General features: G+C 37.8%; 1 protein-coding gene across 5 annotated transcripts; it reads right to left on the reverse strand.

Moving 5' to 3' along the window:
• Positions 1-32,676: 32,676 nt before the first annotated feature.
• LOC140166425 (uncharacterized) lies at positions 32,677-51,721 on the reverse strand. 5 transcript variants are annotated; one of them, XM_072189884.1, is made up of 8 exons: positions 50,742-51,719; positions 49,440-49,526; positions 46,689-46,880; positions 46,121-46,276; positions 40,089-40,142; positions 39,008-39,090; positions 37,883-38,494; positions 32,677-34,400 (listed from the first exon to the last, which is right to left on the reverse strand). In XM_072189884.1, exons 1-8 carry the CDS (start codon positions 51,439-51,441, stop codon positions 34,176-34,178), a joined length of 2,109 nt encoding a protein of 702 aa, XP_072045985.1. In that variant the 5' UTR covers positions 51,442-51,719; the 3' UTR covers positions 32,677-34,175. The 5 variants fall into 5 exon arrangements, with proteins under 5 accessions (XP_072045985.1, XP_072045986.1, XP_072045982.1 ...); XM_072189885.1 differs by having other exon boundaries at positions 46,689-46,877; positions 50,742-51,718; XM_072189881.1 differs by having other exon boundaries at positions 49,440-51,721.
• Positions 51,722-66,120: the final 14,399 nt, after the last annotated feature.

Raw genomic sequence — 66,120 nt, forward strand, 5'->3', positions numbered from 1 at the left:
TTAACCCTATGACATACTCTGTCACGATGTAAGGTGTAATAGTATCTTCCCTTATCACCCCTTCATTCCACATATGTTGGTATGATCTGGAAGTGATGCGAGTATAGCCGTCTCCATCAGAACAATCTTCTTCAGCGAGGGTTTCCTCTCTGGATTTGTAAATTCCTTAAGGGCAACCTCCTCCCCAGGCTTATATAGAGTGAATCGGCCATATGTTCTGCTGACAAGTCTTCGCTCAACTGCCCTCTTCTGAGGCAATCTTTTCTTCAAAATTTGTTGTACCAAAGATCCTGCCTTTATTTGCCAATTGGCAACGCAAGGTTTCTCCCCACTTTAACTTTCTCTTTATTGTCTTCATTTCCTCTCTTAGCACCTAAATGAATTTCCAGGTTGAATGTAGTCGATGGAAGCCATTCGTCATCATTTGAACCATAGCCCTTGAATCAAATCCTGTACTCTGTTACTTAAATGGCTATTGTTGATTTGAGTATCAACTATACTGTCGAGTAGGTCATGAACTTCAGCTTCTTCTCTTAACCACATCGGTTATTCTTGGCATCATCATTTCTATGTGGACTATTTTTGCAATTACCATTTTGTGCAACATGCTTTACCTTCTTATCTTTAACACTGTTTTGTTTTTCGTGCTGAGGACCTGAAAGAGTGTAAACCCTTTGACATACTCTGTCACGATGTAAGGTGTAATAGTATCTTCCCTTATCACCCCCTTCATTCCACATAATGTTTGTGTGATCTGGAAGTGACACGAGTATACATGTCTCCCTCAGAACAATCTTCAACGAAGGAAGGGGTTTCCTCTCTGGATTTGTAAATTCCATAAGGGCATCCTAATCTCCTAGCTTATATTAAGTGATTCGGCCATATGTTCCACTGACAAGTCTTCTGATTGGTTCGCTCAACTGCCCTCTTCTGAAATGAGGCAATCTGTTCTTCAAAATTTGAAGTTGTACCAAAGATCCTGCCTATATTGCCAATGGGCTGAAAACTTGGCAACGCAAGGTTTTTTCCATCTTTAACTTTCTCTTTAGTGTCTCAATTTCCTCTCTTGGCACCTCCTTTTCAGTTTCTTCATCACAAGTGATGCTTCAGGTCGAACTTGGCTTCAGTCTATACGAAAAGAGGATGTACTACACACAACTCGCACTGCTGAGCTTGAACATGGCTTCAATCTAGGTAGCAAAAAGATGATCTACACTCAACTCACACTGTGGAGCTTGAGCTTGGCTTCAGTCTATACAAAAGAGGATGTACCTCACCCAACTCGCTCTGCGGAGCACAAACTTGGCTTCAGACTATACGAAAAAAGGATGTACTATACACCTCAAAATGCGAAAGATGTGCTTTCGAAATGAATTTCATGGTTGAATGTAGTCGATTGAGGCCATTCATCATCATCATCATGTTACTTAATGGCTATTGTTGATTCGAGTATCAACTATACTGTCGATTTCGTATTCATCCAAGTGTTTGTCATCTTCAACAGCTGATAGTAATGGTATTTCAATTTGCAATAATGCTTTCCATCAATGTGGGATGATAATAGTACCTGGTAAAATCCACTTTTTGATGGCTTTTGACAACACTTATGCGCTCAACACACAAGAAAGGTCCCTTTTCCATCTTCTTCAATGCCTCCAAACACCCGATGCAAAACGGATGCATGAAAATAATAAAATACCAGACGACCATCGGGAATGAGTGTATACCCCACAATAGGTCTCCCCCCCTTTTTGTCATGGCTAACTGCATTTCTATCTTAAAATGAGAATTTTCCATCTCAGTTTTTCTTCTCTATACAACTTGCATTGTTTTTCCATAACTTTGGCCTTGGAGACTCCAATGGTTGGAGGGGTAGGACATGGGGTGACGGTCTTGCAAGAGTTTGGAAGGCAGCATTAGACTGTAGCGCTTTCATGCTTGCTAGTTTTACTTCTATTGTACAGTTCTTTATATGCTGTTGACAAGTGGGGGTATTTGTTGCATATTTCTTGGAATTCTTAAGTTGCTGTCTTTAGTCCTCTTGTAAGAGTTCTTTTTGCTTGATGAAGGTTATCTTGAAGGGACTGAAGAAATGCCTCTTCCATGTCCTCTGCACTCATAGAATTAATATCATCAGGAAAGATACCAGAAGAATCAGCATAATGAGGAAGAGAGTAGAAATGACCCAAGATAGTGTGAGCATCAAGCACCCTGGCTGAAATTTGATACACTTTTGATACACCACTTTTGATACGTATGAAAAATGTATGAAATAAAAGGCTTTGAATTGGAACCCTCATTTCATACACTTTTATGTATCAAAACTGTATCAAATTAACATTGCATACACATTTTATACATATCAAAAGTGTATCAAATGCCAAGATAATGTATCAAAAAGTATCAAATGAAATGTATCCTTTCATTTCATACATATTTGATACATAATTATATCAAAAGTGTATCAAATAAGTAACTGTATCAAATCAGGGTTCCAATTTAAACTGTATCAAATTAGCATTCAAATTTTTATCCTTTCATTTCATACACATTTCATACATAATTATATCAAAAGTGTATCGAATATGTTACTGTATCAAATGAGGGTTCCAATTTAAACTGTATCAAATTAGCATTGAAATTTTTATCCTTTCATTTCATACACATTTCATTCATAATTTATATCAAAAGTGTATTGAATATGTTACTGTATCAAATCAGGGTTCCAATTTAAACTGTATCAAATTAGCGTTCAAATTTGTATCCTTTCATTTCATACACATTTCATACATCATTTATATCAAAAGTGTATCGAATATGTTACTGTATCAAATGAGGGTTCCAATTTAAACTGTATCAAATTAGCATTGAAATTTTTATCCTTTCATTTCATACACATTTCATACATAATTTATATCAAAAGTGTATCGAATATGTTACTGTATCAAATGAGGGTTCCAATTTAAACTGTATCAAATTTTCGTTGAAATTTTTATCCTTTCATTTCATACACATTTCATACATAATTTATATCAAAAGTGTATTGAATATGTTACTGTATCAAATGAGGGTTCCAATTTAAACTGTATCAAATTTATGCGTTCAAATTTTTATCCTTTCATTTCATACACATTTCATACATAATTTATATCAAAAGTGTATCGAATATGTTACTGTATCAAATGAGGGTTCCAATTTAAACTGTATCAAATTAGCGTTCAAATTTGTATCCTTTCATTTCATACACATTTCATACATCATTTATATCAAAAGTGTATCGAATATGTTACTGTATCAAATGAGGGTTCCAATTTAAACTGTATCAAATTAGCATTGAAATTTTTATCCTTTCATTTCATACACATTTCATACATAATTTATATCAAAAGTGTATCGAATATGTTACTGTATCAAATGAGGGTTCCAATTTAAACTGTATCAAATTTTCGTTGAAATTTTTATCCTTTCATTTCATACACATTTCATACATAATTTATATCAAAAGTGTATTGAATATGTTACTGTATCAAATGAGGGTTCCAATTTAAACTGTATCAAATTTATGTTCAAATTTTTATCCTTTCATTTCATACACATTTCATACATAATTTATATCAAAAGTGTATCGAATATGTTACTGTATCAAATGAGGGTTCCAATTTAAACTATCACATTTGCGTAAAATTTTTATACTTTCATTTCATACACATTTCATACATAATTTATATCAAAAGTGTATCGAATATGTTACTGTATCAAATGAGGGTTCCAATTTAAACTGTATCAAATTTATGTTCAAATTTTTATCCTTTCATTTCATACATATTTCATACATAATTATATCAAAAGTGTATGAAATATGTAACTGTATCAAATCAGCGTTCCAATTTAAACTGTATCAAATTAGCGTTCAAATTTTATCCTTTCATTTCATACACATTTCATACATAATTATATCAAAAGTGTATGAAATATGTAACTGTATCAAATCAGGGTTCCAATTTAAACTGTATCAAATTAGCGTTGAAATTTTTATCCTTTCATTTCATACACATTTCATACATAATTTATATCAAAAGTGTATCGAATATGTTACTGTATCAAATCAGCGTTCCAATTTAAACTGTATCAAATTAGCGTTGAAATTTTGATCCTTTCATTTCATACACATTTCATACATAATTATATCAAAAGTGTATCAAATATGTCACTGTATGAAATCAGCGTGCCAATTTAAACTGTATCAAATTAGCATTGAAATTCTTATCCTTTCATTTTATACACATTTTATACATAATTATATCAAAAGTGTATCAAATATGTCACTGTATCAACTAAGGGTTCCAATTCTAATGCTGGCCAGCTGGACCGCCCTATTTTTGATACATGCCATTTGATACACCTTTGATATAGTTTTTTGATACACTTTTGATACAGTTTTTTATACACTTTTGATAGTTTTTTGATACACTTTTGATAGTTTTTTATACACTTTTGATACAGTTTTGATACACTTTTGATACACTTTTGATACATTTTTTTTTTTTCAAAATTGGTCCAATCAAGCTCAAATTCAACAAGAATTATCCGTACATGATCTAAACATATTTGCAAACATTAATGACCCCAAAGTGAAGGGGTCAAAGGTCAAATTTTGAAATTAGTCTAATCAAGCTCAAATTCAACACTGCCCTCTACTGCTAATGCTGACCTCTAGCACTTTCCCCCATCACGGAGCAGCTCAATGCACTTTCCCCTATCAACGTTCAAAATTACAACGCAATAGGATAAATGTGTGAGAAAGTCTTGCAAAAAAGAAGCAAAACCCAACCAAAATGGAACATACATATACATCAGAAGGCCTGCTTGGAATGCAGTGCTTGTCACTGAAGTTGTTACCCTCAATAAAGAGACAAAAAGGCTACCAATAACATCTACTATATAGGCATGTGCTATATTCATGCTTAATACATATACATTGAGGCCCTATATATAATATATAGTAAGCTTACCTTATCAGAACAAAGTCAGATATTTCCTCTTTAATCACAGTCCCTGATTACAACTACATTGTAACCTAATGTGCAGTCTACAAGCATGTTTGTATCATCATCATGATAAATAAAACACCATAATTTGCTCTAAAATACAGTACATTTCCAAATGCAAATCCTGGTGTTAACTACATACATGCCACATGGGCAAATTTGAAAATGATGAGTCATTATCTAGACATGTGATCAGTTATTGATACAGTTTTGATACACTACAAAAGGTCAGTTTATGAAAGCCCAATTTGATACACTTTTGATATACCTCTAGCCACCCAAAATAAACTAAGTCCAATTTAATACGCTTTTGATACACTAAAAAACAGGCAAAGTCCAATTTAATACACTTTTGATACACTGTATGCAGCCAGAATTTGACTAAGTCCAATTTGATACACTTTTGATATACCTCTAGACACCAAAAATTAATTAAGTTCAATTTGATACACTTTACATACACTAAAAAACAGGCAAAGTCCAATTTAATACACTTTTGATACACTGTATGCAGCCAGAATTTGACTAAGTCCAATTTGATACACTTTTGATATACCTCTAGACACCAAAAATTAATTAAGTTCAATTTGATACACTTTACATACACTAAAAAACAGGCAAAGTCCAATTTAATACACTTTTGATACACTGTATGCAGCCAGAATTTGACTAAGTCCAATTTGATACACTTTTAATATACATCTAGCACCAAAAAGTTCACTTTGATACACTTTACATACACTGAAAAACTGCAAAGTTCAATTTGATACACTTTTGATACACCACAAGCATGGCCAAAATTAACTAAGTTCAAATTTGATACACTTTTGATACAGTTAGGTGGTATTTGATACAGTTTTGATACCTTATATTTTCAGTTGATACATTTTCAATACACCCTTTGTATATCAAAACTGTATTAAATTGCTGTTTGATACAGTTTTAATACACTTTGATACACTTTTGATACACTTCTTGCTGTATAGAATTTCTGCTAGGGCAGAGTGGTTTCATCCGACTGATTTGCTAGGAGCAAAGAGATGGTACCAACTTCTGATGTAGCAACTGGACGAGGGGGGACGACATAATAGATGAGGCATGGAGAGTATTTACATGTGATACATTTGATGAAGCTGACTGCTGGCCCACGTCGTCAGCTAGTCCTGTGACAGCTTGCTAAAGCAGCATTCATATGCTGCAGCTCTGTCAGGATGGCTTCCATGACCTCTGAAGAGGCAGGGTCTGATGATGGAGGACGAGAAGGAGACGTCACTGCAGCCACCATCACTGGAGGTGGAGCAGTGAGTGTTGCAGCTCTCTCTATTCTCTGCCCAATCTCCACTGCCTGTTAGATGGCGGTGGCACCATGCTCCACAATTTTGGCCTTTAAGGTCAGCTCCAGCCTAGCTAGGAAGCGGCGGAAGACTTCATCCTCCTGACACGCCTCATTGTATGTAGGGTATGCCTCCTGGACAAGGCGCCGAATGTCGGCTGTGTATACCTGTAGGGGCTCCAGAGGACGGCGCTAACTGGCTGCAATGTTGTTTTGGAAGGCTTGGATTGCATGCCGTCTATTGAAAACGCACGCAGGAGCATTTTGCTCTGGGTATAATCCGCCTTCACGGCATCCTCCAGCCCATCCCAGAAAGTGAAGGCTGGGCCCCTAACCGTGTTGGTAGGCGCTTATGCGAGCTCAGTGTTATTTGTTGCTGCCATGGCAACCTCGAAACGCCTACACCACTGGTTGAAATCCTCAACCTCAGTCCCTGAGAAGGGCTTCGAGCTCAACAGGTGCACGGCGATGTAAAGAAACATTCCGCACCCCCATTGCTAGCAGCGCCGCCACCAGGCCCGCCTGAAACATTACCCCCACTAGAGGAACTGGCACCAGGTTCCGTGTTATCGGGCATGTTATCAAGAGGGTAATGTAATGGGATAGAAAGCTATAGAAATGGGATAGAGGTGGAGGTATGGTATCGTGTAATGGCAATATCAACAATTGGGCCTAAAATGTAGCAATTATGGAAATAAATGAAAGCAAACATAAATATATGATACAAGCATACAAAAACTAGTATGAAAATGGTTGTGGTTCTTAGTATACCTCATATAGTGGCATAATGACTGTTTATCCAAGCCCTTCAGCATCACAGTTCATTAAGTCCAGATCATAATCCAATCTAACCATTTTCAGAAATAATTACTCCATAAGGTCAATTAATAATATCAGTGCAAGTTCAGCTCTTGGTCTGCTTTAAGGTCCATACTGGTCATGTTCAACATTTGCAATATCAAGAGCCTATAATTAATCAGTCAAATCCATCAACATTAGCAAAAATCCAAATGTGTGCACGTCCTCAAGATAGTGAAGAGAGGCAAGCTATTGTTGCAGCATCCGAAAGTAGGGTCCATTCTCGTTCTCCTTCTATATACTGGCACCCTTGGACATAATGATGAGACATATAGTCTAAGGTTTAAACAGGCACAGCATAGAAACAGGACAAACGTTCTGAAAAACGATGCCTGGGAGAGTGTTGTCAGCAGCTGTGCCATATGTTATCCCATAAATCCTGCATGTGTCTCGGTTTACACGTGTGGTGACCACTTGTTCCACCTGCAGTCTCTTCTGTGGACTTGGGGTTGCAGGTTGTGCATGGCCAGGTGCAGGTTCAGCGAGTGCAGGTGCTGCAGGCACTGTGGGTACATACTGCTTGGGTTTGCCATGCAACCATGTAGGTTTTATTTGGACTTTCACTTGGGCCCCTGTAATTGTGTTCAAGTCTTTGCACGCATTCAGAATCATACGGCTGCTAGCTAAGTATGCATCCGCTTTGGCTTTTGCCTTCACACCTGTAGGTGCGTGCATATGGATCCATCTGGGTTGAAGTTTTTCTTTAAGTACTTGTTTCGTATGTTTGGCATTCTGCATAAAATAATGATAACAGATGAATATCATTGTCAGATTTACTGATTGCATATACCTCTATTGTAGTCCCTGTTTAGCAGGTAATTTTGGGCATTTTGTCAGTTGTTCTCCTATTTTGGCTTTGGATACTTTGATGACGGAGCCCAAGATGAATGGAAATTGAGGCAATGTGTGCCAAAATGTGAAGTTGCATGTTCTGTATTGTCAGAAAGAATGCCATTCCTGGCATTCATAATCATATGTACATTTGTTGCCCATATTTTTCCGTACACTTCTTGGCCACAAATTTGTGCCTTATTGATGAAATATCTGTACTGCCATCTTCACAAAATTGTGATGGGGGATTCTCCACATCCAATTGACTGTCATATATATGGCTATAAAGAGATGGGAAGAGATCATACCGGTCGCTTAGATGGCGGACAATAACTCATTCTAATTGCCTTCCCCATGCAGTTCTGTTTCATTTTGCTTGGTTCAGGCCAAATGACATATCGCACACTCTGCAACATTTAAATGATTCTGCTTAGCCCTTCTGGAGAAAAAGTTGTATGGAAGTCATTGCGACTCTAGCCAATTGCCACACCCTTGTCAATTAAATGTCTTGTAACACAGCTTAGCAACAAATTACAAATAGTCTGCATTGTCTTGGTGTGAGAAAATACCAGTTGCATGGGGTCACTGGGATAATGCATCTGCTGGGTAAATGGAATAAGTAATGCATGGACTACCATACATCAAACATTACAGCCAATCTTCTCCAATAATGTCCTCTGTCGAAATCTCCTCTCTGTAGAATTCACGCTCTACGATGTTCAGGAAATGTTCCTGCTTGAGGACTCTTGATCTTCTCCATCTCTGGGAGATTCATACTTCTATTATTATCTTAGTACTGCCAGCCTGAGTCGCTCATCATGCCCAAAATGAATACTCTATTATAATAATGATATCAAAATTTGAGGCAGCTATTTGTAAATTGTATTGATGAAAGTTATTAGGGAGGTAAAAGTAAAAACAGGGAAAATGTAACATCCAATGGAGGAATAACACAAAAGGTATAAACAATGTTAAAAACCCAACATTTGAAGAGAAAAAAAAAAGAGATCACCTCTAATCATAGGGCAGCTACTTCAGTACTGGATGCTAGTAGTACATTCTATTCTGCTTCCACCATATTTTTATGAACGGTATAAATGTAAGCATTGAATTGGCTTGTTTTACATGATATGATGCACGCTATCAAAGTTGTAATTCCGTAGTTTCCACTTTTATTGTATGTGACATTGAGCAGTGTGATAAATGGTTTCTGTTTGATGTTTGATTATGATCTCTGTTTTCATGTTGCTAAGGCAACAAAATACAACACATTTTGCTATATGAAACTAGAACACTAAAATGGGCTATTCTAACAATTAATTGCATCCGCTATAGGAGACATGGGATTCCTGAAGATTTTCCCCAAACTGGGAATTCTTATATTTTTTCCAATGAAATTCTGGTCTGGGAATCCCCCAAGCAAAAAAAAAATTACATGTCTTCTTGAGGGGGCTGCAGTCAATTTCTGGAAAAGCCCAATAACTGTGCAATGAATTTGTTTTATATTTGTGCAGACCAGACTTTCACATGTTGAGTAAGTAACAATGAAACTACGCAAATATTTGATACAGTCAGCTTTGTTATTTTCAATAATAGCGATATGTTTAATACCTCAATTAACAATGCATTTTGTCAATGTGTTGGACTAAAGGAGTAGGGTCCAATCAGCAAATTTTGTCGCCACTTTTGCTCCATCAAAATCATTTTCTTATTCTTGTGAAATATTTGGCCTGAAAGATTTGGAATTTGCAAGCCAATTTTCTCATGTACCTTGAGAAAAATTAGGTCTGCAAGCCAAGATGGGTCTAGAATAGGTTAACCCATTTTAATTCACATTTTGGCTATGATATGCAAAATTTTTAAAATGGGCTATTCCAGTTGAAATCCATACCCCCTATGAAAGACATAAATCCTCCATACAGGGAGTGTGAAATTCACATTTCATATAGGGTTACTTGAATGGGTAATTTCATTTGAAATATACACCATTTGTGCCGGAGATTAAGAATGTGTCTTCCATAGGGGTGTGTGAGTTTCAACTGGAATAGCCTAACACCAAATGACAAGTGGGAGTAGGAAATTGGACCATCCTTCTTTCAGAAGATGATGAATTATGTTAAAATATTTCATTAAAATGCATATTTGTATAAGGCCAAAAAAAAGGTTTGTCTCAACGCTTGCGCGCGCGTTTGTTAAATCCCACGATTTGACAAAAAACAAATGCGGAATCAGATTTTTTCTTAAAATACCATGAAAAAAGTCGGGAAAAAAATAAAAAAAAAAAAAAAAATCACATTTCGCATTTGTTTTTAAATTTCTCGTGAGCTTTGAGACAAACCTTTTTTTTTGGCCTAATAATTATGTATTGACAAATGAATCCTTAACCAAACCATTATCATGTGAACTTTCTGAAGCTTTTTGTAAATTGTGATCTCTGTACTCTGTTATAATGCTATCACCTTGATCATGGTTGCAAAATATAGGATGTGCTTTTTCAGTAAACTAGATGATATTGACGTTTTAATATATTTTATGTTCACGCTGGGTTTTATTAGCTTCTGGTGCTTGTACTTGCATGTACATATATACTTTTTATTTTCATGTTTATTTGTTTTTGAATCTCTCTGTATTTACCCAGGAATTATGTGGGGAGAGGGGGTGCAGGACTTAAACAATGTGGACCGGGAGGGGAGTCAGTTTGCCCCTAAACCTGGATATGAGCCTGGATTTGACACTAAATGGTATGGTATGGGAGGTATGCTATATTTATTTCCTGTAGAACTTCTCAATCAAATTTGTTGTAGTCTATTGGCTTATATTTGAAGCTTTTTGTTTATTTTCAACTTCTATATTATCATTTGCAATATTTAGAGAGCAATATTTATATACCCAGCAAACGCAAAACATTTTTGTAACATTTTCAAGAGGATACTCATTTGAAGGTTTTCAGAAAAGTTTAAATGTTGGGTTACGAAAATGGTAAGTAACATTTTCAAAACATTTTTAATGTTTTATTTAATATTTTACATATTTGGTCAATTCCAAGCAACCTCGCCCAAATTGTCAAAATTTAAAAATCAAGTCAAGTATGTGATTTTGGTCTCATATTGTAGGTAAAAAGCTATATTTTCTGAAAACGTACTTTTTTAGGAGGAAATAGTGTCCATTGTTAGAAAAACATCCTAATTCGCATAAATTTGCATATTCTTGACTGGTAAAAGCAGCAAAACTAAAAACACAGCAATTGCTCTGTACTGTAAAATTTTGGAAACAAATTATGCATGTGAATATAAAGTTTATAAGTAGCTCAAAATATAAACACCAGAAATTTTCAAATTTTATAACGTGTAGCTTCGTCAGCATTGTTTGAGTACCAATTTTACGATTAAAAGCATCATTCCTCAACGCAAAAGTATCATTTATTACCACTGCAATTTAAAAATAAGGTTGATTTTCATTGAAACTAGAATGCAAAGCAAATTTATTCATCCCTATCCAATGAAACAAAAATAATTTTCAAAAAGTCTAATTTGCGTGTAACGACCAATTAAAGTTGCATCATACCATAACGCTATGCGAATGATGCATAATTCATAATGTGCCCGTTTGAAAAAAATATTCACAATTTGGGTTAAAACTTTCTGAAATGCATTGCACAGAACTATCTTTACAGTAATTGATGTTTCAGCATTGCCTGAACCATTGTAAGTGACATTTCTCCACAAAACCCCTGCATCATTCCATAGCCATAAGGATTCATGGATTGCAAGGATTTTTTCTTTAAATTTACGATAAAATAAAAACAGTGATGATTATTTCTTGATAGATGGTGATAGTTGTTATGTTACATCCTATGGCTAACATCCAGTGCTAAATTTCACTTCCAAGAATTTTAGACTAGCAGAATGTTGACATAATTTTAGTTTCAAAATGTGACCATGCAACACAAGTTATCGGATTAAAAAAAAATCGGTGATAAATGTTTTTGGATAAATATTGATATTTGTCAGCTAACATAAGTAGCTAAGTATATGAAACACAATTTACTCAAATTTATTGATATATTTATTTTTATTTTCAAACATGGACTGCTTTTCATTTTCTATGGGATTTTACACACAGCATCATTCCGCAACGCTCCTTGCATCATTCCGCAACGTGACCTAGATAGTGTCGGCAAATTTGGCATAAAGAGACGATGCCCAATTTTTTTTTTAATCGATACTGACAATTGTCAGTTCACATCCTAAGCTTTACATTAAGTGGCAAATTTAATATCTCAGATTACTAAACTCAGAGTTTACCAAAAATGTTTTAGTGCAAAAAATACTGCTCCCGTGAGCATCATTCCGCAACGCGAACTTTGCATATGCAAATTAGGAAATTAGAGTGGTTTGGAAAAGTTTCTCCTACCTTAATCATTCACTTACCAAAAATACTTAAACATTATGCTATTCACCTTATGCTGTTAATACATATTTGGCTGCTGCATCAAAAAGAAATTTGTACGAAGGCAGTTTGCATCATTCCGCAACGCTTGGAATTGCCCATTTGCAATAAAATTTTGACATCATTTTAGAACATTTTTGTGGGATATACAATGTTTAATCACCTGACATTTTAAGTTCAACATTTTACAACTTTTTGGAAATGTTAACAAAATGTTTTTTTAAATATATGTGTGTGCTGGGTATTTCCTTTATATTGTTCCATGCTTATTTCTTGTTAAGGTTTCAATGGTTTTGAGCGAAACTTTTGTAAATGTCATATAGTATGCAGGGAACCAATAAATGTTACCCGCAATTAAATCAAATTTGGGGTGCAAATGATACAATATTTCTTTGAATTGGGGTTGTTGTCTACAATCAAAGAAATTAATGTTGGCACACTCTTGCATAATAACTATAAATCGCTGCCCCTCTCCCCCAATTCAATGTTGATGAAAGCAATTTTGACATTGGGCTCTCTAGTCTCCCCAACATTGGTTGAGGGGGAGGGGAAGGGGAAAGGGGAAGGTTTGTACTTCTCGTCAAACATAGTTATACTAATTTCACTGAAGTCTCAGAGCAGCAATGAAGAGTTCCAACATATTGTCAAAGTGTGCCAACTATATATTTCTTTGATTGTAGTTTGATTAGTCATAACGTTTTGCAATGTTTAGTGTTAAATGTAGTTTCAAAGTTTTTAAAGCTTATATATTTATTTTTATTATTTGCAATATGTAGAGAGAAATGGTAGATGTCATACAACTATTGTATTTTGCCATCATATTTTTGTCATTCATTTTATTTTTAATACTTGTACTGTACGTTGGATAAGGGTATAATCAGATATTTATAAATTTTTATTTTTATTTCACATCTTTTCCTTGTAGTGGTTTTAAACCATCAAAACTACATTTATTAAGTTATGAAGGAAATGTGTACTTGTTTGTCAGTGCATTGGGCTATACCAATTTATATCTATACACCCCAATGGAAGACATGTTCTTAACATTGGGGGTGCCAGGAAATGTTTTTGGGGGGGGGGGGCATTAGGGGGGAAAGTGAATTTCAGCAGGGGGGGGTTCTGGAGGGCAACAGGGGGGCAAGAGTTATGACTTTTTCCCCATGCCCCCCACCCACCCACCCTCCCCCGTGGCACCACCACTGGTTCTTAATCTTCCACACAGGGAGCATGTATTACAAATAGTTGCCTAAATGATCCTCCATTTGCAATCTACACTGTGACCGTGTGTGGGAGATTTAGGGTATGGTGTACAAATTTGAACTGGAATTGAAATATTGTTTGAATGTAGTGTACAAAACATGCCGTAATTGCAATTCCAGTTCAAATCCGAATCTGTAATCTTCCACATAGGGAGTGTGAATTTTAAATGTTACTTGAATGGGTGACTACCTGTGTGGGAGATTATTGTCATGTCATGTCATTTCACCAAAATAAGCCGTTTTGGCACTTCCTTTTCTGCAGGCTTTCTTTGTGACAGTGATGTATGAAAATTGCGAATGTATCAATATCATGATATGCAAAGCTTTTGGACAGGATTGCTTTAAAACGAAATGTGATATGCAAAACAAATAAACAAAGAAGAATCAATACTTCAGTATATGTTTACACTTTAATATCTGTATAAATAAACGTTTTACACTTTAATATCTGGATAAAATAAATTTACTGAATACTGGGTACATGTAACATTTAGTACAGGTTGAAAATAAAATCCATATTTACATAATGTAACAAAGTCTAAAACAATCAAGATAATCAAAGTTCACATGTTTGGACCAGCCCAATGTACTTGAATATTGACACACAAAAAACACTGATATTTGGTGTAGGTATTTTAGGCGAAAAGTATCTGTCATACTTTAATATCTGTGTAAAATAAACTTATTGAATCCTGGGTATATAATGTACAGCGTAAATAATACAGCATCTAAAAACGTGTGACCGTACTTTATTAAAAACACACAATATCAAAGTCAATCACATTTGGATCAGCCCAATTAATTGTATAATTAGTGGGAAAAAACCTAGTTATAATACTTTGATATTGGATTCAACTAATTGTATGTATGTGAGAAACTTATATTAGAAAATATAATGTTGAAAGTACTGATTTGATTGAAATGTATGAAGTACATGTATGCAACAATTGTGCCAATATACATGTATCATGCACATATGCACATAATGTGATGCGATCAAGCTAAATCAGTTGGAACTTGGAAATATTAAATTTTCAGTTCCTTATATGATAATAACTAACATTTGCAAGGCTGTATTTTGCAGAAAACCCCATTACACTTGAACAACCAGTTCCAAAGATATGAGGAATTAAAGAGTTTCCAAAACAAGAGGAAACAAAAGGAAATTTCCTTTGTTTGGCTATATCTCAAAATCAATATTTCCGAGTTCCGACTGATTTTGCTTGATCGCATCACATATAAGTCATGTTACTTATGTATGAATGTTTACTTTGTTCAGATATTAAATTGTTCAACAAACTTAAAATCCTGTATGTTGATATATTTTTGAAATTATTTACCAATGTTTACTAAAAAAAATAACTGCATAGTAGCCTGCCGCAAAGATAATTTTTGAGACATTTCCCCTTTTTTAAAAACGTATGTTTCCAACCTATAGCAACATGTTCTTCTATGCAGTGGGGAAACTAGGGGCGGGGGGCCACCCGTGCCACCCTTTAGCGGTAATTGTATCAAGAATTGGGGAATTATGTATCCTTAGCCCTGGGCGTCACAACCCCTAGCTCGCCACTGCCCGCGTCTAAGATATTCTGGGGTGGGGGTAGGGGCACCAATTTTTTGTTTCTTGCCCTGGGTGCTACTGACCCTATTATGCCACTGCCTCTATGTAGGGTTGTGAATTTTATTTATATTAAAAATTCTCAGTATTTTTCTCACTGTTATTATTGGGTCAATGTGAAATATATTGTCATCTTTGAATTGACAGAGGATTTCCTGTATTCAATTACAACTAGCAAGAGTTCTTAGTTATAACATCCAAACTGGGCTATTTATAGTAGTGACATCATAGAGTGACATAATCAGGATGTTCATTGAATGGATGAAAAGTTAACCAAATCCACACTACTTGCTATTTGTAGCTGTGGTGGCCGGCCACAGGATGTTCACTCAAACCACTCTCCGGGATTTGTGGTCAAACGGAACTGAATCAGGATGAGAGGATGTGATACGTCACTACAATGAAAATTGTCATGTATTGTTAAGGTACAAGTGTGGGTAGGAACTGGCAACAACAACTTGGCCCATCAAAAATTGCAGTAAAGAGTTATGGATGCTTGAAAAAACTTTATGTCAGATAATAATTCTTTAGAAAGTTTTTTCAAGCATCCATATCTCAGATTCTTAAACACTTAAAAATGTTCCTGCAATCTTATTGGTTCTTACCCGTGTGATATGACACGATATCACATGGGTCAGCGCGTGTACGTGAACGCGATATGCCTACTCGCTATTTGAACCAATCGGAGGCGCACTGCAACAACGGGACTGATCGATTTTAAGCCCTAGGTAATTCCTTGTAAAATGTAGAATTTAATGTGATTAAAATTTGCAATACTTATATTTTTATTTGAATTAAAGTGTTTAAGAATGAGAATAAAGGTATTGTTTTTAGCCGCTGTCATGCATCTATCGTCTCATATAACACGGGCGACATCATTATTTTTGACGTAAAACAACTCGGCTCTGCCTTGTTGTTTTACTTAAAATAATGATGTAGCCCATGTTATATGAGACGATAGATGCACTCCAGCGGCTAAAAACAATACCTTTATTCTCTAATTATTTGTGACCTGTTCATATTGTAATGCATATCAATAGATTCTGTGCATGCCAGAGCAGCCAATGCAACCACATTGAATGACCTGCGACGAATCCTGGTTGAAGAATGGAATGCCATTCCACAGCAACGTGTGAACAGGCTGCTGGTGAGCAGCAGGAGGATGATGTGCCTGGCTGTTGTGGCTGCCTATGGTTTTTCCACCTGCTATTAATGGTCAATTCACAAGACCGTTTACTCAGCCATGAAAAGGCGATTGTTCAAATTTATTGATATGCAACGATATGAACGTGTCACAAATAATCTGATGCTTGAAGAAACTTTCTAAACTTCTGTTGAGGAGTTTATTTAGTACAATACATATGCCGCTTAAGCCAAAACAAATGTTGTACCCTAATTTTTAGGAGAACAAATATTTTGGGTTAGACAAATTGTTTTTGAAAGTGCTTCAAAATCACACAATTTGGTGTTTTTTTGAAAGATAATGTGGTATCAGAGGTTGATTCAATGTAATCCCAGCATGCAGTATGTTATTATGTGCAATGTAATAAAGGAGCCATTTCAACACCATTTCACATTCAAATTTATGTACAAAATAAGAACCAGTAGTTTTGATGGAATATTCATCGAGACTTTTATGTTTTGAATTGATAATTGGGTACGGGTTAATGTTAATTTGTGGATACATTGCTACCAAGAAAGTTAAAAAGTCGTGTGTTTTTAAAACAATTTTAGCTATTTTAAATGCTTGGGAAAAGAAGGTGGAACCAGCAAAGTTTTCTTGCACATGCATGCATGCAGACACATAGCTTATCTTGTTGTATAACAACCTTGACCATGCACAGCAGGAGCCCAGTGTGATATTTTCTGAAAATAACCATGTGTTTCTCAAACATGCTGTCAGTGGCTGCATTCCAGGGTCTATGACACTATGAAATCTTGACAATGAAAATCACACTGAAATTTTCACCACCACTGAAAATATGCTGAAAAAAATTTCAGTGTGAAAAATCACACTGAAAACGAATCCTTTTTTATGCACCATGCAAATGAGGGTAATGAATATTCAATACAGAAATTGGCAAGAGGAGAATGGTCCAGATTTGTCTAGGGTAACTTTGAACACTGAAAATGCACTGAAACATCACAGAAAAGTTTAACCTAGGGCTAATCACACTGAAAATCTACTGAAAAGCTTCTGAAAAGAATCAACATGTTGGTAATCACACTGAAATTGTTAACAACCGTGACATTGGTAATAACAGACACTTTGAGGCTATAAATATAAAGTATCACTCTATTAACAAGTGTTGGGGCACTAGTTGTGGGTGAGTGATAATGGGCCTACTAGTAAATCCAATTAAGAGACCACATTCACACATTGTATGGAAGAAAGCTTTGAGCTGTGTTGATTTAATACACTGTACATGTTTTGAGGGCTCTTTCATTCCATCTACAGCCTGCACATTTCTGGAATTGAGAAACGGACCAGCTTCAAAAAGGTTAATAGCTATCTAGGCGTCAACCCATCGGCTTTATCGTAATGATAACAGCTATTAATGCCTTGATGTCTTGACATTTAAAAAAATATATATAGGCCTAGGACCAGAAATTTACAAAATTATGAAACTTCTAGGACCCATGGCTATACCACTTCAAACCTGATTGTTACTACCGATGCATATACCAACATAGAATAGACACCGATGACTATACCAGTTGAAAAGACAAAAATACCACCCATTGATATACCAAACCCATATACTGACCCATCCATATACCACTATATGTTTAATTTAGAATACCATAACAAATTTTCATATCATATTTTTTATTTCTTGTTTACTGTATTTTGTATTTTTTTTAATTCTAGGTTCTATCAAGGCCAGGGTCTATATATCATTTATTAATTATTATTATTTTGTTTGTTATAGGGTGGTGCAATAATTATTATGTGTACCCCCGGGTGGTGAATTATAGGGGGGAAAACTCGGCAAAGATTTTTTGGCAGGCCAAAAGGGGGGGGGGGCAATTTTTGGTAGCACATTTTGAGAATTCACCACCCCGGGTACACATAATTGTTGCACCACCCTTATTTTGTAATGAATACAAATCCAAAATATATTTATTGTTGTTTTGTTTTCTCAGTTCCCTTCATTTATGTTTGTTTGTCTTGTAGGGGCCAATATCTACAGTACCTGACGCGTGTAAGTGACCGCGTGCCACGCATTTTTTGCCGTGTTATTTGCGTGTTGAAAATCCGTATTACAACACGCGTGTTGACTTTAAGTGGTCTAAATCAGCTGTCCCGAGTTTTCTTGGGTGTTTGGTATATGACTCAAAGCTACCGCGATCTCACGGTACAACACGCGATCTCACGGTATAACACGCTTGATGATAGTGTATCGCTGATGAAATTACCAAGTGTCAAGTGCTTTGTCAATAAACACTTGAGAATTATTGAGTTTTTGATCATGATTTACACCCACAGTATTAGCTAGTATTTATTATGTTGATCATCTGAGTGACATCGCCGGGCAATTCCTTTTCAATATAAGGTTATGTCATGCGGTACAGGTTGGCTAAACTGCAGTGCTAATTCATTTATCAGAACATTAAGTTTAAATTTTGAGTTATTTTTATATGTTTTAAGTGGAAGTAGAAATTCTCTAGGCTTTATGGGTAAATAGTGATAGGCCTACGCAAGTTCAGTCTCGTAAATTTCACTATTTCATTTACGGTTTTCTTCAGCGGTAGGCCTATGTATCATTAAAATATAGTTTTAATTGGGTTTTAATGCCAAAGATAGTTTAAAATATAATAAAAGAGCCAGTGTGACTGCTTTAGCCGGCCCCTTGCATGCTTGGTCTTTTATTCTGAATGCAGCTCCCGGGGAAAAATGAACCGTCCGCGGCGGGCCATCCCCGGGTGCCATCCGACCCGATGATCACCGTTATCCGCCAGTGATCTCCCATGGAAAACAGGCCGACATCGCGACAGTTTGCAAACGCTTTGCGTGATGCAATGGAACGCGGAAGTTCTCGGGTATCTGTAAAACTAAGTGAATATCATCCGAGTATGACTTTGTGACTATACATGTCTATCTTTTTCCCTGATGGTCAAATATCATCTGATTTATCATTTCATTCAATCACATGTCAACATGTTATATCATTTTTCATGATACGATCGATCCATTAATTTGATGTAGGCCCTACTGTGTTGTTGGTTTTACTGTTTAGGCCTATTATTTATTTATTATTGTTAATTAATCGGGCAATATTAATAACAAGTATATGGGATCAATTTAATATCTCAAATAATCTGGAATATTCAACATCTAATAAATCCGTAAAAGTGAAAAATGTAATTTCATGACATTCAGGGATTTTTCGTCATGACACGAAGAAGACAACACATGCAGTCCCAGAAGTTAATTGCCAGGATCCATAATAAATAATGTTAATATTGTAATATTTTATACAATTAAATCACAATACAATATTTTACATTTACATAGATGGACTGTATACTTGGGGTTTGCGAAAAAAGTAAGTTCAAATCGTACATTCTTACGGCAAAGTATTTATTTTTCAGCTCGTTACAATCTGAATCGCAGGACAAAAAGACCCAATCAATTACATATGCTAATGACCCACCATGATACTCATAATCTGATTGGTCCGAACAGAGTGTGAGACACCATCTCGGGGAATCCCCTGTCATATGGAGAGATAAATTAGCAACAGGTGTTTTTGTCTACTTCGGGCACACAACACTTCATAAAATGACATCGAACCAAACCAGATAAAACGGGTCTGGGATACACGCATCCCCATTTAGCTTTTCGTATCAATTGTCTGGCCGTTCGTCATGATTCCTAGTATTTTTAAATATTTAATAGGAATTAAAATGGAGGAAGATGCGTGTTCCGTACAATCACCCCCCCCCCCCCCATGTTGACGCCGCGTGTGTGTGCATATTTTAAATTACAAACCTCACATTTTCGCGGGCTTGGCGCTATTTGGTAATACTTTTAAGCGATGTGTTATCATGTGTACCAAGAGACAGAATTCCCTATAGACCTCAGGCTACTTCAGTAATGTTTCACCAACTGGCTTCCCCCCAAAAAATCTACACCACTGAGAGGCAGTCCTTTGCAATGAAACTTAACCTCCGCAACACCTATCTCGCAAACTGAGCACGTATTTACCCATAGACTGTGATTTACCGTACATTGTCTTTCATCTCATGCTTCTGATATCATAGTACTTGTTCTATTTCCGTATTTTCGTTGCAGAACTAAACGAGCAAGTCAGATTATATATCCAATGATCCATTTGCGAAGTGAACCAAAGCCCACGTCTTCCCCCAGGATTGAAAGAAACCGTAGACCTGGGGTCTTCATTGATCCACCCAGCCGGGCAGCAAGGCATGCAAGACCTCACCCAAAAAAGATCATAGCACGGCTATGAAGTCCTATCCTTTACTGACCCGATTGCAGCTCCGGCCAACATTTATTTTATAACGGGATCTTTAATTTTGTTGAAAATGAAATTGCATCGGAATCCTGAATGTCAAGCAATTACGCCATTTTTGCGTGCTTTGAACTCCGCTCAGCCAAAAACAAAACCTGTATTGAATGTTGTGACGTTAGGGACGCACCATTAGACTCTCAGGGTGGGGGTAGGATGTTTTTGAAAAAAAAAAACCTTCCCCCACTACATGAGCAAAAAAAAACTTTCCCCACCAGCAAAAAAAAAAACAACTTTCCCACCAACACTAAAAAAAAAAAAAACTTCCCCACCTAATTGTGTATAAATGCATGAAATTTAAAAAAAAAACTTACCGCCTTCGGCGGCGAAAAAAAAATCCCCCCGACCCCAACTTCCTACCCCCACCCTGAGAATCTAATGGTGTGTCCCTTATTGTCTGTATTTTGTCCAAATTTGATTTATAATCCCAGAACAAAATTCAATATTCAATGGCCAACCACAACAGCCGTACCACGTGGTATGGAGTTTACTCTGGAATGTGATGTGGTGCATGCGCGCATCGCATACACGTGGTATGATACTAGTACATGACTGATGTAAACAATAATAATACCACCAAAGACGTCAAATACATGTAGGCCTACTATTAGAAAGTCCACTCCCAGCTGTGGAAAAGAGAAAAAAAAGTCCACTGCTGATCTAGACAAGTTGTAAAATATTAAAATGTGCATGTTTATTTGACGAACTTGGTTGATTTTGTTGATTTTCATAACAATATTTTCAATTTAAAAAAAATCAATGAAACACGATTTATATTTTGACGGTTCATAAAATGAAAGAGCTTTATAATTTTAATCAAGCAAACAGATCTGCAGGAAACCCTCCAAGTCATTTAATTTTGTTCACTAATACTTACTTCCATGCAGCATGCAGTGAGGGAGGGAGGGAAGGTGGGGGTGAGTGAGAGAGACAGACAGATAGAGAAAGAGAAGAGGCCTGGGCATACTTCACCGTTGATGTGGTTGGGGGCTTGGGGGACCAGACGAAACGGCTCCTAAACACATGTGGGTGTAGTCAGAATCTTAATGTTTATGAATGTTTGATAGGAGTAAAATACCAAGTGGGGATGTACCAAAAATGGTATAAGAAATGACAAACAAGCAACAACACGATTGATGATGTATATGGGGGGGCACTGACAAGTGAATTTCAGCAGGGGGTATTCAACATTTCCACAGTGGAACTTTTCTTCGTAGTTTTGGATTTTTACTACAGAAGGGTCAAGAGTTCTGATTGGGGAAATTTTCCCCCATGCGCATGCCCATGTTCCTCAAACTTGGTGTGTGTGGTTAGAGGGTCAAGGTCACCTGAGGTCATCCAGGGGTCATCTGAGGTCAAATTAGTAAAAACTGCCTGATGGGCATGACACTTGGTGGGTACAGTCAACATTTAGAGCCAACTTTTGGAAGGTCATTTCGGGGTCACCAGGGGTCAACTGAGGTCAAATTTGCAAAAACTGTCATATGGGCATGTAACTTGGTGATGGGTACAGTCACCAATACTCACCATCCATCACGACAGCCGAGAACCGCCAAATAATAGGTAACCGCCTAGTATTTCATTATTTCATGTACTTTTATAATGAGGTCTTTTAGTGTATTGTGAAGCCAATAAAAACAATAATATTGAAAAAAGCCACATATATTTCTATATTTTTAATGCAATTTTATGCTAAGGGTCACTAGGGTCAATTGCACACAACCATCTGGCGCGCATTCAAAATGTATCACACTGGTGCTCCTTCAAAAGAACAGAAATTCCCGGCAAACGCCCAATTTTTATGATGGATGATTGCGTCATTATGTAAGGGATGACAGCTTTACTATCACTTAGTCCCATTCAGTGATCCCAGCGAAAGTGTAAACAAATTAAAATTGTTTATAAATTGCTTAAGGGCTGGGGTATGAACGTTTGGACAGTATTTATTTTGGGACATTAGAGTACATCAGACATATCGAATTGCATTCTGAATACGAAGAATGTCATTCTGATATCAAATAATTTTGATTTTTGAAATTCGCAATTTAATACACATTTTATGGCAAATCATTAAAATTGATATTTTTGATAACAGTACTTGAAGTAAACTTTATAAATCTGATGATTTATACTTAAAGTGTATGTAGGTGGGATGAAAAGCCGACGATCAATTGAAAATTTTGACCTTTCGTATTGAAGATATGGATTTTTTTCCCAAAACACCAAAAAAAAAATTAGGTCTTTTTGGGAAAAAAATCCATATCTTCAATATGAAAGGTCAAAATTTTCAATTGACCGTCGGCTTTTTCCTCCCTGCTACATACACTTTAAGAATATATCATTAGATTTATATAATTTACTTCGAGGACTGTTATATATCAAAAATTTGAAAAATATCACTTTTTTATAATTTGTCATAAAATTTGTATTATATAGTGATTTTCAAAAAAGAAAATTATTTGATATCAGAAAGACGTATTCAGAATGCAATTCGATAGGTCTGAGGTGCTCTCCTGTCCCACAAAAAATACTGTCGAAACGCAATAAACGCTCATTTTAGATCCCTTAAAAGTGAAGGATAAGTTCAAATTGTCATTTGGTATTTTTGAAATGAAACTTAGCAAAAAAAACCAAAGAAAACAGCAGTATTGACGAAGTTGAAGCCCAAAGTCAAAGGGCCTGTGCAATAATTATGAGCACGGGGGGTAAATTTGTCAAATTATTCCCCCCCCCCTCTCTCGGCCTGCCAAAATGGCTTCCCCCCTGCCTGTCAAAAATTCTTTGCATATTTGAACGTTTATGTAGTGTTTTCCTAAGCCTTTCTAGAGCGTGTTATTTGAAAGGTGGTCCCTAAATGTGCGCAAAAATTACTTGCCCCCCCCCTCGGCCTGCCAAAAAATAATTTAAAAAAGCAAAAAGAATTATAGTGTTTTGATCATTAAGACTTAGGTTGATCAATGATTTAACATGTAGATTATCAATTTTTTAATAAAATCAGTAATATTGGAAAATGCCACATATTTCTATATTTTTTAATGTAATTTTATGCCAAGGGTCGATCACTAGGGTCATTTGGTGTATTGTGAATGGTGAAACCAATTGCCCACAACCACCTGACGCGCATTCAAAGTGTATCACACTGGTGCTCCTTCAAAAGAACGGAAATTCCCAGCAAACGCTCAATTTTTATGATGGATGATTGCGTCGTTATGTAAGGGATGACAGCTTTACTATCACTTAGTCCCATTCAGTGATCCCAGCGAAAGTGTAAACAAATTAAAATTGTTTATAAATTGCTTAAAAGTGAAGGATAAGTTCAAATTGTCATTTGGTATTTTTGAAATGAAACTTGGCAAAAAAACCCCAAAGAAAACAGCAGTATTGACGAAGTTGAAGCCCAAAGTCAAAGGGCCTGTGCAATAATTATGAGCACGGGGGGGGTAAATTTGTCAAATTATTTCCCCCCCCCTCTCTCTCTCGACCTGCCAAAATGGCTTCCCCCCTGCCTGTCAAAAATTCTTTGCATATTTGAACGTTTATGTAGTGTTTTCCTAAGCCTTCAAATTATTTCCCCCCCCTCTCTCTCAGGCCTGCCAAAATGGCTTCCCCCTGCCTGTCAAAAATTCTTTGCATATTTGAACGTTTATGTAGTGTTTTCCTAAGCCTTTCTAGAGCGTGTTATTTGAAAGGTGGTCCCTAAATGTGTGCAAAAATTACTTGCCCCCCCCCCCCTCGGCCTGCCAAAAAATTAATTTAAAAAAGCAAAAAGAATTATAGTGTTTTGATCATTAAGACTTAGGTTGATCAATGATTTAACATGTAGATTATCAATTTTTTAATAAAATCAGTAATATTGGAAAATGCCACATATTTCTATATTTTTTAATGTAAGGGTCGATCACTAGGGTCATTTGGTGTATTTTAATGGTGAAACCAATTGCCCACAACCACCTGACGCGCATTCAAAGTGTATCACACTGGTGCTCCTTCAAAAGAACGGAAATTCCCAGCAAACGCTCAATTTTTATGATGGATGATTGCGTCGTTATGTAAGGGATGACAGCCTTAGTCGTTATGTAAGGGATGACAGCTTTACTATCACTTAGTCCCATTCAGTGATCCCAGCGAAAGTGTATAAACAAATTTGTTTATAAATTGCTTAAAAGTGAAGGATAAGTCCTTTAAATAATTGTCATTTGGTATTTTTGAAATGAAACTTGGCAAAAAAACAAAGAAAACAGCAGTAGGCCTATTGACGAAGATGAAGCCCAAAGTCAATAATTATGAGCACGGAGGGGGGGGGGGGTAACATTTTGAAATTATCCCCCCCCCCTCTCGGCCTGCCAAAAATGGCCTCCCCTCTGCCCTTAGCCCCAGTGGTATAAAAATGTAAACTTTTTTGAGAAAAGTGGGGGATGAGGCTGTGAATCACGAAGTGCCCTTGTAATAGTGTCAAAACTGATCCAAGACTAAATTTTTTTTAAAGCACGAAAAACGTTTATCCGCGGTATCAGGAATTACGGGTGGGGGGGGCAGAGAGAGAGAGGGAGGGGGAGTGGGATATATTGGTATACCAATATACTAGTATACCAACCCCCCTCACTTGTTAGATTCTTGAGCGCTCTTGAACTTCTGTCACCAAATCACTTTGGAATAGATTCAATTAAAAAGTTGAAGCCCCCCCCCCCCTCTGTCCCGAAAACCTTGCTACGCCACTGTGTAGACAAATTAACTAGACATTACATATTATTAGCCAGCAATATTGTTGGGAAACTGTGACAACGTGACTGCCTCACCCACCCCGTCATTAATATCATAAATCTGATACCTCAATAACAATCTGACCAATTTAAGGCGCAGTATGAATCGAGTAACAGGTTTTAATGAAATAAAAATGATGAGGGGCTTTGCAATTATTTTGAGCCGGGGGTAGGGGGGTAAAAGTTTTCAAATGGTGTGCCAAAAATGCCCCCCACCGCCTGCCAAAAATCTTTGCCCCCTCCTTACATGCCAAAATTGTTGGGATCCCAATTTGCACAAAAAAAACCCAGTTTTTAGAGCATTTTTTATTTTATTGAAAAGGCGCCCCACAAATGTGTGCCAACCCCCCTCAGGCCCCTGGCTTACCAAATCCCCCCTTGGCTTGCCAAAATCGCCCTCCCCTCCCTCCGGCTATCCAAAAATTCTTACCCCTCCCCTCGGGCTCATAATTATTGCACAGTCCCTGATGTGAAATTGCTTCCCACAGCTTGTCCCCAACGGCTGTACGCAGTACACATTGACCACAAAGACCACCGCCGGCGTTACCATAGTTACAACTCGATGCATGGTACCAGGGATGTGAGAGTAGCCTCACATCCCTGATGTAAATAACAAAATTAACATACTTGACCCGTTGATGACCTATCATCATGATCATAATTATTGGAGAGCGGTTGGGGGGGACCATGTGCATGTAACCATGGTAATCAGACGGAACGGCGACAAGACAGGTGTGCGTGTAAACCTGGTGTAAACATAATTTTGATATCGACTTTTAAAATTCAATATCAAAATGTTTATCCGCACGGTGTCGGGAATTATGGGAGGGGGAGCAGCGAGAGGGAGGGGAAACAGATATTGGTATATAAGGGGGCTGGCATTTTCTTCGGATCCGCGGAAGAGGGTAGGTCCCAAATAAACTGGGGCTCATAAACTTTTGGAAAAGGGGGGGGTCATAAAATTTTGATGACCAAAATGAATAGGAAGTCACAAGATGACCACAGATAGTGTGTGTTAAGCATGTTTAGGGGTAAAGTGGGGGAGTCATTAAATATTTGTTGTCAAAATAGGGGGTCGCAATTTTATTGGCGCTGATTTTTTTATAAATTTGGACCCCTCCTTCCGAAGAAAATGCCAGCCCCATAGGCGTGCGGTGAAAAATTGTTGGAAAAGTTTCCTCTGTACCCCAATCTCCTCCCTTTTTGTTAGATTCTTGAGCTCTGGGCCCCCCAAAATCGGGTTATGTTGGCAAAAAAATATAGCAAGTCTGTGGCCATCCCCCCTCGGAGGGGGCCTCTGCGTCCGTTCTGAAAAACTGGCTACACACCAATGTGTAGTACAACTAGATATTTTAATATTTAAAAATATTGGCCAGCATTATTGTTGGGAAACAACGCGCACTGCCTCCCCTCTCCCCCGTCATTAATAGCTACTCCAATAATAATTTGACAAATTAGAGCGCAATGAGTAAGAATTGAGTAGACCTATAAAGCATGGAAGGGCTAGTACTTCCATGGTATAACATGCAGTGGCATATATTTATTTTTGACATGGGGGGGGGGGTTGGAAAAAAGTATAGTGAATCAAGCACCTTTTGGCAAGAGAATAAGTTTATGGTACAAATGAAAAATTGTGCCTTATTAAAGCTAAACTGGTGAAAATATGTTGCAAAAGTGGAATAATTTCGCAAAAATTGGCACCAATCGGACCCAACCGGATCTGATTTGGGGGGAGGGGGGCACAAGCCCTTTTTTGGGCATTTTCCTATGGGATTTTCTAAATTTTGCAATCAATGAGGGGGGGACACGCGGCCCCTTTGACGCGACGCCTCTGGGAGGATGAATGTATGGACCATCCCCCATGGCAAAATATTGGGAGGATATATCCCCACCCCGGGATCTACGCCTATGGTGGCATACATTTCTATTGGGGAACAAATTCTTGGAAGTAAAGTGAATCCGAAAAATTCTTGTCCCCCACCCCCTCCCCGCGGCTCATAACTATTGCACAGCCCCTGATGATAGTGATATGAACTCGTTTCCCACACTGTGATTGGTTGTACGTCCAGGGTTGTTTGTAATGTAAACCCATGATATACCAGACATCGACCACAAAGATCACCGCCCGGCGTTACCATGGTTACAACTCCATGCATGGTACACGTAGACGTACCAATGGTATGGACATCGACCACAAAGATGGAAATACGATGCAACATTCACTCTAGGGTCTTTGAAAAATGGAAAAGATAAATTAATGACCCTATACCATTTGGTGTGCATGTGTTGTCATGATGAGATGGAGAACAAGCATGACAAGTATCTGACAAGAAAAATGCCGTCATCGGACGATTGTAAAAAAATGTAGTGGGAACATGTGCCAAAAGTACGAAAAACACTGCTGAACAAAAATTATGTCTTGAAATGATTTAAAGCAATACACGCAATATAAATCAGGTAAGAAATGTGCAAGATAGGCCTATAAAATTTACAACTACAAGTCTTGTGATAATATCTTGCACATGAAGTATGTCTATAATATCAAAATAAATTTACCTTCAACTTGATTCCCTTGATGTTTCAAGTTGAACTTGTTGATTTTAAAGCGGGTAGACCTACACGATGTGTCGATCGAATACAAATTACTTGTTCAACGTTCAAGGATCGAATCATTATAGGACCTTTTAAGACACTACTTTCATTTAATTTTAGCATTCCTACCCCGGGCATTCCTAGAGGGCAACGAGTGGAGATTCAACACGGCGAAAACCCAGGGCGAAAATATATCTAACGAGCTGAAGAGTTTGGCTATCTGGCCTGCTAGCATCGGGCCGCTATCTAGGCTCGCTACAGGTCATCAGCTGGCCGGGGTTTCGCGGCTGGCCTCCGTTTATATCACTGGATTGGGTAGTGTCGATGCCGCGAGTTCCACGAGTCCCTGGTTGAGAATGTCTCGATCCCAGTCTCGATGCCTGGGTACACGCCTCTGGGTACACGCAAACTTTAGTATTGAGATGAAAACCACATAATTTTACAAACCGTAAATTAGAGCCAAGAAACATTTTCTTTTTTCCCCCATAGGCGAGGTTCAAAGAAAATAACTAATAATTATAGGGCCTTATATAAATGGCTCATCATGGCGAACAAGTATAATATTTCTTACTATAAAAATTATTATAGTTTGAAAATGATTTCCAACACTATTTATAATTAGGCCTATATAAACGTAAACTGAAAGCTAGTACAAAGGCCAAGGTGCCGACGCCAACAAGGGAAACTCAAACATAAAAGCAAACTAGTACTTTAGGCAAAATAACGGTCCCAGATAACAGTCACGGATAACGGTCACGGATTATGTACATTATAAATAGCACATCAATTAGCTTCAATTGGGATAATACGAAGTGTCAAGTGGTACTTAAACATGTTGAATCATATTCTGATCAAAATAAATATAATGATTGCACTGCGCTTGTGGAAGAATTTCAGCGCATTTTCAGCGTGGATCAAACTCCCGTATATGGTAGTAGTTTATGATCATTTGCATACGGTTACCATAGATGCCGATCGGCACAATTGATATGTAAATTAGTAGCCAGAATCATTGCTCATTATAGCAAGAGCACCGATTGTTGAAAAATACACTGAAAATTTGCTGATAATTTTTTCAGCGTAGACCTTCTATGGGAAAACGCATTTCAGCGTTGAGGTAGGCTTTTCAGTGTGATTTTCATTGTCAAGATTTCATAGTGTGATGGGCTTTAATACATTTAAACAACCTCTGATGTGGTATCATGTATGGCTGATGTGCCAGAAATAAATTGTGCAAAAGTATTTACAATACAATTTTGATAAATAGAAGTAATATATATATCTGTCAGCTGTGAATTATTATTAAACAAAATGTATTGATGATTTATTTATTGAATTATGTAATTGGCAAGAATAAATTGATAAAATCATGTATAGCAGTGTTTTTTTGTGTAGTTATTTTCAGAAAGTGTGGAAAGAAGTTGTTGAGTTATGCACATATCAAATGCAACCCCGGCCCCTGGGGACCCGGGGATGGTCCGGGACTTGACATCATGTGACCCGGGATTTGACTCAAAATGTATCCCGGGGAGCCGGGTGTTGGCCGGGACTGGTATAAGACTTGACGTCGGCCAAAACCCCGGGAAAGTGGGCCGGGACTTTACCCGAGCCGGGCCGGGATTATGTCGTAACTTACCCGGGGTTTTCCAACCAGTAAAATGGGCCGTTGTTTGCTAGTAAGGCTGTCCACATTTATGGGTCAGGGAATCCTATCACTTGGCCGTACTTGAGCCGTGGATGTATATTGATAATCCACTGAGTCGCCACATTAATGTTACTGTTCATATAAATCCATTCCAAAAACAAAATCTTGGCTGTTGTTCCAAATTTTGCCATGTAGTAGTTCATGTATCTGCTATTTAGCGGGGCTCTAAAGTTAACATGTTTAACCAGATCACACTGGGTTCTTGACATGCACGTTCAAACGAGAGCCTGATATACGCTTTATGCCAAATATATTGGTTTTAACCACCCGCCGAGAGTAAAGTTTTAAATTATTAGGCCTACACTCAAAAACAAAACAGACCGTGATAATAAAAGAATCCATGATACTTTTGTGACATCTGCGATCGACTGCTACATGGCCATAATACTTAATAGAAGAATAGATACTATAGGTAGTGTATATACATGTTCTTTATAAACTCTCCAGCTGTATTTTTCTTCTTTAAAAAAATAATTATAGGTGTATGATATAAAAATTGAATTCAATGTCTTGTGTTAATATACAGATATCAAAACTATATTATATTTTCATGTTCGAGCGTCAACAATATAATTTTATCACAAATCGTTGAAAGGATGTTTTCAATATTACCCAAAATGACAACCTCGTAAGCAAACAAAATATTAATAACTAGTGCGCCAAATATTTGATAGATGGTCATTTGATTTTAAACAAGATACAAGGTAGGCCTATTTGGATGAGGTATGGGCCTTTACAGAATAGCCTCATTATAATTATTGAAGTTGCATTTTGGATTATTGACATAAAAAATCATATATAGGCCTATAATATTATGTGCTTAAAATGTTCATGCAAAGATCGAACATTCGCCACTCCCGTATAATCGTGGACAGATGTAAATGCAGTGATCTGGTTCTTTCATATCTTTGATGTTTTAATCATATAGACCTACTTGTCCAGTTCCATTGCCACTGTAAAGCATGAAAAATACACGAAATGACTAAGTGGGAAAGTCGGGTGACTGGAGTCCGACATTGATATATGTAACGTAAAATTCCTTCGACGGTGTGCTCGTCCGAAAAAGGGTCATTAGACGTAATAGACGTTAGTCCGAAAGTGGAAACAGTAGGCCTATATCTGAGAATTACGCTGCTCTGCACTAACGTATTTCCAATGGAACACACATGTTGGCCTATATTTGAAGCGTTTGAATCCTCCCAGCATGTCCAGAGCTCGGCAGTCCATTTAGTGAAGACATACCTGAATACCGAATTTTGAGCCCGCGATATTAAAACCATATGTAGATCCAGGCCTATATCCGATGCTCAGGGCCGGGAACTTGGGCCGAGGAATACCCGGGGTTTGCATCGGATATTCGCCCCGGGGGGCCGGGGAGTGGCTGAGAGTTGTGCCCGGGTGGGTCCGGGACTGGCCAGGTGTTTACCCGGGACATGAACTTTTAAACCCAAAATCCACGGCCCACGACCCGGCCATCCCCGGGTCCCCAGGGGCCGGGGATGCATTTGATATGTGCATTATAATGAACTGACAGAGCGATTGCAGAATAGGGTGCAACTTTACTAGTCTAATTACAAGACTGCCCTACCCCAACCCTAAACCCTAACCCTAAACTCCGTAAACGAGGACTGGACTCAAGTCTAGCAAGTTGCTCCCTATTCGGTAATTGTACCGAACTGACTTATAGTGTGTCCTGCCTGAAGTTGAGAGTAATGCCATGTTGGATTTCACAGTAGCAGATCAAATCATGCGTAATAACATAAACGTGTGGGGTGTATTATACATGTGCGTAGAAAAGCGATTTGTCCATGTGGTGACACAACCACGTAAACGTAACAATTTGAATCTGCCACTGCAAAATCCAACATGGTGTTATTTTATGTCACATAAAATTATTAAAGCTGATCATCCTTATTCTGCCTGAGTATAATCCAGGAAATACAAAATGTTTTACAGAAACCATTTAAATGTTGGGTCATATTAAGGGTACAACATTGCTGCAAAACATTAATGTTATTTAAGTTTTGGCAACATATTTTGCAAATGTGTCAAAAAATATTTTGCAATATAATTTTGACAACAATTTTAACATGTTGTTGTAGTGCTTTTCATATAAAACATTTTAAAAATGTTTTTGTGACCTTGATGTAACCCAACATACATGTATAAAATACAGTAAGCAAAAGAATTAAGGTACCAGTTAGATTCACCCCTATACCCTAAACAATGACAGATATGTCATCATCGGAATTTAGCTCTTTCGTCAAAATCGTTTAAGAAATAAAGACATGACGATCCAAAAACCCACAAAAGATTCAAATTCAAAAGTTGCAGTTTGCTCCATTGCATGCCCTATTGATTTTGTCCGCATAGCGTTCTCCAACAAGAGAACTAGCACAGTGCTTCCATTGATTAACATTTTAAAACTAGCGTTGTGCATTCATTGATTAGACACAAACACAAAGTGCAACTTTTGATTTTGTTTCTTCCTTATGTTTTAGATCGCTGTTCCCTTAATTCTCAACCAATTTCAACAGCGGTCTTGAATCAAAGCTAAAGTGTACAGGTATTGTCTGTTTGTTTTAATTTTGCCATATTTGTCTTTATTTAGGATATACAGGGGTGAACACAACTGGTAGCTTAATTCTTTTGCTTACTGTATTATTAAAACAGTTATAAATGACAAATGTTTGTTTTCAAAACATATTTTAGTTTGCTGGGATAGATTCTATGCATTAAAATGTCATGAAAGCAATGTTTTTCAATGGATAGCAGAACTATACGCCGTAGAAATGACGTCCGTCATAATCAGATTAACCATAGCAATGGATGAATACAATTTTTGAATGTACCGCGCTGCACTACAGGCAGGTTGCACTCTTCACCTGTGTATGCCTGCAGTCCTAGATTGAATACAATACCGCTCTTTTCAATGATACTAATCTGACGAGTGATTAGCATTTCTTTGACATCTATGGTTCAATGCATCAGTACCGCGTGAACGTATTAGTGCGGGGCGATATAGTCAGAATTGTATTCATCCATTGCTATCCGATTAACTATGTCACTTCTACGGCATATAGAAGACATGATTCAACTTTCTAAAATGCCCATGCCCATGCCCTTGTAAGCGCCCACCCAGCAACTTTACAACAAGCAAAATCTGATATTATAACGTCCATCCACTACTGTCAAAATACCTATTGACTACATGTGGGAAATCTGAGCCTTAGAATATCATAAATCTGCACTCAAATAAAATAAAATTTTCAAGTTTTTACGTATGCAATTATGTAAACAATGTAAAAAAATAAGCGTCCACCCAAAATTACTTTGTTAAATGCCCTGGGTGGTTAATGGAATGAATATGGTACATCCACATCAAACCAATGCACTTATCGGCTGTTGCATGTATCTCTTTTTACATATAGCTAGGAATAAATACCAGACTCATCTCAAGTGGAGGTCACTTCAAATCACCACCAAGTAACATAGTTTAGGAATGTTAAACCAGGGAAGTGGTTGGGATAATTTGAAGTGGCCTCCACTTGTTCATGTCCCTGATTCAATTGGTTACATACTACTAATAGGCCTGTGCGATACATGGAAATACGATGAGTAACTATTTGTTTGCATGGCATCTGAAAAGACTGTATTAAAATCTCTGAAATTGATCAAGTTATATAGCCAAAAAAGTACTTTTTAGGTATATTTTCTCTCATTATATGACATTTTTGTTGTAATAGTACCAAAATTCATATGCACGGCTTCTGTTTTTAGTAAATATTCGCCCTACCATATTGTAACTTTCAGCTTCGAGGGCGCACTGCCATTTTAAGGTGTTTACGGTTCAGTGCGTTAAAACAAGAAAAGTCTCAGGTCAACCTATGTTGAGTTTTTGATCATTTGGCATAAAGCATATAGTTTCATCTGATATTAGTGGCATTTAACTGTGAGAGTTCTGAATATGAGAAAATTCCACCCAAAATTAGCCATTTTCTCATTGAAACCCGTGTATAAATACATAATTAGTGGTATTTAACCAATTGTCACTCTACCATTTCAGTTTGTTTATTAAATCAGTTTATATACAAAAAGCTCATAGACTTAAAAAAATAAGGAATACTAACTGTTCAAAAGTACAGTTGAAAAATCATGTCATGCTCATTAAAGAGTCTTAAAAGACCTCTAAGTGTGATTAGGGCGCCATCCATTTTTGAACTTGATAATTTTCAGTTTATGAAGTGAACCGACTTCCAATTGATCCAGCATATTATCATCTAAACAGACAAAAATTTGTCCATCTATTTGAGCATCTCTGAAGTTCTCCACCACATTGTCTGGCATCTTTAACTTGCGTAGTGTTTCTGCTACAGCTTCTACGCTGAGATGACACAACTCCCTTGGAAATTCCTGCAGGAAAGGAAAGAGGAATAGATATTATGGGCCACCTCATACCCAGTGGTGAAGTTCAGTAACCTAATTAGCTTAAATGTTGACCTCAATATATGGAGTATGAGTTTGGTCCTCAACATATTCAAAGGTCATTCTATGAGTGTAAAAGTGAATGGGGTTAAAGAACTCTGTCATTACAGTTAGCATGTTTTAGATCATAGTGTTATGATGAGTTATTAATGCACACTGCACAAAAAGAAAGTCCACACTTGTTAGGTCATAACGGAGGTGTACAGTAAGAAAAAGATATTTAGTCCATTTTGAAGGTCCATGCCCCCATTGATAGCCTCATCCCTCCCCCCCATTTTTATTCATCAAAACTGAGATTTTGGTATTTGAAGAAAGCGCATATTTTTCTCATCACCCCAGTGAAATTTAACGTTTGTGATATGTTTCATTTAAATGGTGTCAACAAAAACGTAGTGATTTGTGGTTTACTGGAAGTGTATGTAGGGGAGAGCGGGGAGTGTTCGCCCTATTTTTTTCTGACCAGCCTAGCGATGCCAATTTCAAGGTTAGGGATGATCTGATTAGCCCGTGTGAAAGCCCTATGTCTTAGCTATACACGGCCACAATCCCAGAACTATAGGCCTTACAATAGCAACAGGATAGAGCAAACAAAAAAGTTTTGCAAAGTGGCGAACTTGCCCCATATTGGGGCAGGTTCGCCCATATGGTGGGGTAAGTTCACCCTAATCATAAAAAAGGTTTAAACATTGCATAACAATATCATATTCAATGCAAACATTTAGCAAGAGTATACTGGGCATTCATTCTCTTCTGGGGAGTCCCTAAATTTGTTGCAGGGGTCGGGTCAGGGTAAAATGTAGGGGTCCAAAGTGAGCTTAAACGTATCATGTTTACAACTTCGGGGAGATTATGGATTTGTATATAAATGGTGGTATGAGTAATACGGATACCACATAACTTTAAAAAACATGCTTTTCAGTAGTTTTACCTTGTTTAATGGTATAATTATCAATATTTTGCATAATACGCTGATGGGGCAGGTCCGCCCTCCAATTTGGGGTAAGTCCGCCCGGGGAAGATATAGGGCGAACATGCCCCATCCTCAAAAGGGCGAACGTGCCCCTTGTGCACATTTGTGTATTTTCTTCAGGGTATGCAAAATACAAATCGAATAAGGAGTTTATAACTGCATTAAATCTTTGACAAATCCCATATGTTCCCAATACAGATTTCCATTAAAACCATCTGTATTTATGTATCAATGATAATACAACATTATGAATGCAAGAAAAATTACGTTTTGGTGTAATTTTTTTGTTTTGGCTGCAGTTCGATGAACACGTCCCTATATGTCGCGTAGCTAATATGAGAAGTTTATAATGACCTATGTCACCTAATTTTGCCATCACCAAATTCCCCGATAACCGTAGTGCTGAGAAACAAGGGGTGGGCGAACCTGCCCCTAGGGCGAACACTCCCCGCTCTCCCCTACTATCCTATGCATGGCCATTCTTAAAGTACATGTTTCTTCATCTCATCAAAACCACTGCAGCAATGCAACTTTAAATTTCAAAACGTACTGTTATAATGGTAGGCCTAATCTAAGATTATCATTATTATGCCAACAAGTGTTTATTTGCACTTAACAACTGACCCAAAAAATATGAAATTCTTGGGGTGGCCTTTTACTCATACAATATATATCGTAGCAGCATGGATACTGATTATTCTCCGTCATGTTTGACATTTGCTTAAAAAGTTACCTTTTTCAGAGTCATCATTGAGCAGCGACGTAGCTTGCGACACCATCACGGCGTCTTCATTCAGCATAGTGATGTTTTGTTTACAGACGCCGTGATGGTGTCGCAAGCTACGTCGCTGCTAAATGATGACTCTAAAAAAAGGTAACTTTTTAAGCAAATATATATCGTCATTTTTTGGCACAAAACCATTAAATTCTGGATAATTTGGAATTCTGTTTACACAACTGAGGTACACTTCAGCTTACTAAATTCTCAGAAGCATCAATTTCCGTGTTCTTAATCATGTTAAGAACCGTGGCCACTTTAAACAATAGTGTGGGCTTTGTTTTTGTGTGGCATTTATATTGTTAACTTATTCATACTTAACTATTAATACTCTAGTATTATGAGGTTACATAAACATGATAGTTTCAGTTTCTTTTCTAAAGATTTTGTTCTTTCTAGTTATCTAAAATATAGTTGTGTAAGATTGCATTGTAACTCTCACAAAGTAATTTATCACAGCTGTTCAGTATCTGAAGTTTACATTTTGGGTTTAGATAAGGACTTGCTTAAGCTAAGAGTAAGGTTGACTCCGGATTTGCCCTCAATGTAAAACTAAAAGACCTTTTGTAAATTGAAATCAAAGTAAAGTATCACCTGAAAGGTGGCAAATGCATCCAGTGAGTCAAATGAAACATACCCACTCAACTTGTGACAGTATGTGCCTGTCATTAGCAGGCATGAGAATTTTCAGTTTAAAAACTGAATTCAGTTTTTTTTATAGTTAAAATTTCCGCAACTTTATTTAATTTCAGCCCGTTTTTGGTACTTTTTGCCCAATTTCACGCACATTTTCAGTTTTTTTCAGTTATTTTTAGGAAGGTGCAGTCTCATGCCTGCATTAGACCCCCCTATTAGTGCACCGGGTCTGAATGGGGACACAAGCTATTTTTTGGCAATTTTCCTATGGGATTTTCTAAATTTTGCAAATGATTGGGGTGCACGTGCCCCCCTTGCCCCTATGACGCTATGCCACTGTATTAGACTCATCAACATCTCAGTACATGTGCATTATTTTGTACAAGTTCACTCCCAACAAGTGATACACTTTAACCTATAAATGTCTCACATTGACTGATGACAACGCAGATTGCCTGCTCCTCCCACACTTTTTTTTTTTTTAAATTTTGTTTAAAAAAATGTTTCAAAATTGCTGCGAGTTTGTTGCAACAAGATAATGTCAAAATGCAGCAGAATGTTGAGCTATATTGTGGCCCTAATTTAGAGTCCGAAGTTTTCCGTTTTACGGAAAACGGAAGAAAATCACGGAATCGGAGGTACAACACAGAAAATGGCATTTTTGTATGATGTGACTAAAGTTGTTAAAAGATAAGAGAAATAAATGTTAAAAACAAGCATGAGTTGTGTATGTCAATTTTTATGATAAAATACTGTTTAATAATACCGAAATAAAGGTATATTACCAAGGCATGAACCCCCTATATCCCTTCAAGCATCGTAATGGTTGGCCTATTATCGTGAGAATATTCTAATCAGAGCATATTGATCGCATATTGAACACTTTATTGTGACATTAATATCATTCTTTATACATTTTAAGCTTTATTCATGACACAGATTTACAAATTTAACAACACGGATTACAACACCGAAAATGGATTTTAGAAAACGGTAAACTTCAGACTCTACCCTAATTACACTTACCTCACTGGATGACTTGACAGGTTGAACTATTTGAACTGTAGAAGGATGCACTATCCCCACATTTGAAGGCACACCTGTCTTTGGATTTGGATCTGGTAAACGTTGTCTCATGCTTCCACCCATTGAAGATGCTGGCTTGGGTGGTGACTGAAGTCTTATTGGTTGACCTTGTCCATATTTCCAAGCTGCCTTTGGTTCGTCGTCATCTACTCTCTCATAGTCCGATAAGTCGGAGTCAGAATCTTCAATGTTATGGGAAGGAGGTGGCAATTGTGAGCGGCCAGAAGGAAGGGAGCGGCCAGGAGGAATGAAGTGGCCAGGAAGTGATGGAGGCATAGAGAAAGGTCCAGGTTGTGTTGGCATTGGTAGGGCATCATGAGGGCTTCGGTAATGTTTCTTTGAGACTCTTCTATCTGCTTGTTGTTCGGCATAAGGGTCTTCAGTGAGTTCATCATCGGCCATATCACCAGATGCCATTTCCTTCTTGGAGTTTTTCCATTTGAGTTTACTGAATTTATTTTTGATGTTGAATTTCTTTTTAGTTTTTGGTGAGATATTAGCAGTTGTAGGAGATGTAGGTGATGGTAGTGGACTTTGTGGAGTTCTGTAAGGCTGAAAATAGTGAGAAAATGTTAAATCCATTGATTAATATCGGACAATCAGATCCAGTGAGCTGGCAGGTTCTTTGCTGTTCCAGTTGAAATCCACACACCCCCCTATGGAAGGCATGACATTGTTCTTTCACACAGGGAGTTGTGAATTTCAAATGAGAATACTAAGTGGATGACTCCATTTGAAATTCACACTCCCTGTGTGGGAGATTAAGGTCATGTCTTCCACAAGGGGTTATGGCCCGGGGGTTATGGATTTCAACTGGAATAGCCCACTGGATGTGAGTTGAGGCACTATCATTTCTTTCAATCCGGCATAATATTATGTCTGCATGGTGTGAGTGAGGCAGTGACTTAGCCCGGAGTTCCCTTATAAAGAAGGTTAATTTGACGAAAAGTTCTAAAAAATCTTAAATATTCCAGGGAGGGGGGCAAGATGGGGCTACTCACTGGGGAAGGCTGCTTTCCCCTGGTTTTGCTACTGGTATGAGAATTAGGAATATGTGAGACCTACCTCTTCATCTTGAGGCTCAACTCTTTCATAGTCAGATAGATCACTGTCAATGTTTTCATAGTCGGATAAGTCGCTGTCGGAATCTATAATTGTGTAAAAAATGATATATAATAATGAAAGCTTGAGCAGTGGCGTAGCTAGGGGTTGTGGCGCCCGGGGCTAAGGATACATAATGGCGCCCCTCACCCCTGCCCCCCCAATTCTTGAAACAATTGCGTGTGGAGCGTGAGAAAATTGTCACAAATACCACCAATTAATTTTGGTTATAATGAAGTTGAATTTCGGTCTTAAATTGATCTAAATTGATATTTGTGCTGAAATGCGCACAAAGCGCGCAATAATTTTGACTTTCATCGCTTGGAGGGACACATAATTGATGCTGAATTGGTAAATTTGGCGCCCCCTAGTGGTAGCGCCCGGGGCACGTTGCCACCTTGCCCCCCCCCAGTTATGCCACTAAGCTTGAGTGAGAACCCTGTAGGAAACTCACTTTTGTTATATTACTAGAATGGAGTGTCTAGAAAAAAAAAACTTGGTCATTTGTGTGATTTTCTCCAAAATTTGATTGCGCGACTCATTTCAGTCCAAATATGTATCTTGCATGAATATAATATAAAACAAAGAAGATAAAGCAGTTTTAAGTAATGTAATTCTAAGTCTGTTGATACAACCACCTGTAGGCCAATTGGTGAGTCCATAAATAAATGTTGTCAGGCTATTACGCTAATTGCCCAAGTCATTTTTGTCATTTTGAGAAGAAAGTACAAAATATGGTTCAAGCATGCATTTGAACATATTTATTCACCAATCTTTGCACAAGAGCAAATGATAATGATGCTAATAAAAGGGAATAATCCGAAATAATTAGGGTGATTACATTACGTAATGGATGCATGCTTGAACTATATGTTGTTCTTTGTTTTCAAAATTTACAAAAAATGGCTTGGGAATGCATTTAGCGTAGCAGGCTGACAATATGATCATGAACAATGTAGAGTCCAGAAAGAAAGCGAGTGAGAACCCTGTATGAAATTCATATAAACCATGATAGGCCTACTGCCCTTCAGACAAGTGTACATACCATTTTGATTCAAAGATTGACTTGGTGTCAGGTAATCAGAGTCTGGTCTTGCGGCTGTAGATTGAGAATAATTAGTATTAATTGAGCATGTTAGGGGCTGTGCAATAATTATGGGGGGGGGGTAAAATTTCCGAACGGCTCGCCAAAAATCGCTTGCCCCCCCCCCTCTCGGCCTACCCAAAATCGCTTGCCCCCCCCTCTCAGCCCGCCAAAAATTCTTTGCCCGCCCCCTTGTGCATGCCAAATTTTGGGGATCCCAATTTTCAAACCTTAAGTGGTCTAGATATATGTTGTGAGCGCAGCGAGCAGGAAAATTTGCATATTTAAGCGCTTCCGTATTGTTTTCCTAAGCCTTTTTAGAGCGTTTTATTTAAAAGGCACCCCATGAATGTGTGCCAAAATGGCTGGCCCCCCCCTCTCAGCTTGCCAAAAATTGCTTGCCCCCCCCTTTCGGCTTGCCAAAAATTTCTTGCCCCCCCAATTTTACCCTCCCCAGGGCGCATAATTATTGCACAGCCCCTGGTGTATAGCTACACACTACATGATGACAAAGATGGTTGTGGTGAATGTAATCATGCCAGCAAACATAAAACGTTTCTCAAATGGTTAGAACCTGCCAGAAACCTTTAAAGCCACAGTGTACAATCTTATAATATGAAATTGGGCTAATTTTTTTCAAACCTGATTTTTTGGCATATTTGTAATGTTTACACGTGTCCCAACTTACACCCAAATGGAATCAGCCAAATTTGTTGTGTTTGTAGGTCAACAGAGCAAAGTTCAACATGAAGTCAAAATTATGACTCATGTCCTCCTATAGAACTGCATGTTAAGAGTTGCTTTCACTTTACCTGGTTATTTCAGCTCAAAATGGACAGAAACCCTTCCCGACAAATATTTCAGCATTTTGAAGGAAATCGTACATTAAGGCTTTAAATGTTGGGTTATATAGTGTAAAAATTAATGGAAGTTCATCTTGGAAGAAAACAGATCTTTGAGCAGTCAAGTTAGCTTAGTTTCTGGGTTACGGTTTTAAGAGCGAATTTTTTCTACGTTGACAAACTCTTGGACACGCCATCTCTTGGATTTTGCTCCAAGTCTGGGAGATAGAAGCTATTGGGCCCCAATGCAAAAATAGATAATAAAAAAAATCAGCATCCCTTTGTTGCCATGGTAACAGGCCTACCTTGTTTTGGTTGATTTTAGGTTAAAAAACACCATAATTTCTCTGATTTCACTCGTGAAAAAGTACAAACTTTGCAAAAACCGCACATAAAGGTGGTAGACTTTTTGCCTAAACGGACTTCACAGTTGAGTAACCCTAGCAATTGTCTTACAATTACCCAATTTTAATGAGTCAGTGTTGCCAGATTGATACCCTGTTGCCACGTTGAAATTTCACATTTTCAGAAGTTGAAAAAACAAGAATTTTCATGGTCAACTTTAAGTTCTTACACCCGCCCTCGAGGTGAATTATTTTTCTTCATTCTTGGTGAATATAACAATGACATCATGCCCTTTCAGATGATAGAAGAAAAACTTTGAGCATATACAGAATTTGGGCAACACGTGACGTGTAAATAATACTATCCGATTCAGTAGAAAAAACATGTTAATACATATCCCTGGTCCAATCGTAGTAATGTTGGCGTTTAATTGTAGAATATTGTTGCTTAAATTACATCTGAGATACTTTTAAAACCCAGCCATGTTTATCAAAACAAAATGGATGACTTTGAGGTATATACTCCTGGTCATAAAAACTCCCCATCTTGCACTACTTCGCTGAAAATGTTAATGGTGTTGCATTAGACCGGTTAAAATGAGGTTTTGCATTGGGAACAAGAATTTATGAGGTAAAAAGCCTGTAACCTGAGAATTTTAATGTGAGGGCGCTTTTTTCAAAATGGCCACCAAAATCCAATGTAAAGCAATTATACGGTTAAAATAGTCAGGTAATATATAATCGACCACAATTTGGATTAGTATTGATGGCAGTAATATATAATTATGTCAAGGAATTAATTGGAAGGTGCCAAGAGGTCACAGTTGAGGGCGCTTTTCAAAATGGCCGCCAAAATCCAATGAAAATCATATGCATACGCTTAAAATGATCACTTATGAGGTATAATTTACGCGAGTTTGAATTAGTATTGTTGGCAGTAAGTATGAATAAGTCACAATATTATTAGGTAGGTACCAGAAGGTCACAACTGAGGGCGCTTTTGAAAATGGCCGCCAAAACTTTATGAAAAGCACATGTATGCAGTTAAAATGTTCACTTATGATGTTTATATAATTTACCAGATTCTGGATGAGTATTCGCCAGCGAAGTGGTTACGTAACTCCCTGGTAACTGGTTCACGCACCTTTTGGAATTGATAGTACATGCCATAGACTTTGTGTTGCGATCATTTCGATCGTGATGCAGAACTCAAAAGCGTGATCCAGTTGAGAGGGCGCAACACTAAATCACTACGCATTTTATGTAAGAACGAAATTCGGCTAATATAGTCCATAGTGAATATGAGCTTGTAGCGACCATATCTACTGACATGATCACTTTAAAACACTCAATTCATTTATTACATGTAGAAAAAAACGGACATTTATCTCAAAAGCAATACTCTGTGGCGGATTAGGACAACTTCCGACTGCGAAATGTGAATGGTGAATTTAGTATATTTTTTTTGCCCGTATTTTTTGCTCCGCGAAATAGCGAAAAAAGTAATCGGTCATCAATATAATTTTTTTTTATGCCGACAAAAGTTTTGGAATCTACAGAAACAGAGCTTTAATTTGATACCAAATTTATATTAACAAGTATTGCCGCCAGAAATGGCGCTTGAAGTGAGTAGAAATCACACATTATCCTATGGGACGCTGATTTAGTGTTGCGCCCCCTTGACATAGTGATAATCGGATTACATGTAATACTTCGCTGGCGAATTGCTGGTAGTAAAGTATAAATAAGTCAAGGTATTAATAGGAAGGTACCAAGAGGTCACAGTTGAGGGCGCCAAAAAGGCCAAAATCCTATTAAGTATGTTTTGGGGTCAACTCAGGAACCTAAAAAGGTTGGTTTGGTTCGGTTGGGGGTGCAAAGGAGGTGGTCTTAGCTCCCCTAGTATATTTCTCTTGTTTTGGATCAAATGTTTTGAAAAATAGTTGAATTTTGGTATCATTGCTCAATAAAAGTTAGCACTAAAATTGTATTGATGGCTCCTCATCTACCAGTCACCGAGATAGTTATCATTCAATAATGATATTACTTTCAAGCCCGGTCTCGGTCTTGGTCTCGGACCTGCCGGTATCGGTCTTGATCTCGGTGTCGGACCTGCCGGTATCGGTCTTGATCTCGGTCTCGCACCAGCCGGTCTCGGCCATAGTCTCGATCTTGGACTGCCTGGTCTCAGTCTCGGTTAGACCGGTCTAGACTACAACACTGTTGTACACTTACCACATCATGTAATCTCATGTAAATTAACACAACACTGCGCACAAAGTTAAAGGTAGTGTCAGTGTTGTAGTCGAGACCGGCCTATCCGAGACCAAGATCGGTACCAAGACCGAGACCGGATGGTCCGATACCGAGACCAAGACCAAGACCAGCTGGTCTGGGACTGAAACCAAGACCGAGACAGGCAGGTCCGAGACCAGGTCCGAGACCAAGACCGAGACCGAGACCAGGCATGAAAGTAAATGAATGATAACTATCTCGGTGACCAGTACATGATGACCCATACAATAAAATTTTAGTGCTAGCTTTTTTTAAGCAAGGACACCAAAATTCAATTATTTTTCATAACGTTTGATCTAAAACAAGAGAAATATACCAGAGGAGCTAGGACCACCACCTTTGCACCCTCCTCCCCCCCCCAAAAAAAACCCGAACCAAACCAACTGTTTTTAGGTTTCTGAGGTGACCCCAAAACATACTTCAAAGGATTTTGACGGCTATTTTGAAAGCGCCCTCAACTGTGACCTTGGTAACTTCCTATTAATACCTTGACTTATTTATACTTTACTACCAGCAATACTCATCAAAATCTGGTAAATTATACATCATAAGTGACAATTTTAACTGCATACATGTGCTTTTCATAAACTTTTGGCTGCCATTTTGAAAAGCGCCCTCAGCTGTGCAACTTATTTATACTTACTGCCAATAATACTAATTCAAAATCTGATAATTTATACCTCGTAAGTGATCATTTCAAGCGTATGCATATGATTTTCATTGGATTTTGGCGGCCATTTTGAAAAGCGCCCTAAACTGTGACCTCTTGGCACCTTCCAATTAATTCCTTGACATAATTATATATTACTGCCATCAATACTAATCCAAATTGTGGTGGATTATATCTATTACCTGACTATTTTAACCGTATAATTGCTTTACATTGGATTTTGGTGGCCATTTTGAAAAAAAGCGCCCTCACATTAAAATTCTCAGGTTACAGGCTTTTTACCTCATGAATTTGTGTTCCCAATGTAAAACTGGTCCAGAAAAACCATATGAGAATCTTTCCTTTTCTTAGTGGCGCTTCCCTCATTTTTAACCGGTCTAATGCAACACCATTAACATTTTCAGCGAAGTAGTGCAAGATGGGGAGTTTTTATGACCAGGAGTATATACCTCACAATAATCCATTTTGTTTTGATAAACATGGTTGGGTTTTAAAAGTATCTCAGATGTAATTTAAGCAACAAAATTCTACAATTAAACGCCAACATAACTACGATTGGACTAGGGAGATGTATTTAACATGTTTTTTCTACTGAATCGGATAGTATTATTTCCACGTCACGTGATGCCCAAATTCTGTATATGCCCAAAGTTTTTCTTCTATCATCTAAAAGGACATGATGTCATTGTTATATGCACCAAGAATGAAGAAAAATAATTCACCTCGAGGGCGGGTGTAAGAACTTAAAGTTGACCATGAAAATTCTTGTTTTTTCAACTTCTGAAAATGTGAAATTTCAACGTGGCAACAGGGTATCAATCTGGCAACACTGACTCGTTAAAATTGGGTAATTGTAAGACAATTGCTAGGGTTACTCAACTGTGAAGTCCGTTTGGGCAAAAAATCTACCACCTTTATGTGCGGTTTTTGCAAAGTTTGTACTTTTTCACGAGTGAAATCAGAGAAATTATGGTGTTTTTTAACCTAAAATCAACCAAAACAAGGTAGGCCTGTTACCATGGCAACAAAGGGATGCTGATTTTTTTAAATATCTATTTTTGCATTGGGCCCCAATAGCCTCTATCTCCCAGACTTGGAGCAAAATCCAAGAGATGGCGTGTCCAAGAGTTTGTCAACGTAGAAAAAATTTGCTCTTAAGAGCTCTGGGTTAGTTACTCGCAATTCCAGAAAAATGCAGAACATAAGAAGTGATAAGGAGATGCATGTTATTATGGTTATGAAAATAAATTCAATAGAAATAATGCTTCAACAATGGTTCAATACAATGGGATGAAGTCAAAACTCGACCGCCGGTTACCAGAGGTTGAACCGTGACGGTGACGGTGATGATCAAAGATAGTGCATCTGTACCCAGATCTGTACACGTGCGAAGTAACTGTGACAAACAGTTGAGAGGTGACCGTATTTGCCGGAACGGGTTAGAGTTAGGGCTAGGGTTCGGGAGCGATCGTTATTTATGGCAGGGGGGGATGGGTAAATTTAGGGGGGAACCTGAAATTTTTTTGTGGTCTTGAGGGGGAACCTGAAATTTTTAGTTGAACCAAGAGGGGGGATTGTTAAATTTTAAATAGAGAAAATTGGGAAAACAAGGGGGAACGCGAAAATTTTGAGCGGACGCGAGGGGAGAACGCGAATTTTTTTTTCGATATTTTTGCCAAAACACCCATTCCCCCCTGCCGTAAATAACGATCAGTCCCTTATGGTTAGGGCTTCCAGCAAATATGGTTATCGTCACTGTCATAAGGAAGCCAAATGGTGTTGGTATTATTAGTGTTGGTAACATCCTAAATGTTATTGAAATAAGTCAAAACTTTTAATCACCTTTTTCAAAGTGACGTCTTGGTGGTACAGATGTGTTGTTCTCGTCCATATTCTCGTATTTTTCATGGGGAGGCGGAAGAGGAGGCGGTTTTCTGCTATGAGTAGATAGAGATGGGGGAAGGGGCGGGACGGTCACATTCCTAATGTCTTCTCCACCTGTCGGTAAGTTAGATGTATTATGAATTTATAATTAGTTCTCATGCAGAACAACAATGACGGAGTCGCAATTACGGCTAACATAAAGGTAAAGGGTATAAAACGTTTTAATAACATTCAGAAAACATTTTTGAAAATGCTAATCATTCTTACACAACGTTATTAAGTAATAATAAAATAGGCCTATGTTTGCCAAAAATATATTTTGTAATAACATTTTGACAACATTCTTAACATGTTAGGCCAATATGAGTATAGGCCTAGTTCGACATTTAAATTTCAAAACCAAAACGTGTTTATAGCGTTTTAAAAACATTTTGTTATTTGCTGCTTAAGCACGGTTTCAGAGGCACGGTTTATAGTAATCTTTTTTTCGCCAGTATGGGGAAATATAAATGGCGGCGCTTTTTACCTCTTGGAGGATACGTCACCTGCTCTGCCGCCTTATCATTGTATTCCTCGTCCGTATCATTCTCCTCGTCATCATCTGGATGAGGATAGGAAGGAAGTGGTGGTGGTGGCGGCTTCGCTTGGTCCTTGGTCTTCTTTGTTGGAATGGGTGGAATCGGAGGCGAAAATGCTGGCTTTGCCGAACTACCGCCTGCTGGTAAATCACGATATTAATAAACTATTACAAATGACAATTTATGTGGTTATACTTCTGTTAAAGTTCCATTCAGTGATCACAGCGCAAGTGTAAAAAATGTTACAAATTGTCTTGTGGTATTTTGGTATGAACAATTTGGCAAAAAACGAAGAAAAAACAGCAATAGTCTATGGACGAAGTTGAAGCCTCATTCAAATAATTATGTAGCTATAATTTATATTCTTACATCATAAATTACAGATTCATGTAAATACCTTATTTTGTCTCAAATACATGACTTTCGGCTGAACCACTAGCACATCTATGACAATGACAATGAGCAAATCACCGAATGGACCTTTAATGTCGATAGACCATTTCCTTACCTATTGATTATAAACACTGATAACCTTATCTATAAGATTTATTATCAAGTTGTTTTATTATTACTTTTGTTGTCGTCGTCGTCGCCTTCGTCGTTGTTCCAACTTACAATAGCAATAAACATGATATTGCATCGAGCAAAGCTTTCTGAGGAAAACAATCGTGAAGCCCAATGGCCTATGGCTTACATACAATGTACCAATGAGATTGTTTAATTAAGCCGAGTCGGGGCCCATTCAGACCATATTTTTCCTGATTTTGCTATAATCATGATAATACTACAGTTTATTTTTTCTGCAGTGTCATACAAATTATCTTAAGAAATGTGTTAGGGAGATCTATGAAGCATGGGATCGGATATAAGTTGAACCCATAGGCCTACCTTTTCCATGTGAGTGTAGGCATTATTTTTTCTCAATATTTGAGCACAAACACCACTATAGCTCTCTCAGGCTGAAGCAGAGGAAAAAGGAAGAGAAGAATCAGAGGGAGACGGGCCCGTACGCAGGATTTTTTTATTGGGGTGCGGATTTTGAAAAAGTGGACCTTTTTCCATGGGGGGGGCGATTTTGTGAAAAGTGGACCTTCTTACCAAATATTGACCCAAAAAGAATAAAAAACAGATTCGCAAATTGGGACTTTTTATACTTTTGCAAATTTGGGGGAGGGGCATGAGGGGTGCGGCCGCATCACCCCCCTTACATACGGCCTGGATGGAGAGGAAGATTATAATTATAGGCCTAATAGATGAAGAACAGAGGATGAAAAAGTAGATTTCTTCCCGATGTCAAGGAAACGATGAAGTGTATGCTGATAAAAGCAGAAAACGAAGTTTACGTTTTAGCAGGCTGCTTTAGCAATTAGAACAGATGAAGCAGGCCGCAACTTGCATTGATTTTACATTGATTAGTGTTTTACGTTTGCTGCAAGCTAAAATAAAAATTCCTTTAAAAGGAATAGCGGGCAAATGAAAAACTGTCAAGAGAAATGAAAGAATGAGTCTAGGTTTCAAAACCTGCACATTTGTTTTAGGGGGAGAGAAACACTTTGCATATTCATTTTCGTATTATATTTTCCATGTTTTCTGCATGGTAACTTTTGCTGTTCGTAAACTTCAGGTTGTCCATTAAATCTATAAATAGGTTTTTTCTGTTCGTTTTGAGAAAGGCTAACCCCGATTGCGAAATTGTGTTTGTTCAGTGGTGTGAAGCAAAATTGAAAAATAATTGCTGCAAAATTAACTGTCACGTCCCGGTAGCCTATAGCGTTTAGCGGCTTTGTTGTGACTGAGCCCCGCGGGTATAATTTCCAAACGGCGTGCCAAAAAACGCTTGCCCCCCCCCCCCTCGGCCTGCCGAAATTGCTTGTTTCCCTTCCCTCGCCGCCGCCTGTCAAAAAATCTTTGCCACTACCCCACCCCCATTCATGCCATTTGAACATGCAAATATTTTTGGATCCTAATGTGCAAATCTTAATGTGTCTAGTATATGTAGCGAGCAGGACATTTTGCATATTTAAACGTTTCCGTACTGTTTTCCAGAGCCTTTTTAGAGAGTTTTATTTAAAAGGTGTACTAGAAATGTTTGCTAGAAATTGCTTCTCCCCCTATCGGCTTGCCAAAAATTACTCTCCTCTTTGCGGCTTGCCAAAAATTCTTGCCCTCACAAAATTTTACCTTCCCCGCAAGGGTGGCGTTTTAAGGGGTCTCGGGGACCAGAACACCTACTTGTACCGTTTACGCTATATGAACCCCTTAAAATTCCCTTTATGTGCAGAAAAAGATCTCTGGACCCCTACATTTACCAATTTGGACCCCTTAAATTAGGAGGTCAGCCGCTGCGCTGCCCTTCCCCGGGGCCATAATTATTGCACAGCACCCAATAGCTACCTGCGATTGGTCCGTCAAGTAGTACACTCGGCTGCTAACCGAGCAAATAAGGCTTAAGACATGGCATCGGCCAGTATGCTTCGACTACTATAAATACGTATTTATAAATACGCACGTGACCACCTGAGGGCTGCCATTTAACAGCTAATAGAAGTGGCCTTCGACACAGCGGGTGGCATGGTCTTCCTGTAGGCCTTATATTTTTCCTGTCGGTTGGACGCGCTGCCAATCGTACTTCTTGCCGGACTAGCTGCAATGGTTTGGAAACCCTATAGGCCTATACATGTAAAGCAATATTAACGTACCCTTTTGAAAGTTGATTGTTACGACCTCCTTATGCAAAGTCTTACGTGTTTTCTTGTCACCAAATCTATTCTGAACTGTATTTGAGGCTGAAAAAGAAACAAGAAGATCCTGCTTCCCAGAAGACTTGGTAATATTGTGATCATGAGAAGAGATTACTGATGAAGATGGATGCTCTAATGGCGCTATGGGATCACGTGGTTGTTGCCAACTTTCAGGATTCGTCGCGGGAGCTCCCTGGGAAAAGGTGGTTGTAGCGCCTTTGATATCATCATGAAAATCTGGGGGAGATGTTTCACTGCTTGCATGCTCCCCTGGCTTCTTCCAATTGGTGCGCAATGATCGTGGACTCATAGGGGGTCCCTTGGGAGAGATAGGTGTTACGGTAGCGCCATGGCTTTGTGGGTTGCCACGAGACTCTGGGTTAGATGTTTCACTACTTGCATGCTCCCCTGGCTTCTTCCAATTAGTGCGCAGTGATCGTGGACTCATAGGAGGGGTAAGACTTCCCTTGGGAGGGACAGGTGTTACGGTAGCGCTATGACCTTGGGAATTGTCATGAGACTCTGGGGAAGATTTTTCGCTACTTGCATGCTCCCCTGGCTTTTTCCAATTGGTGCGCAGTGATCGTGGACTCATAGGAGGGGTAAGACTTCCCTTGGGAGGGACAGGTGTTACGATAGCGCCATAGCCTTGGGGATTCTCGCGAGGCTCTGGGGAAGATTTTTCGCTACTTGCATGCTCCCCTGGCTTCTTCCAATCGGTGCACGGTGATCGTGGGCTCATAGGAGGGGTAAGACTTCCCTTGGGAGATATATATGGTGTTACGGTAGCACCATGGCCTTGGGGATTTTCACGAGACACTGTGGAAGACATTTCGCTGCTTGCATGATTCTCTGACTTCCAATTTGTACGCAGTGACCGTGGACTAACAGGAGGGGTAGGACCTTTTGGTGGAGAAACAGATGCTGAATTTTCCCCGTTATTAGCATCGTGATAAGATTCTGTGGGATCTGTAGTCCCAATTTCGTGATCGTTTGGTTGTTTCCAATCTGTTCCCTGCGGCTTTACGCTTTTAGGGGACGTATGGTTTCCTGCAGGTGGAATATGATGAGGTGGATGATTAGATGTAGATTGCTTGCCTTCTATGGTCTGCTTTGGTGGCTTTGGTTTCAAGGTCGGTTTCTTGAAACTAATTGGAGTCGTTACCTCGTAGGAAAACTGTTGACTGTGATCTTCTCCGGGTTCTTCTATCTGAAGGCTTCTTTGTTTTGGTGAAAGCAATGGGCTATTAGGACTCTTACCTGCTGGCAGCGATGACGGTTTAGGTGGTCGCCTTGGCGGTGTTCGATTAGTCACAGCATCTTCTAACTTGAGGAATTGTACGCCCGGATTTGAGACGTTCACTATGAAGATATCGTACTTTAACTCAGCCATGTTCATTAACAGATGATTCACATCGTTTGTATTGACTTTTTTCACTAGGAAATTCATATTCTCTTCCGTTGAAAATAAGAAGACCAACTTGCCATCAACGGATCTTCCCAAGAAGTAATCATCTGTAACCTGGTCTGAAAGTTTGAGAACACAATCGAGGTTACTACGGAGTTTTTCTAGAAAGAGTTTCCCGTGTTGCTGCGGATTTCCAAGACGCACTTCTATTGGTAGTTCGTTGGAGTATAGCATATCTTTCAATGGAAGTGCCTCGGGGCTTTGTGTCCGTGAGTTCGAGATAGGGTAAAACTTCCCTGCATAGTCCAGTGGAATCTTCAGACTGACGCGGTGATGCGAACCCTGAACGATACTCGCGATGACACTTTTGATCTTCAGTTTATGGAGAATGATGTACTCATCACCGGCAGAAAAACACAATTCTTCCTCTTTGTCATAGTATCCGCCTAAAGTTTTAACGTAAAATGGTGGTCGAAATGAACGGTTGATTTTAAACACTGACTGCTCGTGTCGTGTCCAGCCGTCGTTTTCTGTCAATATGTTGTCGGCCATGACGGTATATCACTCACAGATATAATCCTGATGTCTATAAAACCAATGTTTAAACCATGTACACTATAAGAAGTCAGACAGGTTGGACTAATCTGGTCAACTTGAGACTTTCAAGTTCCACGTATACGAACTTCATAGCTATTCACCAGCTATTCCCCGGATTCTTTAAAAGTGCGTACGAATAATTATACATTCGTTATCTTGTTCGTATACTAGTATTTTAATCGAGCGTACAAACTATTCAACAAAAATGCACTTGAACCTGAGAGACTGTTTGTGCAATATACTATTTTTGTTATCAACACGCATGGGTAAATCCCTGGTTAACTGCTATTTAATATTATTATATGCTTCTTTACTTCCTTGTTGAACTTTACCCTCCGTTTCATGCCACAATCCATTGTCATTGTAGACATGGTAGACATGGTAGATAATTAAATTATACTTTTTGTATACATTTATTTGTGTAAAAAGTAATACGTGATAAAGTTGACGATAACATATTAAAGGAGTATTTTGAGATTAGCATCTTCTTTTTATGACATTTTTCAGATATCCACGAAAAAAAAGCTTACTTTCCCAAAATTTCAGTTGATTCCGATTTTGCGTTTGTGGGTAATGCACGACCATGTGTATTACACTGCTCGATCAGGCGCGTAGCAAGCGGGGGGACAGGGTGGACGAAGTCCATGGGCCCCGAGGGTTCAGGGGCCCCGAGCACAAAAGCAAAAATTAAATAAGGGCTAATAATGGAGAGCAGGGCCGAATTTACCATTGGACCAGATGGGCCCGTGTCCAGGGCCCCCAAAATCGCCCTATGCATCTTTCTTTTAACCCCAATAACAGCATGTTTTTTGGCCAAAATAGTAAAATTTTCCGCGCTTCGCGCGCATTCAATGGGTTAAGTTAATGTTGATCTGAGCTAAACTAGTCTGAAGTTGAATTTTTTCGCGTGCTTTGCGCGAAAATGTTATATTAACATCGTTAATATGTTATTCCCCCTCTATATTATATGTAGGCCTAAACCAAAACTTGGCCACATGCCTTCCTCGGCACGTGAGTTCGGGGCCTCTTGACTTTGGCCTGGCCCAGAGCCAACATAAGATAAATCCCACCCTGGTTACAAGGGCCCCGGTACTGCTCCTTGTCCATGGGCCCCTGATGCTCTTGCTACGCCCCTGTGCTCGATATAACATTGTATAAAGCCAATGTGCTGATTTTTTCCCTCTGTTAAAGAAGATAAATACAAATTTGCCGATATTTTGCTAAACGAATTAATCTGCAAGATATTCTTTGTATTATAGACATTATGAAGCAAGAGGGTTTCAGTTTCCAACATTCTTTTTTAGAATAGTGGCTAGTGGGGGGATAAGGTTGTGGATCACGAAATGCACCTTAGTTCATGTGTATGTTTCGGAGACCGCAATCAGTGTATATAATTATGATATATATGGTGAAATAATGCTGTAATGGCTAGGCCTATAATATGCCCAGTATGCCCAGTAAACACTAAAATGTTATTAACGTGTTATAAACGTGTTTGGTTGTAGCCAAAACGTTTTAATGACATGAATATCAGGTTATATAAAAGGTCATAAAAACATTTTTAAAACGTTTCATATTAAAAAAACACCACCACAACATTTTAGAAGTGCTGTCAAAATGTTGTAAACTAATAATTGTTGGCAAACATTTTTGGAAAATATTTTGTCAACACAAATGTTGTATGAATATTATTAAAATGTTTTATACCCTTATTATACATAATCGAACATTTAAACGTTTTCTGTAAAACGTTTTATGGCTCCCCCTCCTTCCCATGATGGGTTTCACGTAAAGGAGGGGAAATTTTTTATGCAGGAGCGTAGATTTGTTGCAACCAGTGGGCATGGTGGGGGATAGTTTGCATTCAAGCTACATCCAGTACGCCCATCGGGCTTCACACACCTGTTTCTGTGTACAATTATACCAGGGAGGGGGCACTTAACCTTAGGGGCTGTGCAATAATTATGAGCCCTTGGGAAGGGTAGAATTGGGATGGGGTCCCGGAGCCACTCCCACTGTGGAATAACGAAGTTCAAAATTTTGACATTTTTGGCTAAAATTTTTGAATGTCCATAAATGGTGTAAAAATACTCTAGAACACTCGACAGATACATAAAAGTGGGTTTTAGGTCGAAATTCACCAAAAATTACGAAATCAAAAATTTTGAGATTTTTGGCTAAAATGTTTGAATGTCCAAAAATGGTGTAAAAATACTCGAGAACACTTGACCGATACATAAAAGTGGGTTTTAGGTCGAAATTCGCCCAACATAACGAAGTTCAAAAATTTTGAAATTTTTGGCTCAAATTTTTGAATGTCCAAAAATGGTCTCAAATGACTCCAGTACCCTTGATCGATGCAGAAAAACGATTAAAAGTGTAATATTCAACGTAATAACGAATGTCTAATCTCTAATCTCTAATCTCGAGCCAACTTCACCGTGCCAAATGACCATAATACGAGTATGTTCCCCGAAAAAATCCTTTTTTTTTTGGACCTCGTAGTTCCGAAAGATCCCGAATTTTACCAAAACAAAGCGCTGAAAGATCCTTAACTTTGATAATTTCAGCTCTAAAGACCTCTAAATTGCTCATTCCTTACATTTCTGGGTCTTTTTTAAAGCGATTTTCAACCAGAAAGCCACGAAAGCCGTTCGCAGCTAGCTCCAACATACCCCTTTTACCGGAACGCCATGTATCTACTCCCAAAACCGTCTCCAATTTCTGGGGTACGTGGGGAAACATACCCACCAAAATTTATGATATATATCAGGGCTTTGCTTCTGGTTGGGAACTAAAAAAGGTAGGGTTATGGGAAATAATCAAGTCCTATACTTAACAACTTTGGCTAACCCGCACTCATCGCATGTTAGCCCCGAATTACTAAATCACCCCGTGGCCCTCGACTCGTTTAAGGGTCCATTTACGGGCACATTTCTTCTTTCCTCGAGGCTTGACTCCCCCAGAGCTGCAAATAGGTATAAATGGACGCCATCTATATAACGTTTTATATTTGAAGTCAGATTTAATTTGTTCTGTTTATTTTTAGTTTCAGATCCAGGTTACAACGCTGGTGGCGTGTGAAATGTCTCATTATAATGCATGAATTTGTGCGTAATGCTCGCCCGGAAAAGTTTGAGGTGGTGGGTATTTGGGCGGCGTAGGCCTTAAAAACTGGGTGTTTTGGAGCTGCGAACATTCAAAATCAAGGGTCTTTCTTAGTTTTCTGGTTAATGGTTGAAATCGCCTGAAAAATAGAAATGTGAGGAATGAGCAATTCAGAGGTCTTTTGAAATTTACAAAATCAAGGGTCTTTTGGAGCTCTATTTTCAAATTTAGGGGTCTCGGATCTGCGAAATCCAAATAGGTGCTCTTTCGGGGGAACATACCCGTATGGTCATTTGTGTTAATCCCCCCCCCCCTCGGGCCCTCGACTCGTCAAAGGGTCCATTTTACATTCGATCAAAATAAAAGGCCTATTTCTTTCCTCGTATAATCGAGCCTTGACCCCCCCCGAACTGCAAATAGATATAAATGACGCCATCTAACGTTTTACATTTGAAGGAAGTTTGATTTATTTGTTCCGTTTATTTCAGTTTCAGATCCAGGTTACAACGCTGGTGGCGTGTGAAGTTCCCACAGAATTGGAAATTCCTCATGATACTAGTAATGCACAGGCGGCGAATGGCATGATGGTCGGAGAGAGCTGGCAAAACCGCTCGGCCGTATGGCATTTTCCATATACTCGGTTAGTTTTGTGAGGTTCATTATCGAACCCCAACGGTTTTAGCTTGTATTTATGTTATTTATTAACATAGGCCTATTTGTTTGTTATATTTCAAGCGTTTTAAAATGTCAAAATAATCCCATTCAATTACACGGTTGACGATTGGAATTTACTGAATTTAGAGAATGCACGGTGCATACCACCTGATAATGCATGAATACAGACCACAAAATAATTAAGGGGTAGACTAGGTAATTGTTGGTCGAAGCAACCGAAAAAAAAAAAAGATTTTCATTATCTAAATCAATATATACATGATTGAAAAAGGCTTTGATGTTTTGCAAAAGTTCATTAAGTCATATACTTTGAAAACTTGCTTGATTTATTGTTGTTAATGAGTTATACAGGGTGTCCCAGAAAAAATTACCGGGCAAACTAATTTGGCCATAACTTAAGAATTAAGCAACCAAATCGTAAAATTTAAAAAGCAGCGTGTAGCCCATTTTATTTTGCATCTTATATGTCAATTTTATTTGAATCAGTTAACCAGTTGCGAAGAAATGAGCGATTACATAACACATGCACAAATTCACTTCATTCCAAGTTTGCAAGAAAGTTCACTCAACACAATGCACTAGTGGTTAACATGCTTTATATTTTGTTTGGTGAAATCCTTCTTGTTCTTCTTCAACAATCTGTTTCTTAGAAACAAACTTTACAATATTAATATGAAACCTTGCATGATACTCAGTACTTGTAAATATCTTTCTTCGTTTAGAAAATATTAACATATTGGACAACATAAAGAATGAATTCGAGCTGGTTATAAATATCGGTTTTCTTTCTTATTTTTGGAATATTTCCAATAAAATGGTAATACAAACTTCTTAAATCTTGTAGGGATGGAAGAAAATGTCCAGACGAGTAACCCTGTTAAATGAGGATTTGGACATTATGTTGTTCCGCCTTGCACTCATTTGGAAGGCTTGTCTGATAGCGGCTATGTTGTGCAAAGTACGTACAGTTCTTGGTCTCCCTGACCTGCCCTTATTCAGTGACCTGTCCTTATTCAGGTTGAGGCTCGTACCTTTCTCCTGATACTTTATTTAATTGTTCCTGATTGTTTGTTCAGGCCTTCTGTGATATAGCCGTCTGAAATCTTGCTGGGTCTGCACAGCACTGTGTGTTTCTGCATATCTTAAGACAACGAAGGCCCTTTGACGGGCAGTAAACTATTCGCCAACCATGTTTGACAAGAAACATTGAAGCAATGGGCATAGACTGCACTGCTATAAGTGAAGTACAATCTGAGTTTGACAGCTAGGTCTATATGCTGGTTGTCCAGTTATTATCATGTTAATTAAAAACCCATTGTTAAACCATCATTTATAAAATAATGTCCACTCCAACCAACCTGTCGGAATATCAAAAACCATTGTTGGAAGACGGGATGAGTTGTTGGGCTTGTTGTTATTTTTTGAGATGTAATGTCTTCATTCATCAGCTTTACCCTTATTCATTGACTGAATTCAGGTCGTCCACGTTCAAAGGTGAAAGCATGAATAACAAAACATTATCGATTATAAAATAGATACGAGGACTAGATTTAATGAGCTACACAGAACTTAGGAAGAGGTGAGCGAATATGAAAAAGGGCCTGTTGATCAAACTTGGAATGAACTGCGTTGACGCATGCATTATGTAATCGCTCATTTCTTCGCAATTGGTCAACCGATTCAAGTAAAATTAACATGTCAGATGCAAAATAAGATGGGCTACACGCTGCTTTTTGATTTTTTGATTTAAATGCTTAATTTTCAACTTACAGCCACATTGGTTTGCCCGGTAATTTTTTTCTGGGACACCCTGTATACGATTTACAACCGTGTTGTTGTTTCAGCCCTCTTTGCAACAACTCAAGAACCACAGGACAAAATTATATCTGTGACATTTGAATTCTTCTACACGCTGGCTATGAATGATGAATGCAATTTTTGCCAAAGCTCACTACCATTCGCAAGAGGCTGCGAACTACCTATTCGCAACAGTTTAAAATAGTTGCTATCCTTAAGGCACCGATTTTGTTCACCCTTGTATATAGCCTATAAACAAAGTAGGCCTAATATAAAGTAATTTAATATGTCCAAATTAAAACCAGCAGCCATTGCTTGTACCTGTTGTTGAAATCGGTAATTGATAAATTAAAGAAACGGTGATCGAAAACCGTAGGAACGACAAAATGTTCTATTCAATGGAAATCACGCTACATGCCCAGAGCTCTGATTTGTACCATGGGGAGAGCAGAACCAGGGAGCAGAAGTCTGAATGTATAATTCACAGTTTTTTCCAAGCCAATACCCCAGCAAGAGTTGTCACCGTCGGTAATTAAAACAGGGACCTCATGCACCAAAGGCAAGTACCCCATATATAAACTATTAGGCCACGCTCTCCTTAGGGATGCCATCAAAACTCGGTTGACCGGACGAGTTTTGATTTCATCCCATAAGAACTTTCATGGATAAAACACTAAAATTAAAACAAAATTTTATTTCAGAAAATTTGTTTAAAAATATGTTTAAAAACGTGGTGCAAGATAGTGTTTAGTTTTTGGCAGTAAAAGTTGTACAATAAGCCCCCCAAAAAAAAAAGAAGATTAGTAGCCATATTGCCCTTTTGACCGGCCCTAAATTCTTAAAAATTTGTTGGCCTTTTTTTTCATATATTTTCATTTTGGTATAAAATGCACAAAAATGTTTTGCCTGTTTGTAATTCGTACTGCACGACTCTGATATATGAAAAAAGAAGAAAAACTATAAATCATTGTATTTTGTGGTGAACTTGAATTTATTGATATTATAGGCCTATCTGGCAAAAAATAACCAGAAAAAAACTTAAAAGTAAAACTACAATTTTAGGCCTAACATTTAGACACCGTTGTTTTAACATTGTTTGATAATATAATTGCCTAATCTTTAATAACATGTATAACTTTTGGGGGACTGCGTTTTGGTCCGTTTGTCACGGTTTGTGTTTGCTGGGTAGGCCTACTTTTACTTTAATTCATTTACGGTATCGTTAGTAAATTATTTTTTGAGCGTATACACTTGAAATGAATTTCTGTAATGTGCACCATTCAATTAGTGTCAGCGTAACAAATTTGGTATACATATCATACCTTTATGCTGAATTTGTAAGTGTATTGAACAATAATACCAAATTTGGGCCTGAACCAAAAATCTTGCAAACACAACAAGTAAACATCACAATATAGTATTAAATGTATTATAGTTCTGTCAAAGCCAAATAACAAGGTTTGTCACTTGATTGCATTTGAATTTGCCGACCAAATAAATAACAAATGAGCTATTCATCGAATTGTATCTAATCGGGACATAGTCCTAAACCATTAGCATAATTTTGAATGAAATAAAGATTGATTGATTGATTGATAATGCACATCATAATGAAGACAATAATGATATTGAAATAAAGGAAACTAGGCCCTATACGTGATACAATTGCGATAACAACGAATCCGGGATCAACACAAAAAAAAGAACAAAGTTAGTCAGTAGAAAACATCCATAGGCCTAGAATTATTTAGATATGATTTGTCGCACACATGCATTTTACATGTTTTATGTTGCGAGTATTATGCTCTGCATGCTAGCCATAGGCTTCAACATGATAGAAAGTCCAAGTTTTGAGATATTTTCTCAAAATATCAAGAGCTATCTTAAGAACCACTGAACCAATCAATACTAGGCTTGAATTCTAGTGAAATTGTCTAATTAAAAAAATTGAAACTTGTCGTCTGCAGGGGTTTGAATCACACTTGGGACGTAAATGACAGCAAGCACAACGCCACGATTTCAAAAACTCCGGGGAAGGACACTCACTAAAAATGAGTGACGGGGACGTGCGGCCACATTGACTCCCATTTTTCAACTCCCTCTCACCCAATGACCCCCATTTTTGCTTTACTGAACTCCCTTTCACCCAATGACCCCCATTTTTGTTTTCCTGTCACCAAACTTATGCCAACTTAAGACCCCACTTTTCAAGAATTTTGGACAAATTTCTGATAATCTCTCACCGAATTATTTTTCAAAAAAATTCAAATTTTAATGACGTTTTGAATTTTTTTCCAGTCTCACGGAAAGATCCCTTTTTTTGTAAGATTTTCCCCAGTCTCACGGAAAGACCCCCCGGGGGCCTTCTCACCGAAATACCCCCCCCCCCTTTTACGGTGTTAGGCTCTCACCGAAAAACCCTTACACTGGTAAAACAGCAGAGCAACACTTAATAAACACTTGAACACTTTAAAGTGTTTGAAATACTTGTCTGTACAGCGAAGGTATAGGGGTGTTAATATTTATAACCACTAAAGTTACACTAAAACATGTAAAAATATGAAGATGTTTATGTTTTTAACACAAGATAGTGTCATGTGGAACATAATAATAAATATTATTATTTCTCTCATAACACAGGACTGAACTTGTCTGTCTTTAATACCGGCTACATATTATGTGAATCCTTAGAATGAGAGGAATACGGGTTTTTTTAAAACCAATAATTGCGGACCAATTTGAATAACCCTGTGTCAAACTTGAATTACCGGTACCCTCTTATAATAGGCCTATGTCAAATTTGAGGATTTGACTGTTATGAAAATGCACATAAATGAGTTGTAATCAGTTAGGCCTACATAGAACCACTCTCTCTCTCTGTTAGTATATAGAATTCATTGCGTTTTAGAGGGTTTTCGGGCACATTGGACATGTTGGAGCCCAAACTGCAGAACTGTGTGATAATACTATAGGCCTATATGCATCAATCTTTCCATCTAAAACAAATCTATGACACTAACAAAGGTGCCAAAATCTGAAATGTGACTTTTTCCTCCTCTTCTTCTTTTAAAATGAGTAAATTTTTAATTGGTTGCAGAATTGTTTTACTGCATGGATTTGCAGTGATATAAGGATTTTTTAAAGACACCTTTAGTTTCTTAACCACTAAAGGTATAGGTCTATACAAAATTTCTTTGTTTTGGCCCCTCTTCAAAAGTATTTTTAATTCTTGTGAAATACCGTTACACTCGCAGCGAATTCTATTACACAATTGTATGGGGGTTCTTGTTTATGAGCCTTAATTAAAGTACATAAAAGTGACCTAAATGAGGCTATAGCGCCCTTTCCAACCCCGGGGGGGGGGACATCAAAAAAATTTGGTGGGTATGCTCCCCCGAAATTTTGAGGTGGTGGGTCTTTGGGAGCTGACAACGTACCGGTAAAAGGGGGTCTTTTGGAGCTGCGAACCGGAATGCGAACAAGTAAAATGGGACTTTTGGTCAAAGGGTCTTTCTTGGCTTTTTGTTTGAAAATCCCCTGAAAAAACCCAGAAATATGAGGAATGGGCAATTTTTGGGTCTTTAAGAGCTGAAATAATTAAAATCAATGGAGCTCTATTTTTTAATATAGGGGGCCTTTTAGAGCTGCGAAGGGGCGGGGTCTTTCCAAGGGAGCATACTCGTATGGTCATTTGTGTTAAGTGCCCCCCCCAGGTTTCCAACCTCTTCTAATCTTCATCTCCAGCTATACTGTACGCCCTAATCTGGTATGGCCTACATGTACAATTAGCGCTTTGCCACTGGGCAATTTATTTGACTCTGGAAAAGTTATTTCTTTTGTTGAATTCACCACAAATCTATCGTGAGGTTTTGATATTTTGCAGTGACGTTAATGTGTTAATTAAAAGAAAAAAATAACAAGATTACGTAATCAATTAAATTTAAGATTCACAGAATTGTAAATAATTAACCTTGAAACAACTTTTTACCATTCATTTTGTTCTAAATCAAATTTGAAATTTGAATTCAGAACAGTAGCTGCAATGCATTATCATGGGATGGACTTATGTAATTCTGTATGAAATTGTGAAAAGTTTCAAAGAATAGGACCACTTATTGGAACGGCGGGGTCAGAAAAGCTTTTTTAAGAATTATTTTTAGTTAAATTGCCGTCATTTACATGTCACTGGTGTGGATATGCTGCAGCAGCGGCTGCACTCACAATGTAGATTTACCCGTCCGTGGTTGCTCTCTATGGATGGCGGATACCTATGGATGGCGGATACCTTCAAAATACGCATAAGATAATACGCCTAACCTTACACGCCTAAGATAAAATCTTACACGTCTAAGATGCAATATACGCTGTAAAACTGGTGTCACGCAGCAATAGATTTCAAACGTAATAATGAGGTAATCACCAATGGAGAATGGTTATCTTACAAAGTCTCTGAAAGATTATAATATGTACATGTATATAGCAAAGTATATCAGTCGAGAAACATACTTACCAATTCTTCTATTATCAAATTTAAAGCAAGATCAAGATATTATAGTCCCCTCGCCAGCAATAAATATCAAAGAAATTAGAAACAATGAAAACACAATCTATGACGCAAAGACATGTCATTCAGTAAGACATATCTCAAAATTGGCTTCAAAGACACGTCTTACGAAACTGAAGTGTCTTGCTTTGAAATATTTTAATACACAAGTCAAAGTGTCTTGCATAGAGAGGTCATATTTTAATGTCTTGTATTCTATAGACTTGACTTTGTGTCTAACTAGACACGTGTCTCAAAACTGGCTTCACAGTTATGATGTCTTTCTACAAGACACTGGTTTTACAGGGGGCTATATGTATAGCCACCACATGCTCTCGGTGAATTACGAGTTTATGTGCCCAGCAAACACAAAACGTTTTTAAAACGTTTTAAATAAGTTATATTTTGGCTTTTGGTTTAGGTAAAAACATTTTAATAACATTAAAATGTCGGGTTATATAAAGGTCATGAAAACGTTTTAAAACGTTTTGTATGAAAACACACTACAACAATATTTCTAAAATGTTTTCAAAAATGTTATTGTAAACTATTTTTGCAAACATTTTTTGCCAAATATTTTGTCAACACTTAAATAACATTATGTTAAATTATTTGCCCCCAGCAAACACAGAAATGTTCTTAAAATGTTTTCTTCAAAACGTTTTAATAACATTTAAATGTCGGGTTATATAAAGGTCATAAAACGTATTTAAAACGTTATTGCAAATATTTTGGGCAAACATTTTTCGCAAAATATTTTTTCAACCCAAAAATAACATTCTGTTTACAATGTTTTGTATCAGGTTTTCAAAATTGTTTTTGGAATGTTATTAAAACGTTTTTATACCCTTTATATAACCCGACATTTAAACGTTTTCTGTCAAACATTTTATGTTTGCTGGGTAGGTGATTATCAAAAAATGTTTTTCAATGTTATGAAAACGTTTTATAGCCTCAATATACCCTTTATATAACCCGACATTTAAACGTTTTCTGACAACATTTTATAACCTTTTGCGAATGATGTCGAAAACGTTTTGTGTTTGCTGGGTGCCAAACAATGAATTGAATAACATTAACTTTACAACAATTCCTGCAAGATCAAGCACATAAACATATAAAGAAGAATCTAGAAGGATTTGATTCAACAAAATAGCAGTTATGATTAATGAACAATAAACGACAATGCATATCGGCAAGGAATTTAGTTTTTTTTTTCTTAAAGAAATCTTTTGAGATTTTAATGAAAATATAAATCCGTTTCAGCCTATTCATGTGTCATTGTATTTTTAATGATTATATTAACGATAATGCATATAATTAGGAAAGAATTTAGTTTTTGAATTCTTAAAGAAATCTTTAGAGATTTTACTAAAAAAATATACCCGGCTCAGCTATAGCCTACAAAATATCTGTCATTTTATGTAAGGAGCAAATATACAATGAAAACTATACCTTTAGGCTGATTAATAATGTAAATGCATAATAATGGCTGAAATGTAATGAATATTTATTATGTTGTTAAACTCAATCACGATGCGGGCCATGGAGAAAAAACGTGATATACCAGACACATATTAACATTAAAAATTCTTAGGTATTACCAATCTTTGTTTGCCGGTCTGTTTGAAGATATTGTCTCATTTCTAAGTTGGTCTATTTTCAAAATTATAATTTTTAGCAAATGATATACTCGTGGAATATTTACTGCGTGAGAATGTTAACTATATTATACCTAGCATGCATACTAATTATAGGCCTTATATCAAATGAAGAAGAGGATAAAATAATTGAAAATTGAAAATTATTCATTTATATCTTGCGTATATCGCGTTTACTGCATAGACATTATGGGGAATTTTTACATCGCTGACGCATGAGTTAATCAGCTCAAAACACAGAGAGTTATATTTAGCATTGTCTGAATGAAGTAAAAAAAATGATGCTGAGTCCCAGGGTTGAGTCTACTTTTAAAGGCTTTAAAAAAAGTATATCTGTGGCCTGAAAACCAAAATACGAATTGCGTTTTTTTAACACAATTTTGAAAAGGATTTACCTTAACATATGCCTCAAATTGCACATATTGATGGCTTTTTTTGAAGTTGGCAATGAACCAAAACTCTTACGTCGCTATAGGCCTACTGCATTATTGTAAACAAAGTTTGTCATTACATTTACTGGCATAATTTCAGCCGAATTTGGCAACAAAATACAAAAATGATTTACGAACGTTAATTAGGCCTATGATAAAACACAATGGATCTTCAATCTCAATGGAAGATCCGGGTTGAAATTTTCAATAACAATAGACCCTATATGTCGCAGAATTTGCCGATAGAAAGCTACAAAATACCTTGTATGAATCAATGCCTTGGTATAATTATTTTCATGAAAGTGTGTAACAATTGTGATTTTTTTTTTTGGGGGGGGGGTCCGATTGAAATCCTGTTTAGTAGCAAACGAAGGACTTATTTCATGTGACGGAGCGTACGGATACATGCAAACTATGCCTCCAGAGATATATATTTTCTAGTTTGTTATGATTTTCGCCCGAAGTCTTACGGGTGTTCAATATTGTAATGAACAAGATGAGAGTCACTGACCTTTCACCCCATGAAATTTCTTAATGACCACATCAACATGATATTGACTCAAACTTTGTCTTTCAAGCCACACATGTATGATGCCATTATATTTGATTAGGCCCTTTATTTATAGGTTAATAAACAATAAATTGAATTAGGCCTATATAGGTTATAATAAATGCGTATTGAGATGTTGATTCATTCGTCTTTTTTCGGTCCTCGTGCATTAGGGGAGAGCGGGAGTGTTCGCCCTATTTTTTTCTGACCAGCCTAGCAAAGTCAATTTTAAGGTTAGGGATGACCTGATTAGCCCATGTGAACGCCCTATGTCTTGGCTATATACATATACGACCACAATCTCAGAACTATAGGCCTTACAATAGCAACAGGATAGAGCAAACAAAAAAGTTGTGCAAAGTGGCGAACTTATATGGGGCAGGTGCGCCCATATGGTGGGGTAAGTTCACCCTAATCACAAAAAAGGTTAAAATATTGCATAACAATAACATATTCAATGCAAACATTCAGCAAGAGTATACAGGGCATTCATTCTCTTCCGCCTACACAGACTCAAGACAATTGCGCGCTGGTTCGAATCCGAACGGTTCTGATTTTTTTCTCTCCTTTATTATAATGCCAGTTTGTCTGAGTTCCATTTCTTTAATTATTATATAGGCCTACTAGGCGATTACCCGTATTTCGCAGTTTTCGGCTATCATGGTTATTGGCTTTTGCCGATCTCATAATCAGGGTGTGTTCTTTAGCTGGGATCACTTTCCTCACAGCTGCATGAGCTCAATTGCAGCTTTTTGCAATTTGACCTGACTTTCGCCCTCAATTTGAAATTTGACCTGACCTTTGACCACTGATGACCTAACAAACGCAAACCTGAGCTTCCTTACACACTCAAAAAGTTTGAGCTCCATATTATGAGCAATTTGAAATGTCTACCTTTTTTTACCTATGACCTCTTAACCGTAGGTCTGACAAAAAGGTCACCGTGGAAACTTTTGTTTGTTAGTCCAAGATCCTCCCACCCACCAAGTTTGAGCTCCATAGAGGCAATTTGAAATGTCTACCTTTTTGACATATGACCTCGTAACCATAGGTCTGACAAAAAGGTCACCGTGGAAACTTTTATTTGTTAGTCCAAGGTAAACACACCCACCAAGTTTGAGCTCCATAGGAGCAATTTGAAATTAGACTTCAATTGGACTTGACCCGGTCGTTGACCTTTTACCTTAAAAAATATAAACTGGTTCTTCCTCATATCAAGCTGCACCCACCAACCAAGTTTGAGGAACGTGCGACCCCTAGTCTCCGAGAAAAGATGCGGACAGACACACGGACAGACAGATTCCGGTGAATTTGTAGTAAGAAGTAAGATTTTATCAGGCATGTATCCTCTGGATCCTCGCATTTAATATTTAATGTCTCATATTGACTGATGTCCTGCTAGGACACAGCAGATAGGCCACCCCGAGCTCTCTATTTATAAATAATTTTGGGTTTTGATAAACTACCTTACCTGATATCAGCAGTAGATGTGACCATTGATAAACCATGGAGGTATATAAATAAATGGAGAATGATCGCCAGAATTCTAATCTCCTAAGTGGAGATTATCCCGTTACCTCTATTCAATGAGTCACCAAACTTGAATAGACCAGCCACTTCAGCCAAGCTATTGATCTCCACGATGGTTATGAGCCTCTACCATGGTTCATTGATTGTCACTCCCAAAATTTCCTCATAGGAGTTGACCCTACATTGACCCGTACCGGAAGCCTTGTAAAAGAAACTGTATAATGACGTCAGCTAGTCAATCAGCTAGTTCAAAGTCACCAGTTTTGATAGCTTATAGTTTCAATGTATGATCGTGCGAAAACCCGAAGAAATTCGGATGTTCTGTTCTCAAGTTATGAA

This window comes from Amphiura filiformis, chromosome 12 (assembly GCF_039555335.1).
Source record: "Amphiura filiformis chromosome 12, Afil_fr2py, whole genome shotgun sequence".
Taxonomy (NCBI): domain Eukaryota; kingdom Metazoa; phylum Echinodermata; class Ophiuroidea; order Amphilepidida; family Amphiuridae; genus Amphiura; species Amphiura filiformis.

Excerpts from the sequence above, each read along its gene's own strand:
- LOC140166425 (XM_072189881.1), bottom strand. The coding sequence starts at position 51,441 with ATGGCCGACAACATATTGACAGAAAACGACGGCTGGACACGACACGAG. Across the intron at positions 46,277-46,688 it reads GGTGACGTATCCTCCAAGAG|GTGGAGAAGACATTAGGAAT; the intron begins GTAAAAAGCGCC and ends ACTTACCGACAG. Across the intron at positions 39,091-40,088 it reads TCAATCTTTGAATCAAAATG|ATTCCGACAGCGACTTATCC; the intron begins GTATGTACACTT and ends ACACAATTATAG.